This window comes from Pan paniscus, chromosome 20 (genome assembly GCF_029289425.2).
Source record: "Pan paniscus chromosome 20, NHGRI_mPanPan1-v2.0_pri, whole genome shotgun sequence".
NCBI classification, from domain to species: Eukaryota; Metazoa; Chordata; class Mammalia; order Primates; family Hominidae; genus Pan; species Pan paniscus.
In genome coordinates, this window is record NC_073269.2 from 69,607,872 (window position 1) to 69,679,960 (window position 72,089).

Consider the following 72,089-nt stretch of genomic DNA (forward strand, 5'->3'; position numbering starts at 1 on the left):
AGGTATTTCCATGTGTATACAGATGGCATTGTGGATATTTCCATGTTTATACAGATAGCGTTGTAGATATTTCCATGTTTATGCAGATGACGGTGTAGATATTTCCATGTTTATATAGATGGCGGTGTAGATATTACCATGTTTATACAGATAGCGGTGTAGATATTTCCATGTTTATACAGATCGTGGTGAAGATATTTCCATGTTTATACCGATCGCGGTGTAGATATTTCCATGTTTATACATATCGTGGTGTAGATTTTCCATGTTTATACAGATAGCGGTGTAGGTATTTCCATGTTTATACAGATAGCGGTGTAGATATTTCCATGTTTATAGAGATAGCGGTGTAGGTATTTCCATGTTTACAGACATAGCGGTGTAGATATTTCCATGTTTATATAGATGGCGTTGTGGATATTTCCATGTTTATACCGATAGATGTGTTGGTATTTCCACGTTTATACAGATAGCGATGTAGATATTTCCATGTTTATACAGCTCGCGGTGCAGATATTTATATCTTTATACAGATGGCATTGTAGATATTTCCTTATTCACATAGATAACGGTGTAGATGTTTCCATGTTTATACAGACGGCGGAGCAGTTAGTTCCATGTTTATGGAGATGGCAGTGTAGATATTTTCATCTTTATAGAGATGGCGGTGTAGATATTTCCCTGTTTATAGAGATAGCAGTGTAGATATTTACATGTTTATACAGATGGCTGTGTAGGTATTTCCATGTGTATACAGATGGCATTGTAGATATTTCCATGTTTATACAGATGACTGTAGAGGTATTTCCATGTTTTACAGGTGGCTGTGCAGATATTTCCATGTTTATAGAGATAGCGGTGTAGATATTTCCATGTTTGTACATATGGCGATGTTGAAATTTCCATCTATACACAGATGGCCGTGTAGATATTTCCATGTTTATACAGATGGCAGCGTAGATATTTCCATGGACATGTAGATGGCGGTGTAGATATTTCCATGTTTATACAGATAGCAGTGTAGATATTTCCATGTTTTCACAGATGGTGGTGTAGATATTTCCGTGTTTATACACATGGCGGAGTAGATACTTCTATCTTTATAGAGATGGCAGTGTAGATATTTCCATGTTTATACAGATCGCGGTGTAGATATTTCCATGTTTATTCTGATAGCGGTGTAGATATTTCCATGTTTTTACAGATAGCGGTGTAGATATTTCCATGTTTACACAGATTGTGGTGTAGATATTTCCATCTTTCTACAGATGGCATTGTAGATATTTCCATGTTTTTGCAGATGGCAGTGTAGATATTTCCATGTTTATATAGATGGTGGTGTAGATATTACCATGTTTATACAGATAGCGGTGTAGACATTTCCATGTTTATACAGATCGTGGTGAAGATATTTCCATGTTTATACAGATCGCGGTGTAGATATTTCCATGTTTATACAGATAGCGTTGTAGATATTTTCATGTTTATATAGATAGCGGTGTAGATATTTCCATGTTTATAGAGATAGCGGTGTAGTTATTTCCATGTTTATAGACATTGCGGTGTAGATATTTCCATGTTTATATAGATGGCGTTGTAGATATTTGCATGTTTATACCGATAGATGTGTTGGTATTTCCACGTTTATACACATAGCGATGTAGATATTTCCATGTTTATACAGCTCGCGGTGCAGATATATATATCTTTATACAGATGGCATTGTAGATATTTCCTTATTCACACAGATGGCGGTGTGGATGTTTCCATGTTTATACAGATGGCGGAGTAGTTAGTTCCATGTTTATGGAGATGGCAGTGTAGATATTATCATGTTTATAGAGATGGCGGTGTAGATATTTCCATGTTTATAGAGATAGCAGTGTAGATATTTACATGTTTATACAGATGGCTGTGTAGGTATTTCCATGTGTATACAGATGGCATTGTAGATATTTCCATGTTTATAGAGATAGCGGTGTAGGTATTTCCATGTGTATACAGATGGCATTGTGGATATTTCCATGTTTATACAGATAGCGTTGTAGATATTTCCATGTTTATGCAGATGACGGTGTAGATATTTCCATGTTTATATAGATGGCGGTGTAGATATTACCATGTTTATACAGATCGTGGTGAAGATATTTCCATGTTTATACCGATCGCGGTGTAGATATTTCCATGTTTATACAGATCGTGGTGTAGGTTTTCCATGTTTATACAGATAGCGGTGTAGGTATTTCCATGTTTATACAGATAGCGGTGTAGATATTTCCATGTTTATAGAGATAGCGGTGTAGGTATTTCCATGTTTACAGACATAGCGGTGTAGATATTTCCATGTATATATAGATGGCGTTGTAGATATTTCCATGTTTATACCGATAGATGTGTTGGTATTTCCACGTTTATACAGATAGCGATGTAGATATTTCCATGTTTGTACAGCTCGCGGTGCAGATATTTATATCTTTATACAGATGGCATTGCAGATATTTCCTTATTCACATAGATGGCGGTGTAGATGTTTCCATGTTTATACAGATGGCGGAGTAGTTAGTTCCACGTTTATGGAGATGGCAGTGTAGATATTTTCATGTTTATAGAGATGGCGGTGTAGATATTTCCATGTTTATAGAGATAGCAGTGTAGATATTTACATGTTTATACAGATGGCTGTGTAGGTATTTCCATGTGTATACAGATGGCATTGTAGATATTTCCATGTTTATACAGATGAATGTAGAGGTATTTCCATGTTTTACAGATGGCTGTGCAGATATTACCATGTTTATAGAGATAGCGGTGTAGATATTTCCATGTTTGTACAGATGGCGTTGTTGATATTTCCATCTATACACAGATGGCCGTGTAGATATTTCCATGTTTATACAGATGGCAGCGTAGATATTTCCATGGACATGCAGATGGCGGTGTAGATATTTCCATGTTTATAGAGAGAGCGGTGTAGATATTTCCATGTTTTCACAGATGGTGGTGTAGATATTTCCGTGTTTATACGCATGCCGGAGTAGATACCTCCATCTTTATGGAGATGGCAGTGTAGATATTTTCATGTTTATACAGATGGCGGTGTAGATATTTCCACACTTATAGAGATAGCGGTGTAGATATTTCCATCTTTCTACAGATGGCAGTGTAGATATTTCCATGTTTATACAGATGGCGGTGTAGATATTTCCATACTTTTACAGATGTCTGTGTAGATATTTCCATGTGTATACAGATGGTATTGTAGGTATTTCCATGTTTATACAGATGGTGGTGTAGATATTTCCATGTTTATTCAGATGACTGTGTAGATATTTCCATGTTTTTACAGATGGCAGTGTAGATATTTCAATGTTTATAGAGATGGCACTGTAGATATCTCCATGTTTATACAGATCGCGGTGTAGATATTTCCATGTTTATACAGATAGCAGTGTAGATATTTCCATGTTTTGACAGATAGCGGTGTAGATATTTCCATGTTTACACAGATTGTGGTGTAGATATTTCCATCTTTCTACAGATGTCTGTGTAGATATTTCCATGTTTATGCAGATGGCGGTGTAGATATTTCCATGTTTATATAGATGGTGGTGTAGATATTACAATGTTTATACAGATAGCGGTGTAGATATTTCCATGTTTATACAGATCGTGGTGAAGATATTTCCATGTTTATACAGATCGCGGTGTAGATATTTCCATGTTTATACAGATAGCGTTGTAGATATTTTCATGTTTATATAGATAGCGGTGTAGATATTTCCATGTTTATAGAGATAGCGGTGTAGTTATTTCCATGTTTATAGACATTGCGGTGTAGATATTTCCATGTTTATATAGATGGCGTTGTAGATATTTGCATGTTTATACCGATAGATGTGTTGGTATTTCCACGTTTATACAGATAGCGATGTAGACATTTCCATGTTTATACAGCTCGCGGTGCAGATATATATATCTTTATACAGATGGCATTGTAGATATTTCCTTATTCACACAGATGGCGGTGTGGATGTTTCCATGTTTATACAGATGGCGGAGTAGTTAGTTCCATGTTTATGGAGATGGCAGTGTAGATATTATCATGTTTATAGAGATGGCGGTGTAGATATTTCCATGTTTATAGAGATAGCAGTGTAGATATTTACATGTTTATACAGATGGCTGTGTAGGTATTTCCATGTGTATACAGATGGCATTGTAGATATTTCCATGTTTATAGAGATAGCGGTGTAGGTATTTCCATGTGTATACAGATGGCATTGTGGATATTTCCATGTTTATACAGATAGCGTTGTAGATATTTCCATGTTTATGCAGATGACGGTGTAGAGATTTCCATGTTTATATAGATGGCGGTGTAGATATTACCATGTTCATACAGATAGCGGTGTAGATATTTCCATGTTTATACAGATCGTGGTGAAGATATTTCCATGTTTATACCAATCGCGGTGTAGATATTTCCATGTTCATACAGATCGTGGTGTAGATTTTCCATGTTTATACAGATAGCGGTGTAGGTATTTCCATGTTTATACAGATAGCGGTGTAGATATTTCCATGTTTATAGAGATAGCGGTGTAGGTATTTCCATGTTTACAGACATAGCGGTGTAGATATTTCCATGTTTATATAGATGGCGTTGTAGATATTTCCATGTTTATACCGATAGATGTGTTGGTATTTCCACGTTTATACAGATAGCGTTGTAGATATTTCCATGTTTATACAGCTCGCGGTGCAGATATTTATATCTTTATACAGATGGCATTGTAGATATTTCCTTATTCACATAGATGGCGGTGTAGATGTTTCCATGTTTATACAGATGGCGGAGTAGTTAGTTCCATGTTTATGGAGATGGCAGTGTAGATATTTTCATGTTTATAGAGATGGCAGTGTAGATATTTCCATGTTTATAGAGATAGCAGTGTAGATATTTACATGTTTATACAGATGGCTGTGTAGGTATTTCCATGTGTATACAGATGGCATTGTAGATATTTCCATGTTTATACAGATGACTGTAGAGGTATTTCCATGTTTTACAGATGGCTGTGCAGATATTACCATGTTTATAGAGATAGCGGTGTAGATATTTCCATGTTTGTACATACGGCGATGTTGAAATTTCCATCTATACACAGATGGCCGTGTAGATATTTCCATGTTTATACAGATGGCAGCGTAGATATTTCCATGGACATGCAGATGGCGGTGTAGATATTTCCATGTTTATACAGATAGCAGTGTAGATATTTCCATGTTTTCACAGATGGTGGTGTAGGTATTTCCGTGTTTATACACATGGCGGAGTAGATACTTCCATCTTTATAGAGATGGCAGTGTAGATATTTCCATGTTTATACAGATCGCGGTGTAGATATTTCCATGTTTATTCTGATAGCGGTGTAGATATTTCCATGTTTTTACAGATAGCGGTGTAGATATTTCCATGTTTACACACATTGTGGTGTAGATATTTCCATCTTTCTACAGATGGCATTGTAGATATTTCCATGTTTATGCAGATGGCGGTGTAGATATTTCCATGTTTATATAGATGGTGGTGTAGATATTACCATGTTTATACAGATAGCGGTGTAGATATTTCCATGTTTATACAGATCGTGGTGAAGATATTTCCATGTATATACAGATCGCGGTGTAGATATTTCCATGTTTATACAGATCGCTGTGTAGATATTTCCATCTTTATAGAGATCGCGGTGTAGATATTTCCATGTTTATACAGATAGCGGTGTAGCTATTTCCATGTTTATACAGATTGCGGTGTAGATATTTCCAAGTTTATAGAGATAGCGGTGTAGGTATTTCCATGTTTATAGACATAGCGGTGTAGGTATTTCCATGTTTATATAGATGGCGTTGTAGATATTTCCATGTTTATACCGATAGATGTGTTGGTATTTCCACGTTTATACAGATAGCGATGTAGATATTTCCTTGTTTATACAGCTCGGGGTGCAGATATTTATATCTTAATACAGATGGCATTGTAGATATTTCCTTATTGACACAGATGGCGGTGTAGATGTTTCCATGTTTATACAGATGGCGGAGTAGCTAGTTCCATGTTTATGGAGATGGCAGTGTAGATATTTTCATGTTTATAGAGATGGCTGTGTAGATATTTCCATGTTTATAGAGATAGCAGTGTAGATATTTACATGTTTATACAGATGTCTGTGTAGATATTTCCATGTATATACAGATGGCATTGTAGAGATTTCCATGTTTATACAGATCGTGGTGAAGATATTTCCATGTTTATACCGATCGTGGTGTAGATATTTCCATGTTTATACAGATCGTGGTGTAGGTTTTCCATGTTTATACAGATAGCGGTGTAGGTATTTCCATGTTTATACAGATAGCAGTGTAGATATTTCCATGTTTATAGAGATAGCGGTGTAGGTATTTCTATGTTTACACACATAGCGGTGTAGATATTTCCATGTTTATATAGATGGCGTTGTAGATATTTCCATGTTTATACCGATAGATGTGTTGGTATTTCCACGTTTATACAGATAGCGATGTAGATATTTCCATGTTTATACAGCTCGCGGTGCAGATATTTATATCTTTATACAGATGGCATTGCAGATATTTCCTTATTCACATAGATGGCGGTGTAGATGTTTCCATGTTTATACAGATGGCGGAGTAGTTAGTTCCACGTTTATGGAGATGGCAGTGTAGATATTTTCATGTTTATAGAGATGGCGGTGTAGATATTTCCATGTTTATAGAGATAGCAGTGTAGATATTTACATGTTTATACAGATGGCTGTGTAGGTATTTCCATGTGTATACAGATGGCATTGTAGATATTTCCATGTTTATACAGATGAATGTAGAGGTATTTCCATGTTTTACAGATGGCTGTGCAGATATTACCATGTTTATAGAGATAGCGGTGTAGATATTTCCATGTTTGTACAGATGGCGTTGTTGATATTTCCATCTATACACAGATGGCCGTGTAGATATTTCCATGTTTATACAGATGGCAGCGTACATATTTCCATGGACATGCAGATGGCGGTGTAGATATTTCCATGTTTATAGAGAGAGCGGTGTAGATATTTCCATGTTTTCACAGATGGTGGTGTAGATATTTCCGTGTTTATACGCATGCCAGAGTAGATACCTCCATCTTTATGGAGATGGCAGTGTAGATATTTTCATGTTTATACAGATGGCGGTGTAGATATTTCCACACTTATAGAGATAGCGGTGTAGATATTTCCATCTTTCTACAGATGGCAGTGTAGATATTTCCATGTTTATACAGATGGCGGTGTAGATATTTCCATACTTTTACAGATGTCTGTGTAGATATTTCCATGTGTATACAGATGGTATTGTAGGTATTTCCATGTTTATACAAATGGTGGTGTAGATATTTCCATGTTTATTCAGATGACTGTGTAGATATTTCCATGTTTTTACAGATGGCAGTGTAGATATTTCAATGTTTATAGAGATGGCGCTGTAGATATCTCCATGTTTATACAGATCGCGGTGTAGATATTTCCATGTTTATACAGATAGCAGTGTAGATATTTCCATGTTTTTACAGATATCGGTGTAGATATTTCCATGTTTACACAGATTGCGGTGTAGATATTTCCATCTTTCTACAGATGGCATTGTACATAATTCCATGTTTATGCAGATGGCGGTGAAGATATTTCCATGTTTATATAGATGGTGGTGTAGATATTCCCATGTTTATACAGATAGCGGTGTAGATATTTCCATGTTTATACAGATCGTGGTGAAGATATTTCCATGTTTATACAGATGGCGGTGTAGATATTTCCATGTTTATACAGATAGCGTTGTAGATATTTTCATGTTTATATAGATAGCGGTGTAGGTATTTCCATGTTTATAGAGATAGTGGTGTAGTTATTTCCATGTTTATAGACATTGAGGTGTAGATATTTCCATGTTTATATAGATGGCGTTGTAGATATTTGCATGTTTATACCGATAGATGTGTTGGTATTTCCACGTTTATACAGATAGCGATGTAGATATTTCCATGTTTATACAGCTCGTGGTGCAGATATATATATCTTTATACAGATGGCATTGTAGATATTTCCTTATTCACACAGATGGCGGTGTGGATGTTTCCATGTTTATACAGATGGCGGAGTAGTTAGTTCCATGTTTATGGAGATGGCAGTGTAGATATTATCATGTTTATAGAGATGGCGGTGTAGATATTTCCATGTTTATAGAGATAGCAGTGTAGATATTTACATGTTTATACAGATGGCTGTGTAGGTATTTCCATGTGTATACAGATGGCATTGTAGATATTTCCATGTTTATAGAGATAGCGGTGTAGGTATTTCCATGTGTATACAGATGGCATTGTGGATATTTCCATGTTTATACAGATAGCGTTGTAGATATTTCCATGTTTATGCAGATGACGGTGTAGAGATTTCCATGTTTATATAGATGGCGGTGTAGATATTACCATGTTCATACAGATAGCGGTGTAGATATTTCCATGTTTATACAGATCGTGGTGAAGATATTTCCATGTTTATACCGATCGCGGTGTAGATATTTCCATGTTTATACAGATCGTGGTGTAGATTTTCCATGTTTATACAGATAGCGGTGTAGGTATTTCCATGTTTATACAGATAGCGGTGTAGATATTTCCATGTTTATAGAGATAGCGGTGTAGGTATTTCCATGTTTACAGACATAGCGGTGTAGATATTTCCATGTTTATATAGATGGCGTTGTAGATATTTCCATGTTTATACCGATAGATGTGTTGGTATTTCCACGTTTATACAGATAGCGTTGTAGATATTTCCATGTTTATACAGCTCGCGGTGCAGATATTTATATCTTTATACAGATGGCATTGTAGATATTTCCTTATTCACATAGATGGCGGTGTAGATGTTTCCATGTTTATACAGATGGCGGAGTAGTTAGTTCCATGTTTATGGAGATGGCAGTGTAGATATTTTCATGTTTATAGAGATGGCAGTGTAGATATTTCCATGTTTATAGAGATAGCAGTGTAGATATTTACATGTTTATACAGATGGCTGTGTAGGTATTTCCATGTGTATACAGATGGCATTGTAGATATTTCCATGTTTATACAGATGACTGTAGAGGTATTTCCATGTTTTACAGATGGCTCTGCAGATATTACCATGTTTATAGAGATAGCGGTGTAGATATTTCCATGTTTGTACATACGGCGATGTTGAAATTTCCATCTATACACAGATGGCCGTGTAGATATTTCCATGTTTATACAGATGGCAGCGTAGATATTTCCATGGACATGCAGATGGCGGTGTAGATATTTCCATGTTTATACAGATAGCAGTGTAGATATTTCCATGTTTTCACAGATGGTGGTGTAGGTATTTCCGTGTTTATACACATGGCGGAGTAGATACTTCCATCTTTATAGAGATGGCAGTGTAGATATTTCCATGTTTATACAGATCGCGGTGTAGATATTTCCATGTTTATTCTGATAGCGGTGTAGATATTTCCATGTTTTTACAGATAGCGGTGTAGATATTTCCATGTTTACACAGATTGTGGTGTAGATATTTCCATCTTTCTACAGATGGCATTGTAGATATTTCCATGTTTATGCAGATGGCGGTGTAGATATTTCCATGTTTATATAGATGGTGGTGTAGATATTACCATGTTTATACAGATAGCGGTGTAGATATTTCCATGTTTATACAGATCGTGGTGAAGATATTTCCATGTATATACAGATCGCGGTGTAGATATTTCCATGTTTATACAGATCGCTGTGTAGATATTTCCATGTTTATAGAGATCGCGGTGTAGATATTTCCATGTTTATACAGATAGCGGTGTAGCTATTTCCATGTTTATACAGATTGCGGTGTAGATATTTCCAAGTTTATAGAGATAGCGGTGTAGGTATTTCCATGTTTATAGACATAGCGGTGTAGGTATTTCCATGTTTATATAGATGGCGTTGTAGATATTTCCATGTTTATACCGATAGATGTGTTGGTATTTCCACGTTTATACAGATAGCGATGTAGATATTTCCTTGTTTATACAGCTCGGGGTGCAGATATTTATATCTTAATACAGATGGCATTGTAGATATTTCCTTATTGACACAGATGGCGGTGTAGATGTTTCCATGTTTATACAGATGGCGGAGTAGCTAGTTCCATGTTTATGGAGATGGCAGTGTAGATATTTTCATGTTTATAGAGATGGCGGTGTAGATATTTCCATGTTTATAGAGATAGCAGTGTAGATATTTACATGTTTATACAGATGTCTGTGTAGATATTTCCATGTATATACAGATGGCATTGTAGAGATTTGCATGTTTATACAGATCGTGGTGAAGATATTTCCATGTTTATACCGATCGCGGTGTAGATATTTCCATGTTTATACAGATCGTGGTGTAGGTTTTCCATGTTTATACAGATAGCGGTGTAGGTATTTCCATGTTTATACAGATAGCGGTGTAGATATTTCCATGTTTATAGAGATAGCGGTGTAGGTATTTCCATGTTTACAGACATAGCGGTGTAGATATTTCCATGTTTATATAGATGGCGTTGTAGATATTTCCATGTTTATACCGATAGATGTGTTGGTATTTCCACTTTTATACAGATAGCGATGTAGATATTTCCATGTTTATACAGCTCGCGGTGCAGATATTTATATCTTTATACAGATGGCATTGCAGATATTTCCTTATTCACATAGATGGCGGTGTAGATGTTTCCATGTTTATACAGATGGCGGAGTAGTTAGTTCCACGTTTATGGAGATGGCAGTGTAGATATTTTCATGTTTATAGAGATGGCGGTGTAGATATTTCCATTTTTATAGAGATAGCAGTGTAGATATTTACATGTTTATACAGATGGCTGTGTAGGTATTTCCATGTGTATACAGATGGCATTGTAGATATTTCCATGTTTATACAGATGAATGTAGAGGTATTTCCATGTTTTACAGATGGCTGTGCAGATATTACCATGTTTATAGAGAAAGCGGTGTAGATATTTCCATGTTTGTACAGATGGCGTTGTTGATATTTCCATCTATACACAGATGGCCGTGTAGATATTTCCATGTTTATACAGATGGCAGCGTAGATATTTCCATGGACATGCAGATGGCGGTGTAGATATTTCCATGTTTATAGAGAGAGCGGTGTAGATATTTCCATGTTTTCACAGATGGTGGTGTAGATATTTCCGTGTTTATACGCATGCCGGAGTAGATACCTCCATCTTTATGGAGATGGCAGTGTAGATATTTTCATGTTTATACAGATGGCGGTGTAGATATTTCCACACTTATAGAGATAGCGGTGTAGATATTTCCATCTTTCTACAGATGGCAGTGTAGATATTTCCATGTTTATACAGATGGCGGTGTAGATATTTCCATACTTTTACAGATGTCTGTGTAGATATTTCCATGTGTATACAGATGGTATTGTAGGTATTTCCATGTTTATACAGATGGTGGTGTAGATATTTCCATGTTTATTCAGATGACTGTGTAGATATTTCCATGTTTTTACAGATGGCAGTGTAGATATTTCAATGTTTATAGAGATGGCGCTGTAGATATCTCCATGTTTATACAGATCGCGGTGTAGATATTTCCATGTTTATACAGATAGCAGTGTAGATATTTCCATGTTTTTACAGATATCGGTGTAGATATTTCCATGTTTACACAGATTGCGGTGTAGATATTTCCATCTTTCTACAGATGGCATTGTACATAATTCCATGTTTATGCAGATGGCGGTGTAGATATTTCCATGTTTATATAGATGGTGGTGTAGATATTCCCATGTTTATACAGATAGCGGTGTAGATATTTCCATGTTTATACAGATCGTGGTGAAGATATTTCCACGTTTATACAGATGGCGGTGTAGATATTTCCATGTTTATACAGATAGCGTTGTAGATATTTTCATGTTTATATAGATAGCGGTGTAGGTATTTCCATGTTTATAGAGATAGCGGTGTAGTTATTTCCATGTTTATAGACATTGAGGTGTAGATATTTCCATGTTTATATAGATGGCGTTGTAGATATTTGCATGTTTATACCGATAGATGTGTTGGTATTTCCACGTTTATACAGATAGCGATGTAGATATTTCCATGTTTATACAGCTCGTGGTGCAGATATATATATCTTTATACAGATGGCATTGTAGATATTTCCTTATTCACACAGATGGCGGTGTAGATGTTTCCATGTTTATACAGATGGCGGAGTAGTTAGTTCCATGTTTATGGAGATGGCAGTGTAGATATTATCATGTTTATAGAGATGGCGGTGTAGATATTTCCATGTTTATAGAGATAGCAGTGTAGATATTTACATGTTTATACAGATGGCTGTGTAGGTATTTCCATGTGTATACAGATGGCATTGTAGATATTTCCATGTTTATAGAGATAGCGGTGTAGGTATTTCCATGTGTATACAGATGGCATTGTGGATATTTCCATGTTTATACAGATAGCGTTGTAGATATTTCCATGTTTATGCAGATGACGGTGTAGATATTTCCATGTTTATATAGATGGCGGTGTAGATATTACCATGTTTATACAGATAGCGGTGTAGATATTTCCATGTTTATACAGATCGTGGTGAAGATATTTCCATGTTTATACCGATCGCGGTGTAGATATTTCCATGTTTATACAGATCGTGGTGTAGATTTTCCATGTTTATACAGATAGCGGTGTAGGTATTTCCATGTTTATACAGATAGCGGTGTAGATATTTCCATGTTTATAGAGATAGCGGTGTAGGTCTTTCCATGTTTACAGACATAGCGGTGTAGATATTTCCATGTTTATATAGATGGCGTTGTAGATATTTCCATGTTTATACCGATAGATGTGTTGGTATATCCACGTTTATACAGATAGCGATGTAGATATTTCCATGTTTATACAGCTCGCGGTGCAGATATTTATATCTTTATACAGATGGCATTGTAGATATTTCCTTATTCACATAGATGGCGGTGTAGATGTTTCCATGTTTATACAGACGGCGGAGTAGTTAGTTCCATGTTTATGGAGATGGCAGTGTAGATATTTTCATGTTTATAGAGATGGCGGTGTAGATATTTCCATGTTTATAGAGATAGCAGTGTAGATATTTACATGTTTATACAGATGGCTGTGTAGGTATTTCCATGTGTATACAGATGGCATTGTAGATATTTCCATGTTTATACAGATGACTGTAGAGGTATTTCCATGTTTTACAGATGGCTGTGCAGATATTTCCATGTTTATAGAGATAGCGGTGTAGATATTTCCATGGGTGTACATATGGCGATGTTGAAATTTCCATCTATACACCGATGGCCGTGTAGATATTTCCATGTTTATGCAGATGGCAGCGTAGATATTTCCATGGACATGCAGATGGCGGTGTAGATATTTCCATGTTTATACAGATAGCAGTGTAGATATTTCCATGTTTTCACAGATGGTGGTGTAGATATTTCCGTGTTTATACACATGGCGGAGTAGATACTTCCATCTTTATAGAGATGGCAGTGTAGATATTTCCAAGTTTATACAGATCGCGGTGTAGATATTTCCATGTTTATTCTGATAGCAGTGTAGATATTTCCATGTTTTTACTGATAGCGGTGTAGATATTTCCATGTTTACACAGATTGTGGTGTAGATATTTCCATCTTTCTACAGATGTCTGTGTAGATATTTCCATGTTTATGCAGATGGCGGTGTAGATATTTCCATGTTTATATAGATGGTGGTGTAGATATTACCATGTTTATACAGATAGCGGTGTAGATATTTCCATGTTTATACAGATCGTGGTGAAGATATTTCCATGTTTATACAGATCGCGGTGTAGATATTTCCATGTTTATACAGATAGCGTTGTAGATATTTTCATGTTTATATAGATAGCGGTGTAGATATTTCCATGTTTATAGAGATAGCGGTGTAGTTATTTCCATGTTTATAGACATTGCGGTGTAGATATTTCCATGTTTATATAGATGGCGTTGTAGATATTTGCATGTTTATACCGATAGATGTGTTGGTATTTCCACGTTTATACAGATAGCGATGTAGTCATTTCCATGTTTATACAGCTCGCGGTGCAGATATATATATCTTTATACAGATGGCATTGTAGATATTTCCTTATTCACACAGATGTCGGTGTGGATGTTTCCATGTTTATACAGATGGCGGAGTAGTTAGTTCCAAGTTTATGGAGATGGCAGTGTAGATATTATCATGTTTATAGAGATGGCGGTGTAGATATTTCCATGTTTATAGAGATAGCAGTGTAGATATTTACATGTTTATACAGATGGCTGTGTAGGTATTTCCATGTGTATACAGATGGCATTGTAGATATTTCCATGTTTATAGAGATAGCGGTGTAGGTATTTCCATGTGTATACAGATGGCATTGTGGATATTTCCATGTTTATACAGATAGCGTTGTAGATATTTCCATGTTTATGCAGATGACGGTGTAGAGATTTCCATGTTTATATAGATGGCGGTGTAGATATTACCATGTTTATACAGATAGCGGTGTAGATATTTCCATGTTTATACAGATCGTGGTGAAGATATTTCCATGTTTATACCGATCGCGGTGTAGATATTTCCATGTTTATACAGATCGTGGTGTAGATTTTCCATGTTTATACAGATAGCGGTGTAGGTATTTCCATGTTTATACAGATAGCGGTGTAGATATTTCCATGTTTATAGAGATAGCGGTGTAGGTCTTTCCATGTTTACAGACATAGCGGTGTAGATATTTCCATGTTTATATAGATGGCGTTGTAGATATTTCCATGTTTATACCGATAGATGTGTTGGTATTTCCACGTTTATACAGATAGCGATGTAGATATTTCCATGTTTATACAGCTCGCGGTGCAGATATTTATATCTTTATACAGATGGCATTGTAGATATTTCCTTATTCACATAGATGGCGGTGTAGATGTTTCCATGTTTATACAGACGGCGGAGTAGTTAGTTCCATGTTTATGGAGATGGCAGTGTAGATATTTTCATGTTTATAGAGATGGCGGTGTAGATATTTCCATGTTTATAGAGATAGCAGTGTAGATATTTACATGTTTATACAGATGGCTGTGTAGGTATTTCCATGTGTATACAGATGGCATTGTAGATATTTCCATGTTTATACAGATGACTGTAGAGGTATTTCCATGTTTTACAGATGGCTGTGCAGATATTTCCATGTTTATAGAGATAGCGGTGTAGATATTTCCATGGGTGTACATATGGCGATGTTGAAATTTCCATCTATACACCGATGGCCGTGTAGATATTTCCATGTTTATACAGATGGCAGCGTAGATATTTCCATGGACATGCAGATGGCGGTGTAGATATTTCCATGTTTATACAGATAGCAGTGTAGATATTTCCATGTTTTCACAGATGGTGGTGTAGATATTTCCGTGTTTATACACATGGCGGAGTAGATACTTCCATCTTTATAGAGATGGCAGTGTAGATATTTCCAAGTTTATACAGATCGCGGTGTAGATATTTCCATGTTTATTCTGATAGCAGTGTAGATATTTCCATGTTTTTACAGATAGCGGTGTAGATATTTCCATGTTTACACAGATTGTGGTGTAGATATTTCCATCTTTCTACAGATGTCTGTGTAGATATTTCCATGTTTATGCAGATGGCGGTGTAGATATTTCCATGTTTATATAGATGGTGGTGTAGATATTACCATGTTTATACAGATAGCGGTGTAGATATTTCCATGTTTATACAGATCGTGGTGAAGATATTTCCATGTTTATACAGATCGCGGTGTAGATATTTCCATGTTTATACAGATAGCGTTGTAGATATTTTCATGTTTATATAGATAGCGGTGTAGATATTTCCATGTTTATAGAGATAGCGGTGTAGTTATTTCCATGTTTATAGACATTGCGGTGTAGATATTTCCATGTTTATATAGATGGCGTTGTAGATATTTGCATGTTTATACCGATAGATGTGTTGGTATTTCCACGTTTATACAGATAGCGATGTAGTCATTTCCATGTTTATACAGCTCGCGGTGCAGATATATATATCTTTATACAGATGGCATTGTAGATATTTCCTTATTCACACAGATGTCGGTGTGGATGTTTCCATGTTTATACAGATGGCGGAGTAGTTAGTTCCAAGTTTATGGAGATGGCAGTGTAGATATTATCATGTTTATAGAGATGGCGGTGTAGATATTTCCATGTTTATAGAGATAGCAGTGTAGATATTTACATGTTTATACAGATGGCTGTGTAGGTATTTCCATGTGTATACAGATGGCATTGTAGATATTTCCATGTTTATAGAGATAGCGGTGTAGGTATTTCCATGTGTATACAGATGGCATTGTGGATATTTCCATGTTTATACAGATAGCGTTGTAGATATTTCCATGTTTATGCAGATGACGGTGTAGAGATTTCCATGTTTATATAGATGGCGGTGTAGATATTACCATGTTTATACAGATAGCGGTGTAGATATTTCCATGTTTATACAGATCGTGGTGAAGATATTTCCATGTTTATACCGATCGCGGTGTAGATATTTCCATGTTTATACAGATCGTGGTGTAGATTTTCCATGTTTATACAGATAGCGGTGTAGGTATTTCCATGTTTATACAGATAGCGGTGTAGATATTTCCATGTTTATAGAGATAGCGGTGTAGGTCTTTCCATGTTTACAGACATAGCGGTGTAGATATTTCCATGTTTATATAGATGGCGTTGTAGATATTTCCATGTTTATACCGATAGATGTGTTGGTATTTCCACGTTTATACAGATAGCGATGTAGATATTTCCATGTTTATACAGCTCGCGGTGCAGATATTTATATCTTTATACAGATGGCATTGTAGATATTTCCTTATTCACATAGATGGCGGTGTAGATGTTTCCATGTTTATACAGACGGCGGAGTAGTTAGTTCCATGTTTATGGAGATGGCAGTGTAGATATTTTCATGTTTATAGAGATGGCGGTGTAGATATTTCCATGTTTATAGAGATAGCAGTGTAGATATTTACATGTTTATACAGATGGCTGTGTAGGTATTTCCATGTGTATACAGATGGCATTGTAGATATTTCCATGTTTATACAGATGACTGTAGAGGTATTTCCATGTTTTACAGATGGCTGTGCAGATATTTCCATGTTTATAGAGATAGCGGTGTAGATATTTCCATGGGTGTACATATGGCGATGTTGAAATTTCCATCTATACACAGATGGCCGTGTAGATATTTCCATGTTTATACAGATGGCAGCGTAGATATTTCCATGGACATGCAGATGGCGGTGTAGATATTTCCATGTTTATACAGATAGCAGTGTAGATATTTCCATGTTTTCACAGATGGTGGTGTAGATATTTCCGTGTTTATACACATGGCGGAGTAGATACTTCCATCTTTATAGAGATGGCAGTGTAGATATTTCCAAGTTTATACAGATCGCGGTGTAGATATTTCCATGTTTATTCTGATAGCAGTGTAGATATTTCCATGTTTTTACAGATAGCGGTGTAGATATTTCCATGTTTACACAGATTGTGGTGTAGATATTTCCATCTTTCTACAGATGTCTGTGTAGATATTTCCATGTTTATGCAGATGGCGGTGTAGATATTTCCATGTTTATATAGATGGTGGTGTAGATATTACCATGTTTATACAGATAGCGGTGTAGATATTTCCATGTTTATACAGATCGTGGTGAAGATATTTCCATGTTTATACAGATCGCGGTGTAGATATTTCCATGTTTATACAGATAGCGTTGTAGATATTTTCATGTTTATATAGATAGCGGTGTAGATATTTCCATGTTTATAGAGATAGCGGTGTAGTTATTTCCATGTTTATAGACATTGCGGTGTAGATATTTCCATGTTTATATAGATGGCGTTGTAGATATTTGCATGTTTATACCGATAGATGTGTTGGTATTTCCACGTTTATACAGATAGCGATGTAGTCATTTCCATGTTTATACAGCTCGCGGTGCAGATATATATATCTTTATACAGATGGCATTGTAGATATTTCCTTATTCACACAGATGGCGGTGTGGATGTTTCCATGTTTATACAGATGGCGGAGTAGTTAGTTCCATGTTTATGGAGATGGCAGTGTAGATATTATCATGTTTATAGAGATGGCGGTGTAGATATTTCCATGTTTATAGAGATAGCAGTGTAGATATTTACATGTTTATACAGATGGCTGTGTAGGTATTTCCATGTGTATACAGATGGCATTGTAGATATTTCCATGTTTATAGAGATAGCGGTGTAGGTATTTCCATGTGTATACAGATGGCATTGTGGATATTTCCATGTTTATACAGATAGCGTTGTAGATATTTCCATGTTTATGCAGATGACGGTGTAGAGATTTCCATGTTTATATAGATGGCGGTGTAGATATTACCATGTTTATACAGATAGCGGTGTAGATATTTCCATGTTTATACAGATCGTGGTGAAGATATTTCCATGTTTATACCGATCGCGGTGTAGATATTTCCATGTTTATACAGATCGTGGTGTAGATTTTCCATGTTTATACAGATAGCGGTGTAGGTATTTCCATGTTTATACAGATAGCGGTGTAGATATTTCCATGTTTATAGAGATAGCGGTGTAGGTATTTCCATGTTTACAGACATAGCGGTGTAGATATTTCCATGTTTATATAGATGGCGTTGTAGATATTTCCATGTTTATACCGATAGATGTGTTGGTATTTCCACGTTTATACAGATAGCGTTGTAGATATTTCCATGTTTATACAGCTCGCGGTGCAGATATTTATATCTTTATACAGATGGCATTGTAGATATTTCCTTATTCACATAGATGGCGGTGTAGATGTTTCCATGTTTATACAGATGGCGGAGTAGTTAGTTCCATGTTTATGGAGATGGCAGTGTAGATATTTTCATGTTTATAGAGATGGCAGTGTAGATATTTCCATGTTTATAGAGATAGCAGTGTAGATATTTACATGTTTATACAGATGGCTGTGTAGGTATTTCCATGTGTATACAGATGGCATTGTAGATATTTCCATGTTTATACAGATGACTGTAGAGGTATTTCCATGTTTTACAGATGGCTGTGCAGATATTACCATGTTTATAGAGATAGCGGTGTAGATATTTCCATGTTTGTACATACGGCGATGTTGAAATTTCCATCTATACACAGATGGCCGTGTAGATATTTCCATGTTTATACAGATGGCAGCGTAGATATTTCCATGGACATGCAGATGGCGGTGTAGATATTTCCATGTTTATACAGATAGCAGTGTAGATATTTCCATGTTTTCACAGATGGTGGTGTAGGTATTTCCGTGTTTATACACATGGCGGAGTAGATACTTCCATCTTTATAGAGATGGCAGTGTAGATATTTCCATGTTTATACAGCTCGCGGTGCAGATATTTATATCTTTATACAGATGGCATTGTAGATATTTCCTTATTCACATAGATGGCGGTGTAGATGTTTCCATGTTTATACAGATGGCGGAGTAGTTAGTTCCATGTTTATGGAGATGGCAGTGTACATATTTTCATGTTTATAGAGATGGCGGTGTAGATATTTCCATGTTTATAGAGATAGCAGTGTAGATATTTACATGTTTATACAGATGGCTGTGTAGGTATTTCCATGTGTATACCGATGGCATTGTAGATATTTCCATGTTTATACAGATGACTGTAGAGGTATTTCCATGTTTTACAGATGGCTGTGCAGATATTTCCATGTTTATAGAGATAGCGGTGTAGATATTTCCATGTTTGTACATATGGCGATGTTGAAATTTCCATCTATACACAGATGGCCGTGTAGATATTTCCATGTTTATACAGATGGCAGCGTAGATATTTCCATGGACATGCAGATGGCGGTGTAGATATTTCCATGTTTATACAGATAGCAGTGTAGATATTTCCATGTTTTCACAGATGGTGGTGTAGATATTTCCGTGTTTATACACATGGCGGAGTAGATACTTCCATCTTTATAGAGATGGCAGTGTAGATATTTCCATGTTTATACAGATCGCGGTGTAGATATTTCCATGTTTATTCTGATAGCGGTGTAGATATTTCCATGTTTTTACAGATAGCGGTGTAGATATTTCCATGTTTACACAGATTGTGGTGTAGATATTTCCATCTTTCTACAGATGGCATTGTAGATATTTCCATGTTTATGCAGATGGCGGTGTAGATATTTCCATGTTTATATAGATGGTGGTGTAGATATTACCATGTTTATACAGATAGCGGTGTAGATATTTCCATGTTTATACAGATCGTGGTGAAAATATTTCCATGTATATACAGATCGCGGTGTAGATATTTCCATGTTTATACAGATCGCTGTGTAGATATTTCCATGTTTATAGAGATCGCGGTGTAGATATTTCCATGTTTATACAGATAGCGGTGTAGATATTTCCATGTTTATACAGATAGCGGTGTAGATATTTCCAAGTTTATAGAGATAGCGGTGTAGGTATTTCCATGTTTATAGACATAGCGGTGTAGATATTTCCATGTTTATATAGATGGCGTTGTAGATATTTCCATGTTTATACCGACAGATGTGTTGGTATTTCCACGTTTATACAGATAGCGATGCAGATATTTCCTTGTTTATACAGCTCGCGGTGCAGATATTTATATCTTTATACAGATGGCATTGTAGATATTTCCTTATTGACACAGATGGCGGTGTAGATGTTTCCATGTTTATACAGATGGCGGAGTAGTTAGTTCCATGATTATGGAGATGGCAGTGTAGATATTTTCATGTTTATAGAGATGGCGGTGTAGATATTTCAATGTATATAGAGATAGCAGTGTAGATATTTACATGTTTATACAGATGGCTGTGTAGATATTTCCATGTATATACAGATGGCATTGTAGATATTTCCATGTTATACAGATGACTGTGGAGGTATTTCCATGTTTTACAGATGGCTGTGCAGATATTTCCATGTTTATAGAGAAAGCTGTGTAGATATTTCCATGTTTGTACAAATGGCGTTGTTGATATTTCCATCTATACACAGATGGCCGTGTAGATATTTCCATGTTTATACAGACGGCAGCGTAGATATTTCCATGGACATGCAGATGGCGGTGTAGATATTTCCATGTTTATACAGAGAGCGGTGTAGATATTTCCATGTTTTCACAGATGTTGGTGTAGATATTTCCGTGTTTATACACATGGCGGAGTAGATACTTCCATCTTTATGGAGATGGCAGTGTAGATATTTTCATGTTTAAAGAGATGGCGGTGTAGATATTTCCATATTTATAGAGATAGCGGTGTAGATATATCCATCTTTCTACAGATGGCAGTGTAGATATTTCCATGTTTATACAGATGGCGGTGTAGATATTTCCATACTTATACAGATGTCTGTGTAGATATTTCCATGTGTATATAGATGGTATTGTAGGTATTTCCATGTTTATGCCGATGGCTGTGTAGATATTTCCATGTTTATATAGATGGTGGTGTAGATATTACCATGTTTATACAGATGGCGGTGTAGATATTTCCATGTTTATACAGATCGTGGTGAAGGTATTTTCATGTTTATACAGATCGCGGTGTAGATATTCCCATGTTTATACAGATCGCGGTGTAGATATTTCCATGTTTATACAGATAGCGGTGTAGGTATTTCCAAGTTTATACAGATAGCGGTGTAGATATTTCCATGTTTATAGAGATAGCAGTGTAGGTATTTCCATGTTTACAGACATAGCGGTTTAGATATTTCCATGTTTATATAGATGGTGCTGTAGATATTTCCATGTTTATACCGATAGATGCGTTGGTATTTCCACGTTTATACAGATAGCGATGTAGATATTTCCATGTTTATACAGCTCGCGTTGCAGATATTTATATCTTTATACAGATGGCATTGTAGATATTTCCTTATTCACACAGATGGCGGTGTAGATGTTTCCATGTTTATACAGATGGCGGAGTAGTTAGTTCCATGTTTATGGAGATGGCAGTGTAGATATTTTCATGTTTATAGAGATGGCGGTGTAGATATTTCCATGTTTATAGAGATAGCAGTGTAGATATTTACATGTTTATACAGATGGCTGTGTAGGTATTTCCATGTGTATACAGATGGCATTGTAGATATTTCCATGTTTATACAGATGACTGTAGAGGTATTTCCATGTTTTACAGATGGCTGTGCAGATATTTCCATGTTTATAGAGATAGCGGTGTAGATATTTCCATGTTTGTACAGATGGCGTTGTTGAAATTTCCATCTATACACAGATGGCCGTGTAGATATTTCCATGTTTATACAGATGGCAGCGTAGATATTTCCATGGACATGCAGATGGCGGTGTAGATATTTCCATGTTTATACAGATAGCGGTGTAGATATTTCCATGTTTTCACAGATGGTGGTGTAGATATTTCCGTGTTTATACACATGGCGGAGTAGATACTTCCATCTTTATAGAGATGGCAGTGTAGATATTTTCATGTTTATAGAGATGGCGGTGTAGATATTTCCATATTTACAGAGATAGCGGTGTAGATATTTCCATCTTTCTACAGATGGCAGTGTAGATATTTCCATGTTTATACAGATGGCGGTGTAGATATTTTCATACTTATAGAGATGTCTGTGTAGATATTTCCATGTGTATACAGATGGTATTGTAGGTATTTCCATGTTTATACAGATGGTGGTGTAGATATTTCCATGTTTATTCAGATGACTGTGTAGATATTTCCATGTTTTACAGATGGCAGTGTAGATATTTCAATGTTTATTGAGATGGCGCTGTAGATATTTCCATGTTTATACAGATCGTGGTGTAGATATTTCCATGTTTTCACAGATGGTGGTGTAGATATTTCCGTGTTTATACACATGGCGGAGTAGATACTTCCATCTTTATTGAGATGGCAGTGTTGATATTTCCATGTTTATACAGATCGCGGTGTAGATATTTCCATGTTTATTCTGATAGCGGTGTAGATATTTCCTAGTTTTTACAGATAGCGGTGTAGATATTTCCATGTTTACACAGATTGTGGTGTAGATATTTCCATCTTTCTACAGATGGCATTGTAGATATTTCCATGTTTATGCAGATGGCGGTGTAGATATTTCCATGTTTATATAGATGGTGGTGTAGATATTACCATGTTTATACAGATAGTGGTGTAGATATTTCCATGTTTATGCAGATCGTGGTGAAGATATTTCCATGTATATACAGATCGCGGTGTAGATATTTCCATGTTTATACAGATCGCTGTGTAGATATTTCCATGTTTATAGAGATCGCGGTGTAGTTATTTCCATGTTTATACAGATAGCGGTGTAGATATTTCCATGTTTATACAGATAGCGGTGTAGATATTTCCAAGTTTATAGAGATAGCGGTGTAGGTATTTCCATGTTTATAGACATAGCGGTGTAGATATTTCCATGTTTATATAGATGGCGTTGTAGATATTTCCATGTTTATACAGATAGATGTGTTGGTATTTCCACGTTTATACAGATAGCGTTGTAGATATTTCCTTGTTTATACAGCTCGCGGTGCAGATATTTATATCTTTATACAGATGGCATAGTAGATATTTCCTTATTCACACAGATGGCGGTGTAGATGTTTCCATGTTTATACAGATGGCGGAGTAGTTAGTTCCATGTTTATGGAGATGGCAGTGTAGATATTTTCATGTTTATAGAGATGGCGGTGTAGATATTTCCATGTTTATAGAGATAGCAGTGTAGACATTTACATGTTTATACAGATGGCTGTGTAGATATTTCCATGTATATACAGATGGCATTGTAGATATTTCCATGTTTATACAGATGACTGTAGAGGTATTTCCATGTTTTACAGATGGCTGTGCAGATATTTCCATGTTTATAGAGAAAGCGGTGTAGATATTTCCATGTTTGTACAGATGGCGTTGTTGATATTTCCATCTATACACAGATGGCCGTGTAGATATTTCCATGTTTATACAGAGAGCGGTGTAGATATTTCCATGTTTTCACAGATGTTGGTGTAGATATTTCCGTGTTTATACACATGGCGGAGTAGATACTTCCATCTTTATGGAGATGGCAGTGTAGATATTTTCATGTTTAAAGAGATGGCGGTGTAGATATTTCCATATTTATAGAGATAGCGGTGTAGATATATCCATCTTTCTACAGATGGCAGTGTAGATATTTCCATGTTTATACAGATGGCGGTGTAGATATTTCCATACTTATACAGATGTCTGTGTAGATATTTCCATGTGTATATAGATGGTATTGTAGGTATTTCCATGTTTATGCCGATGGCTGTGTAGATATTTCCATGTTTATATAGATGGTGGTGTAGATATTACCATGTTTATACAGATGGCGGTGTAGATATTTCCATGTTTATACAGATCGTGGTGAAGGTATTTTCATGTTTATACAGATCGCGGTGTAGATATTCCCATGTTTATACAGATCGCGGTGTAGATATTTCCATGTTTATACAGATAGCGGTGTAGGTATTTCCAAGTTTATACAGATAGCGGTGTAGATATTTCCATGTTTATAGAGATAGCAGTGTAGATATTTCCATGTTTATACAGATGGCGGTGTAGTTATTTCCATACTTATACAGATGTCTGAGTAGATATTTCCAGGTGTATTCAGATGGTATTGTAGGTATTTCCATGTTTATGCAGGTGGCTGTGTAGATATTTCCATGTTTATATAGATGTTGGTGTAGATATTACCATGTTTATACAGATGGCGGCGTAGATATTTCCATGTTTATACAGATCGTGGTGAAGATATTTTCATGTTTATACAGATCGCGGTGTAGATATTTCCATGTTTATACAGATCGCGGTGCAGATATTTCCATGTTTATACAGATAGCGGTGTAGATATTTCCATGTTTATACAGATAGCGGTGTAGATATTTCCATGTTTATAGAGATAGCGGTGTAGGTATTTCCATGTTTACAGACATAGCGGTGTAGAAATTTCCATGTTTATATAGATGGTGCTGTAGATATTTCCATGTTTATACCGATAGATGTGTTGGTATTTCCACGTTTATACAGATAGCGATGTAGATATTTCCATGTTTATGCAGCTCGCGGTGCAGATATTTATATCTTTATACAGATGGCATTGTAGATATTTCCTTATTGACACAGATGGCGGTGTAGATGTTTCCATGTTTATACAGATGGCGGAGTAGTTAGTTCCATGTTTATGGAGATGGCAGTGTAGATATTTTCATGTTTATAGAGATGGCGGTGTAGATATTTCCATGTTTATAGAGATAGCAGTGTAGATATTTACATGTTTATACAGATGGCTGTGTAGGTATTTCCATGTGTATACAGATGGCATTGTAGATATTTCCATGTTTATACAGATGACTGTAGAGGTATTTCCATGTTTTACAGATGGCTGTGCAGATATTTCCATGTTTATAGAGATAGCGGTGTAGATATTTCCATGTTTGTACAGATGGCGTTGTTGAAATTTCCATCTATACACAGATGGCCGTGTAGATATTTCCATGTTTATACAGATGGCAGCGTAGATATTTCCATGGACATGCAGATGGCGGTGTAGATATTTCCATGTTTATACAGATAGCGGTGTAGATATTTCCATGTTTTCACAGATGGTGGTGTAGATATTTCCGTGCTTATACACATGGCGGAGTAGATACTTCCATCTTTATAGAGATGGCAGTGTAGATATTTTCATGTTTATAGAGATGGCGGTGTAGATATTTCCATATTTATAGAGATAGCGGTGTAGATATTTCCATCTTTCTACAGATGGCAGTGTAGATATTTCCATGTTTATACAGATGGCGGTGTAGATATTTTCATACTTATAGAGATGTCTGTGTAGATATTTCCATGTGTATACAGATGGTATTGTAGGTATTTCCATGTTTATACAGATGGTGGTGTAGATATTTCCATGTTTATTCAGATGACTGTGTAGATATTTCCATGTTTTACAGATGGCAGTGTAGATATTTCAATGTTTATTGAGATGGCGCTGTAGATATTTCCATGTTTATACAGATCGTGGTGTAGATATTTCCATGTTTTCACAGATGGTGGTGTAGATATTTCCGTGTTTATACACATGGCGGAGTAGATACTTCCATCTTTATTGAGATGGCAGTGTTGATATTTCCATGTTTATACAGATCGCGGTGTAGATATTTCCATGTTTATTCTGATAGCGGTGTAGATATTTCCTAGTTTTTACAGATAGCGGTGTAGATATTTCCATGTTTACACAGATTGTGGTGTAGATATTTCCATCTTTCTACAGATGGCATTGTAGATATTTCCATGTTTATGCAGATGGCGGTGTAGATATTTCCATGTTTATATAGATGGTGGTGTAGATATTACCATGTTTATACAGATAGTGGTGTAGATATTTCCATGTTTATGCAGATCGTGGTGAAGATATTTCCATGTATATACAGATCGCGGTGTAGATATTTCCATGTTTATACAGATCGCTGTGTAGATATTTCCATGTTTATAGAGATCGCGGTGTAGTTATTTCCATGTTTATGCAGATAGCGGTGTAGATATTTCCATGTTTATACAGATAGCGGTGTAGATATTTCCAAGTTTATAGAGATAGCGGTGTAGGTATTTCCATGTTTATAGACATAGCGGTGTAGATATTTCCATGTTTATATAGATGGCGTTGTAGATATTTCCATGTTTATACAGATAGATGTGTTGGTATTTCCACGTTTATACAGATAGCGTTGTAGATATTTCCTTGTTTATACAGCTCGCGGTGCAGATATTTATATCTTTATACAGATGGCATAGTAGATATTTCCTTATTCACACAGATGGCGGTGTAGATGTTTCCATGTTTATACAGATGGCGGAGTAGTTAGTTCCATGTTTATGGAGATGGCAGTGTAGATATTTTCATGTTTATAGAGATGGCGGTGTAGATATTTCCATGTTTATAGAGATAGCAGTGTAGACATTTACATGTTTATACAGATGGCTGTGTAGATATTTCCATGTATATACAGATGGCATTGTAGATATTTCCATGTTTATACAGATGACTGTAGAGGTATTTCCATGTTTTACAGATGGCTGTGCAGATATTTCCATGTTTATAGAGAAAGCGGTGTAGATATTTCCATGTTTGTACAGATGGCGTTGTTGATATTTCCATCTATACACAGATGGCCGTGTAGATATTTCCATGTTTATACAGAGAGCGGTGTAGATATTTCCATGTTTTCACAGATGTTGGTGTAGATATTTCCGTGTTTATACACATGGCGGAGTAGATACTTCCATCTTTATGGAGATGGCAGTGTAGATATTTTCATGTTTAAAGAGATGGCGGTGTAGATATTTCCACATTTATAGAGATAGCGGTGTAGATATATCCATCTTTCTACAGATGGCAGTGTAGATATTTCCATGTTTATACAGATGGCGGTGTAGTTATTTCCATACTTATACAGATGTCTGAGTAGATATTTCCATGTGTATTCAGATGGTATTGTAGGTATTTCCATGTTTATGCAGGTGGCTGTGTAGATATTTCCATGTTTATATAGATGTTGGTGTAGATATTACCATGTTTATACAGATGGCGGCGTAGATATTTCCATGTTTATACAGATCGTGGTGAAGATATTTTCATGTTTATACAGATCGCGGTGTAGATATTTCCATGTTTATACAGATCGCGGTGCAGATATTTCCATGTTTATACAGATAGCGGTGTAGATATTTCCATGTTTATACAGATAGCGGTGTAGATATTTCCATGTTTATAGAGATAGCGGTGTAGGTATTTCCATGTTTACAGACATAGCGGTGTAGAAATTTCCATGTTTATATAGATGGTGCTGTAGATATTTCCATGTTTATACCGATAGATGTGTTGGTATTTCCACGTTTATACAGATAGCGATGTAGATATTTCCATGTTTATGCAGCTCGCGGTGCAGATATTTATATCTTTATACAGATGGCATTGTAGATATTTCCTTATTGACACAGATGGCGGTGTAGATGTTTCCATGTTTATACAGATGGCGGAGTAGTTAGTTCCATGTTTATGGAGATGGCAGTGTAGATATTTTCATGTTTATAGAGATGGCGGTGTAGATATTTCCATGTTTATAGAGATAGCAGTGTAGATATTTACATGTTTATACAGATGGCTGTGTAGGTATTTCCATGTGTATACAGATGGCATTGTAGATATTTCCATGTTTATACAGATGACTGTAGAGGTATTTCCATGTTTTACAGATGGCTGTGCAGATATTTCCATGTTTATAGAGATAGCGGTGTAGATATTTCCATGTTTGTACAGATGGCGTTGTTGAAATTTCCATCTATACACAGATGGCCGTGTAGATATTTCCATGTTTATACAGATGGCAGCGTAGATATTTCCATGGACATGCAGATGGCGGTGAAGATATTTCCATGTTTATACAGATAGCGGTGTAGATATTTCCATGTTTTCACAGATGGTGGTGTAGATATTTCCGTGTTTATACACATGGCGGAGTAGATACTTCCATCTTTATAGAGATGGCAGTGTAGATATTTTCTTGTTTATAGTGATGGCGGTGTAGATATTTCCATATTTATAGAGATAGCGGTGTAGATATTTCCATCTTTCTACAGATGGCAGTGTAGATATTTCCATGTTTATACAGATGGCGGTGTAGATATTTCCATACTTATAGAGATGTCTGTGTAGATATTTCCATGTGTATACAGATGGTATTGTAGGTATTTCCATGTTTATACAGGTGGCGGTGTAGATATTTCCATGTTTATTCAGATGACTGTGTAGATATTTCCATGTTTTACAGATGGCAGTGTAGATATTTCAATGTTTATAGAGATGGCGCTGTAGATATTTCCATGTTTATACAGATCGCGGTGTAGATATTTCCATGTTTATTCTGATAGCGGTGTAGATATTTCCATGTTTTTACAGATAGCGGTGTAGATATTTCCATGTTTACACAGATTGTGGTGTAGATATTTCCATCTTTCTACAGATGGCATTGTAGATATTTCCATGCTTATGCAGATGGCGGTGTAGATATTTCCATGTTTATATAGATGGTGGTGTAGATATTACCATGTTTATACAGATACCAGTGTAGATATTTCCATGTTTATAGAGATCGTGGTGAAGTTATTTCCATGTATATACAGATCGTGGTGTAGATATTTCCATGTTTATACAGATCGCTGTGTAGATATTTCCATGTTTATACAGATCGCGGTGTAGATATTTCTATGTTTATACAGATAGCGGTGTAGATATTTCCATGTTTATACAGATAGCGGTGTAGATATTTCCAAGTTTATAGAGATAGCGGTGTAGGTATTTCCATGTTTATAGACATAGCGGTGTAGATATATCCATGTTTATATAGATGGCGTTGTAGATATTTCCATGTTTATACCGATAGATGTGTTGGTATTTCCACGTTTATACAGATAGCGATGTAGATATTTCCATGTTTATACAGCTCGCGGTGAAGATATTTATATCTGTATACAGACGGCATTTTAGATATTTCCTTATTCACACAGATGGCGGTGTAGATGTTTCCATGTTTATACAGATGGCGGAGTAGTTAGTTCCATGTTTATGGAGATGGCAGTGTAGATATTTTCATGTTTATAGAGATGGCGGTGTAGATATTTCCATGTTTATAGAGATAGCAGTGTAGATATTTACATGTTTATACAGATGGCTGTGTAGATATTTCCATGTGTATACAGATGGCATTGTAGATATTTCCATGTTTATACAGATGACTGTAGAGGTATTTCCATGTTTTACAGATGGCTGTGCAGATATTTCCATGTTTATAGAGATAGCGGTGTAGATATTTCCATGTTTGTACAGTTGGCGTTGTTGATATTTCCATCTATACACAGATGGCCTTGTAGATATTTCCATGTTTATACAGATGGCAGCGTAGATATTTCCATGGACATGCAGATGGCGGTGTAGATATTTCCATGTTTATACAGAGAGCGGTGTAGATATTTCCATGTTTTCACAGATGTTGGTGTAGATATTTCCGTTTTTATACACATGGCGGAGTAGATACTTCCATCTTTATGGAAATGGCAGTGTAGATATTTTCATGTTTATAGAGATCGCGGTGTAGATATTTCCATATTTATAGAGATAGCGGTGTAGATATTTCCATCTTCTACAGATGGCAGTGTAGATATTTCCATGTTTATACAGATGGCGGTGTAGATATTTCCATACTTATACAGATGTCTGTGTAGATATTTCCATGTGTATACAGATGGTATTGTAGGTATTTCCATGTTTATACATATGGTGGTGTATATATTTCCATGTTTATTCTGATGACTATGTAGATATTTCCATGTTTTTACAGATGGCAGTGTAGATATTTCAATGTTTATAGAGATGGCGCTGTAGATATTTCCATGTTTACACAGATAGCGGTGTAGATATTTCCATGTTTATACAGATAGCGGTGTAGATATTTCCATGTTTTTACAGATATCGGTGTAGATATTTCCATGTTTACACAGATTGCGGTGTAGATATTTCCATCTTTCTACAGATGGCATTGTAGATATTTCCATGTTTATGCAGATGGCGCTGTAGATATTTCCATGTTTATATAGATGGTGGTGTAGATATTACCATGTTTATACTGATAGCGGTGTAGATATTTCCATGTTTATACAGATTGTGGTGAAGATATTTCCATGTTTATACAGATCGCGGTGTAGATATTTCCATGTTTATACAGATAGCGGTGTAGATATTTCCATGTTTATACAGATAGCGTTGTAGATATTTCCATGTTTATACAGATAGCGGTGTAGATATTTCCATGTTTATAGAGATAGTGGTGTAGGTATTTCCATGTTTATAGACATAGCAATGTAGATACTTCCATGTTCATATAGATGGCGTTGTAGATATTTCCAGGTTTATACCGATAGATATGTTGGTATTTCAACGTTTATACAGATAGCGATGTAGAAATTTCCGTGTTTATACAGCTCGCGGTGCAGATATTCATATCTTTATACAGATGGCATTGTAGATATTTCCTTATTCACACAGATGGCGGTGTAGATGTTTCCATGTTTATACAGATGGCGGAGTAGTTAGTTCCATGTTTATGGAGATGGCAGTGTAGATATTTTCATGTTTATAGAGATGGCGGTGTAGATATTTCCATGTTTATAGAGATAGCAGTGTAGATATTTACATGTTTATACAGATGGCTGTGTAGATATTTCCATGTATATACAGATGGCATTGTAGATATTTCCATGTTTATACAGATGACTGTAGAGGTATTTCCATGTTTTACAGATGGCTGTGCAGATATTTCCATGTTTATAGAGAAAGCGGTATAGTTATTTCCATGTTTGTACAGATGGCGTTGTTGATATTTTCATCTATACAGAGATGGCCGTGTAGATATTTCCATGTTTATACAGATGGCAGCGTAGATATTTCCATGGACATGCAGATGGCGGTGTAGATATTTCCATGTTTATACAGAGAGCGGTGTAGATATTTCCATGTTTTCACAGATGTTGGTGTAGATATTTCCGTGTTTATACACATGGCGGAGTAGATACTTCCATCTTTATGGAGATGGCAGTGTAGATATTTTCATGTTTAAAGAGATGGCAGTGTAGATATTTCCATATTTATAGAGATAGCGGTGTAGATATATCCATCTTTCTACAGATGGCAGTGTAGATATTTCCATGTTTATACAGATGGCGGTGTAGATATTTCCATACTTATACAGATGTCTGTGTAGATATTTCCATGTGTATACAGATGGTATTGTAGGTATTTCCATGTTTATGCAGATGGCTGTGTAGATATTTCCATGTTTATATAGATGTTGGTGTAGATATTACCATGTTTATACATATGGCGGCGTAGATATTTCCATGTTTATACAGATCGTGGTGAAGATATTTTCATGTTTATACAGATCGCGGTGTAGATATTTCCATGTTTATACAGATCGCGGTGTAGATATTTCCATTTTTATACAGATAGCGGTGTAGGTATTTCCATGTTTATACAGATAGCGGTGTAGATATTTCCATGTTTATAGAGATAGCGGTGTAGGTATTTCCATGTTTACAGACATAGCGGTGTAGATATTTCCATGTTTATATAGATGGTGCTGTAGATATTTCCATGTTTATACCGATAGATGTGTTGGTATTTCCACGTTTATACAGATAGCGATGTAGATATTTCCATGTTTATACAGCTCGCGGTGCAGATATTTATATCTTTATACAGATGGCATTGTAGATATTTCCTTATTCACACAGATGGCGGTGTAGATGTTTCCATGTTTATACAGATGGCGGAGTAGTTAGTTCTATGTTTATGGAGATGGCAGTGTAGATATTTTCATGTTTATAGAGATGGCGGTGTAGATATTTCCATGTTTATAGAGATAGCAGTGTAGATATTTACATGTTTATACAGATGGCTGTGTAGGTATTTCCATGTGTATACAGATGGCATTGTAGATATTTCCATGTTTATACAGATGACTGTAGAGGTATTTCCATGTTTTACAGATGGCTGTGCAGATATTTCCATGTTTATAGAGATAGCGGTGTAGATATTTCCATGTTTGTACAGATGGCGTTGTAGAAATTTCCATCTATACACAGATGGCCGTGTAGATATTTCCATGTTTATACAGATGGCAGCGTAGATATTTCCATGGACATGCAGATGGCGGTGTAGATATTTCCATGTTTATACAGAGAGCGGTGTAGATATTTCCATGTTTTCACAGATGGTGGTGTAGATATTTCCGTGTTTATACACATGGCGGAGTAGATACTTCCATCTTTATAGAGATGGCAGTGTAGATATTTTCATGTTTATAGAGATGGCGGTGTAGATATTTCCATATTTATAGAGATAGCGGTGTAGATATTTCCATCTTTCTACAGATGGCACTGTAGATATTTCCATGTTTATACAGATGGCGGTGTAGATATTTCCATACTTATAGAGATGTCTGTGTAGATATTTCCATGTGCATACAGATGGTATTGTAGGTATTTCCATGTTTATACAGATGGTGGTGCAGATATTTCCATGTTTATTCAGATGACTGTGTAGATATTTCCATGTTTTACAGATGGCAGTGTTGATATTTCAATGTTTATAGAGATGGCGCTGTAGATATTTCCATGTTTATACAGATCGCGGTGTAGATATTTCCATGTTTATTCTGATAGCGGTGTAGATATTTCCATATTTTTACAGATAGCGGTGTAGATATTTCCATGTTTACACAGATTGTGGTGTAGATATTTCCATCTTTCTACAGATGGCATTGTAGATATTTCCATGTTTATGCAGATGGCGGTGTAGATATTTCCATGTTTATATAGATGGTGGTGTAGATATTACCATGTTTATACAGATACCGGTGTAGATATTTCCATGTTTATACAGATCGTGGTGAAGTTATTTCCATGTATATACAGATCGCGGTGTAGATATTTCCATGTTTATACAGATCGCTGTGTATATATTTCCATGTTTATACAGATCGCGGTGTAGATATTTCTATGTTTATACAGATAGCGGTGTAGATATTTCCATGTTTATACAGATAGCGGTGTAGATATTTCCAAGTTTATAGAGATAGCGGTGTAGGTATTTCCATGTTTATAGACATAGCGGTGTAGATATTTCCATGTTTATATAGATGGCGTTGTAGATATTTCCATGTTTATACCGATAGATGTGTTGGTATTTCCACGTTTATACAGATAGCGATGTAGATATTTCCATGTTTATACAGCTCGCGGTGCAGATATTTATATCTTTATACAGATGGCATTGTAGATATTTCCTTATTCACACAGATGGCGGTGTAGATGTTTCCATGTTTATACAGATGGCGGAGTAGTTAGTTCCATGTTTATGGAGATGGCAGTGTAGATATTTTCATGTTTATAGAGATGGCGGTGTAGATATTTCCATGTTTATGCAGATGGCGGTGTAGATATTTCCATGTTTATATAGATGGTGGTGTAGATATTACCATGTTTATACAGATACCGGTGTAGATATTTCCATGTTTATACAGATCGTGGTGAAGTTATTTCCATGTATATACAGATCGCGGTGTAGATATTTCCATGTTTATACAGATCGCTGTGTAGATATTTCCATGTTTATACAGATCGCGGTGTAGATATTTCTATGTTTATACAGATAGCGGTGTAGATATTTCCATGTTTATACAGATAGCGGTGTAAATATTTCCAAGTTTATAGAGATAGCGTTGTAGGTATTTCCATGTTTATAGACATAGCGGTGTAGATATTTCCATGTTTATATAGATGGCGTTGTAGATATTTCCATGTTTATACCGATAGATGTGTTGGTATTTCCACGTTTATACAGATAGCGATGTAGATATTTCCATGTTTATACAGCTCGCGGTGCAGATATTTATATCTTTATACAGATGGCATTGTAGATATTTCCTTATTCACACAGATGGCGGTGTAGATGTTTCCATGTTTATACAGATGGCGGAGTAGTTAGTTCCATGTTTATGGAGATGGCAGTGTAGATATTTTCATGTTTATAGAGATGGCGGTGTAGATATTTCCATGTTTATAGCGATAGCAGTGTAGATATTTACATGTTTATACAGATGGCTGTGTAGATATTTCCATGTGTATACAGATGGCATTGTAGATATTTCCATGTTTATACAGATGACTGAAGAGGTATTTCCATGTTTTACAGATGGCTGTGCAGATATTTCCATGTTTATAGAGAAAGCGGTGTAGATATTTCCATGTTTGTACAGATGGCGTTTTTGATATTTCCATCTATACACAGATGGCCGTGTACATATTTCCATGTTTATACAGATGGCAGCGTAGATATTTCCATGGACATGCAGATGTCGGTGTAGATATTTCCATGTTTATACAGAGAGCGGTGTAGATATTTCCATGTTTTCACAGATGTTGGTGTGGATATTTCCGTGTTTATACACATGGCGGAGTAGATACTTCCATCTTTATGGAGATGGCAGTGTAGATATTTTCATGTTTAAAGAGATGGCGGTGTAGATATTTCCATATTTACAGAGATAGCGGTGTAGATATTTCCATCTTTCTACAGATGGCACTGTAGATATTTCCATGTTTATACAGATGGCGGTGTAGATATTTCCATAATTATACAGATGTCTGTGTAGATATTTCCATGTGTATACAGATGGTATTGTAGGTATTTCCATGTTTATACATATGGTGTTGTAGATATTTCCATGTTTATTCTGTTGACTGTGTAGATATTTCCATGTTTTTAGAGATGGCAGTGTAGATATTTCAATGTTTATAGAGTTGGTGCTGTGGATATTTCCATGTTTATACAGATCGCGGTGTAGATATTTCCATGTTTATACAGATAGCGTTGTAGATATTTCCATGTTTTTACAGATATCGGTGTAGTTATTTCCATGTTTACACAGATTGCGGTGTGGATATTTCCATCTTTCTACAGATGGCATTGTAGATATTTCCATGTTTATGCAGATGGCGGTGCATATATTTCCATGTTTATATAGATGGTTGTGTAGATATTACCATGTTTATACAGATCGCGGTGTAGATATTTCCATGTTTATACAGATAGCGGTGTAGATATTTCCATGTTTATACAGATAGCGGTGTAGATATTTCCAAGTTTATAGAGATACCGGTGTAGGTATGTCCATGTTTATAGACATAGCGGTGTAGATATTTCCATGTTTATATAGATGGCGTTGTAGATATTTCCATGTTTATACCGATAGATGTGTTGGTATTTCCACGTTTATACAGATAGCGATGTAGATATTTCCATATTTATACAGCTCGCGGTGAAGATATTTATATCTGTATACAGACGGCATTTTAGATATTTCCTTATTCACACAGATGGCGGTGTAGATGTTTCCATGTTTATACAGATGGCGGAGTAGTTAGTTCCATGTTTATGGTGATGGCAGTGTAGATATTTTCATGTTTATAGAGATGGCGGTGTAGATATTTCCATGTTTATAGAGATAGCAGTGTAGATATTTACATGTTTATACAGATGGCTGTGTAGATATTTCCATGTGTATACAGATGGCATTGTAGATATTTCCATGTTTATACAGATGACTGTAGAGGTATTTCCATGTTTTACAGATGGCTGTGCAGATATTTCCATGTTTATAGAGATAGCGGGGTAGATATTTCCATGTTTGTACAGTTGGCGTTGTTGATATTTCCATCTATACACAGATGGCCGTGTAGATATTTCCATGTTTACACAGATTGCGGTGTAGATATTTCCATCTTTCTACAGATGGCATTGTAGATATTTCCATGTTTATGCAGATGGCGGTGTAGATATTTCCATGTTTATATAGATGGTGGTGTAGATATTACCATGTTTATACTGATAGCGGTGTAGATATTTCCATGTTTATACAGATCGTGGTGAAGATATTTCCATGTTTATACAGATCGCGGTTTAGATATTTCCATCTTTATACAGATAGCGGTGTAGATATTTCCATGTTTATACAGATACCGTTGTAGATATTTCCATGTTTATACAGATAGCGGTGTAGATATTTCCATGTTTATAGAGATAGTGGTGTAGGTATTTCCATGTTTATAGACATAGCAATGTAGATACTTCCATGTTTATATAGATGGCGTTGTAGATATTTCCAGGTTTATACCGATAGATGTGTTGGTATTTCAACGTTTATACAGATAGCGATGTAGATATTTCCGTGTTTATACAGCTCGCGGTGCAGATATTTATATCTTTATACAGATGGCATTGTAGATATTTCCTTATTCACACAGATGGCGGTGTAGATGTTTCCATGTTTATACAGATGGCGGAGTAGTTAGTTCCATGATTATGGAGATGGCAGTGTAGATATTTTCATGTTTATAGAGATGGCGGTGTAGATATTTCCATGTTTATAGAGATAGCAGTGTAGATATTTACATGTTTATACAGATGGCTGTGTAGATATTTCCATGTATATACAGATGGCATTGTAGATATTTCCATGTTTATACAGATGACTGTAGAGGTATTTCCATGTTTTACAGATGGCTGTGCAGATATTTCCATGTTTATAGAGAAAGCGGTATAGATATTTCCATGTTTGTACAGATGGCGTTGTTGATATTTCCATCTATACAGAGATGGCCGTGTAGATATTTCCGTGTTTATACAGATGGCAGCGTAGATATTTCCATGGACATGCAGATGGCGGTGTAGATATTTCCATGTTTATACAGAGAGCGGTGTAGATATTTCCATGTTTTCACAGATGTTGGTGTAGATATTTCCGTGTTTATACACATGGCGGAGTAGATACTTCCATCTTTATGGAGATGGCAGTGTAGATATTTTCATGTTTAAAGAGATGGCGGTGTAGATATTTCCATATTTATAGAGATAGCGGTGTAGATATATCCATCTTTCTACAGATGGCAGTGTAGATATTTCCATGTTTATACAGATTGCGGTGTAGATATTTCCATACTTATACAGATGTCTGTGTAGATATTTCCATGTGTATACAGATGGTATTGTAGGTATTTCCATGTTTATGCAGATGGCTGTGTAGATATTTCCATGTTTATATAGATGGTGGTGTAGATATTACCATGTTTATACATATGGCGGTGTAGATATTTCCATGTTTATACAGATCGTGGTGAAGATATTTTCATGTTTATACAGATCGCGGTGTAGATATTTCCATGTTTATACAGATCGCGGTGTAGATATTTCCATGTTTATACAGATAGCGGTGTAGGTATTTCCATGTTTATACAGATAGCGGTGTAGATATTTCCATGTTTATAGAGATAGCGGTGTAGGTATTTCCATGTTTACAGACATAGCGGTGTAGATATTTCCATGTTTATATAGATGGCGTTGTAGATATTTCCATGTTCATACCGATAGATGTGTTGGTATTTCCACGTTTATACAGATAGCGATGTAGATATTTCCATGTTTATACAGCTCGCGGTGCAGATATTTATATCTTTATACAGATGGCATTGTAGATATTTCCTTATTCACACAGATGGCGGTGTAGATGTTTCCATGTTTATACAGATGGCGGAGTAGTTAGTTCCATGTTTATGGAGATGGCAGTGTAGATATTTTCATGTTTATAGAGATGGCGGTGTAGATATTTCCATGTTTATAGAGATAGCAGTGTAGATATTTACATGTTTATACAGATGGCTGTGTAGGTATTTCCATGTGTATACAGATGGCATTGTAGATATTTCCATGTTTATACAGATGACTGTAGAGGTATTTCCATGTTTTACAGATGGCTGTGCAGATATTTCCATGTTTATAGAGATAGCGGTGTAGATATTTCCATGTTTGTACAGATGGCGTTGTAGAAATTTCCATCTATACACAGATGGCCGTGTAGATATTTCCATGTTTATACAGATGGCAGCGTAGATATTTCCATGGACATGCAGATGGCGGTGTAGATATTTCCATGTTAATACAGATAGCGGTGTAGATATTTCCATGTTTTCACAGATGGTGGTGTAGATATTTCCGTGTTTATCCACATGGCGGAGTAGATACATCCATCTTTATAGAGATGGCAGTGTAGATATTTTCATGTTTATAGAGATGGCGGTGTAGATATTTCCATGTTAATAGAGATAGCGGTGTAGATATTTCCATCTTTCTACAGATGGCAGTATAGATATTTCCATGTTTATACAGATGGCGGTGTAGATATTTCCATACTTATAGAGATGTCTGTGCAGATATTTCCATGTGTATACAGATGGTATTGTAGGTATTTCCATGTTTATACAGATGGTGGTGTAGATATTTCCATGTTTATTCAGATGACTGTGTAGATATTTCCATGTTTTACAGATGGCAGTGTAGATATTTCAATGTTTATAGAGATGGCACTGTAGATATTTCCATGTTTATACAGATCGCGGTGTAGATATTTCCATGTTTATTCTGATAGCGGTGTAGATATTTCCATGTTTACACAGATTGTGGTGTAGATATTTCCATCTTTCTACAGATGGCATTGTAGATATTTCCATGTTTATGCAGATGGCGGTGTAGATATTTCCATGTTTATATAGATGGCCGTGTAGATATTTCCATGTTTATACAGATGGCAGCATAGATATTTCCATGGACATGCAGATGGCGGTGTAGATATTTCCATGTTTATACAGATAGCGGTGTAGATATTTCCATGTTTTCACAGATGGTGGTGTAGGTATTTCCGTGTTTATACACATGGCGGAGTAGATACTTCCACCTTTATGGAGATGGCAGTGTAGATATTTTCATGTTTATGGAGATGGCGGTGTAGATATTTCCATATTTATAGAGATAGCGGTGTAGATATATCCATCTTTCTACAGATGGCAGTGTAGATATTTCCATGTTTATACAGATGGCGGTGTAGTTATTTCCATACTTATACAGATGTCTGTGTAGATATTTCCATGTGTATACAGATGGTATTGTAGGTATTTCCATGTTTATACAGATGGTGGTGTAGATATTCCATGTTTATTCCGATGACTGTGTAGATATTTCCATGTTTTTACAGATGGCAGTGTGGATATTTCAATGTTAATAGAGATGGCGCTGTAGATATCTCCATGTTTATACAGATCGCGGTGTAGATATTTCCATGTTTATACAGATCGCGGTGTAGATATTTCCATGTTTATAGAGATGGCGCTGTAGATATTTCCATGTTTATACAGATAGCGGTGTAGATATTTCCATGTTTATACAGATAGCGGTGTAGGCATTTCCATGTTTACAGACATAGCGGTGTAGATATTTCCATGTTTATATAGATGGTGCTGTACATATTTCCATGTTTATACCAATAGATGTGTTGGTATTTCCACGTTTATACAGATAGCGATGTAGATATTTCCATGTTTATACAGCTCGCGGTGCAGATATTTATATCTTTATACAGATGGCATTGTAGATATTTCCTTATTCACACAGATGGCGGTGTAGATGTTTCCATGTTTATACAGATGGCGGAGTAGTTAGTTCCATGTTTATGGAGATGGCAGTGAAGATATTTTCATGTTTATAGAGATGGCGGTGTAGATATTTCCATGTTTATAGAGATAGCAGTGTAGATATTTACATGTTTATACAGATGGCTGTGTAGGTATTTCCATGTGTATACAGATGGCATTGTAGATATTTCCATGTTTATACAGATGACTGTAGAGGTATTTCCATGTTTTACAGATGGCTGTGCAGATATTTCCATGTTTATAGAGATAGCGGTGTAGATATTTCCATGTTTGTACAGATGGCGTTGTTGAAATTTCCATCTATACACAGATGGCCGTGTAGATATTTCCATGTTTATACAGATGGCAGCGTAGATATTTCCATGGTCATGCAGATGGCGGTGTAGATATTTCCATGTTTATACAGATAGCGGTGTAGTTATTTCCATGTTTTCACAGATGGTGGTGTAGATATTTCCGTGTTTATACACATGGCGGAGTAGATACTTCCATCTTTATAGAGATGGCAGTGTAGATATTTCCATGTTTATACAGATCGCGGTGTAGATATTTCCATGTTTATTCTGATAGCGGTGTAGATATTTCCATGTTTTTACAGATAGCGGTGTAGATATTTCCATGTTTACACAGATTGTGGTGTAGATATTTCCATCTTTCTACAGATGGCATTGTAGATATTTCCATGTTTATGCAGATGGCGGTGTAGATATTTCCATGTTTATATAGATGGTGGTGTAGATATTACCATGTTTATACAGATAGCGGTGTAGATATTTCCATGTTTATACAGATCGCGGTGTAGATATTTCCATGTATATACAGATCGCGGTGTAGATATTTCCATGTTTATACAGATCGCTGTGTAGATATTTCCATGTTTATAGAGATCGCGGTGTAGATATTTCCATGTTTATACAGATAGCGGTGTAGATATTTCCATGTTTCTACAGATAGCGGTGTAGATATTTCCAAGTTTATAGAGATAGCGGTGTAGGTATTTCCATGTTTATAGACATAGCGGTGTAGATATTTCCATGTTTATATAGATGGCGTTGTAGATATTTCCATGTTTATACCGATAGATGTGTTGGTATTTCCACGTTTATACAGATAGCGATGTAGATATTTCCTTGTTTATACAGCTCGCGGTGCAGATATTTATATCTTTATACAGATGGCATTGTAGATATTTCCTTATTGACACAGATGGCGGTGTAGATGTTTCCATGTTTATACAGATGGCGGAGTAGTTAGTTTCATGTTTATGGAGATGGCAGTGTAGATATTTTCATGTTTATAGAGATGGCGGTGTAGATATTTCCAAGTTTATAGAGATAGCAGTGTAGATATTTACATGTTTATACAGATGGCTGTGTAGATATTTCCATGTATATACAGATGGCATTGTAGATATTTCCATGTTTATACAGATGACTGTGGAGGTATTTCCATGTTTTGCAGATGGCTGTGCAGATATTTCCATGTTTATAGAGAAAGCTGTGTAGATATTTGCATGTTTGTACAGATGGCGTTGTTGATATTTCCATCTATACACAGATGGCCGTGTAGATATTTCCATGTTTATACAGACGGCAGCGTAGATATTTCCATGGACATGCAGATGGCGGTGTAGATATTTCCATGTTTATACAGAGAGCGGTGTAGATATTTCCATGTTTTCACAGATGTTGGTGTAGATATTTCCGTGTTTATACACATGGCGGAGTAGATACTTCCATCTTTATGGAGATGGCAGTGTAGATATTTTCATGTTTAAAGAGATGGCGGTGTAGATATTTCCATATTTATAGAGATAGCGGTGTAGATATATCCATCTTTCTACAGATGGCAGTGTAGATATTTCCATGTTTATACAGATGGCGGTGTAGATATTTCCATACTTATACAGATGTCTGTGTAGATATTTCCATGTGTATACAGATGGTATTGTAGGTATTTCCATGTTTATACAGATGGCTGTGTAGATATTTCCATGTTTATATAGATGGTGGTGTAGATATTACCATGTTTATACAGATGGCGGTGTAGATATTTCCATGTTTATACAGATCTTGGTGAAGATATTTTCATGTTTATACAGATCGCGGTGTAGATATTTCCATGTTTATACAGATCGCGGTGTAGATATTTCCATGTTTATACAGATAGAGGTGTAGGTATTTCCATGTTTATACAGATAGCGGTGTAGGTATTTCCATGTTTATAGAGATAGCGGTGTAGGTCTTTCCATGTTTACAGACATAGCGGTTTAGATATTTCCATGTTTATATAGATGGTGCTGTAGATATTTCCATGTTTATACCGATAGATGTGTTGGTATTTCCACGTTTATACAGATAGCGATGTAGATATTTCCATGTTTATACAGCTCGCGGTGCAGATATTTATATCTTTATACAGATGGCATTGTAGATATTTCCTTATTGACACAGATGGCGGTGTAGATGTTTCCATGTTTATACAGATGGCGGAGTAGTTAATTCCATGTTTATGGAGATGGCAGTGTAGATATTTTCATGTTTATAGAGATGGCGGTGTAGATATTTCCATGTTTATAGAGATAGCAGTGTAGATATTTACATGTTTATACAGACGGCTGTGTAGGTATTTCCATGTGTATACAGATGGCATTGTAGATATTTCCATGTTTATACAGATGACTGTAGAGGTATTTCCATGTTTTACCGATGGCTCTGCAGATATTTCCATGTTTATAGAGATAGCGGTGTAGATATTTCCATGTTTGTACAGATGGCGTTGTTGATATTTCCATCTATACACAGATGGCCGTGTAGATATTTCCATGTTTATACAGATGGCAGCGTAGATATTTCCATGGACATGCTGATGGCGGTGTAGATATTTCCATGTTTATACAGATCGCGGTGTAGATATTTCCATGTTTATAGAGATAGCGGTGTAGGTATTTCCATGTTTATAGACATAGCGGTGTAGATATTTCCATGTTTATATAGATGGCGTTGTAGATATTTCCATGTTTATACCGATAGATGTGTTCGTATTTCCACGTTTATACAGATAGCGATGTAGATATTTCCATGTTTATACAGCTCGCGGTGCAGATATTTATATCTTTATACAGATGGCATTGTAGATATTTCCTTACTCACACAGATGGCGGTGTAGATGTTTCCATGTTTATACAGACGGCGGAGTAGTTAGTTCCATGTTTATGGAGATGGCAGTGTAGATATTTTCATGTTTATAGAGATGGCGGTGTGGATATTTCCAAGTGTATACAGATGGCATTGTAGATATTTCCATGTTTATACAGATGATTGTAGAGGTATTTCCATGTTTTACAGATGGCTGTGCAGATATTACCATGTTTATAGAGATAGCGGTGTAGATATTTCCATGTTTGTACAGACGGCGTTGTTGATATTTCCATCTATACACAGATGGCCGTGTAGATATTTCCATGTTTATACAGATGGCAGCGTAGATATTTCCATGGACATGCAGATGGCGGTGTAGATATTTCCATGTTTATAGAGAGAGCGGTGTAGATATTTCCATGTTTTCACAGATGGTGGTGTAGATATTTCCGTGTTTATACACATTCCGGAGTAGATACTTCCATCTTTATGGAGATGGCAGTGTAGATATTTTCATGTTTATACAGATGGCGGTGTAGATATTTCCATACTTATAGAGATAGCGGTGTAGATATTTCCATCTTTCTACAGATGGCAGTGTAGATATTTCCATGTTTATACAGATGGCGGTGTAGATATTTGCATACTTTTACAGATGTCTGTGTAGATATTTCCATGTGTATACAGATGGTATTGTAGGTATTTCCATGTTTATACAGATGGTGGTGTAGATATTTCCATGTTTATTCAGATGACTGTGTAGATAATTCCATGTTTCTACAGATGGCAGTGTAGATATTTCAATGTTTATAGAGATGGCGCTGTAGATATCTCCATGTTTATACAGATCGCGGTGTAGATATTTCCATGTTTATACAGATAGCAGTGTAGATATTTCCATGTTTTTACAGATATCGGTGTAGATATTTCCATGTTTACACAGATTGCGGTGTAGATATTTCCATCTTTCTACAGATGGCATTGTACATAATTCCATGTTTATGCAGATGGCGGTGTAGATATTTCCATGTTTATATAGATGGTGGTGTAGATATTACCATGTTTATACAGATAGCGGTGTAGATATTTCCATGTTTATACAGATCGTGGTGAAGATATTTCCATGTTTATACAGATCGCGGTGTAGATATTTCCATGTTTATACAGATAGCGTTGTAGATATTTTCATGTTTATATAGACAGCGGTGTAGATATTTCCATGTTTATAGAGATAGCGGTGTAGTTATTTCCATGTTTATAGACATTGCGGTGTAGATATTTCCATGTTTATATAGATGGCGTTGTAGATATTTGCATGTTTATACCGATAGATGTGTTGGTATTTCCACGTTTATACAGATATCGATGTAGGTATTTCCATGTTTATACAGCTCGCGGTGCAGATATTTATATCTTTATACAGATGGCATTGTAGATATTTCCTTATTCACACAGATGGCGGTGTGGATGTTTCCATGTTTATACAGATGGCGGAGTAGTTAGTTCCATGTTTATGGAGATGGCAGTGTAGATATTATCATGTTTATAGAGATAGCAGTGTAGATATTTACATGTTTATACAGATGGCTGTGTAGGTATTTCCATGTGTATACAGATGGCATTGTAGATATTTCCATGTTTATAGAGATAGCGGTGTAGGTATTTCCATGTGTATACAGATGGCATTGTGGATATTTCCATGTTTATACAGATAGCGTTGTAGATATTTCCATGTTTATGCAGATGACGGTGTAGATATTTCCATGTTTATATAGATGGCGGTGTAGATATTACCATGTTTATACAGATAGCGGTGTAGATATTTCCATGTTTATACAGATCGTGGTGAAGATATTTCCATGTTTATACCGATCGTGGTGTAGATATTTCCATGTTTATACATATCGTGGTGTAGATTTTCCATGTTTATACAGATAGCGGTGTAGGTATTTCCATGTTTACACAGATTGTGGTGTAGATATTTCCATCTTTCTACAGATGGCATTGTAGATATTTCCATGTTTATGCAGATGGCGGTGTAGATATTTCCATGTTTATATAGATGGCCGTGTAGATATTTCCATGTTTATACAGATGGCAGCGTAGATATTTCCATGGACATGCAGATGGCGGTGTAGATATTTCCATGTTTATACAGATAGCGGTGTAGATATTTCCATGTTTTCACAGATGGTGGTGTAGGTATTTCCGTGTTTATACACATGGCGGAGTAGATACTTCCACCTTTATGGAGATGGCAGTGTAGATATTTTCATGTTTATGGAGATGGCGGTGTAGATATTTCCATATTTATAGAGATAGCGGTGTAGATATATCCATCTTTCTACAGATGGCAGTGTAGATATTTCCATGTTTATACAGATGGCGGTGTAGTTATTTCCATACTTATACAGATGTCTGTGTAGATATTTCCATGTGTATACAGATGGTATTGTAGGTATTTCCATGTTTATACAGATGGTGGTGTAGATATTTCCATGTTTATTCCGATGACTGTGTAGATATTTCCATGTTTTTACAGATGGCAGTGTGGATATTTCAATGTTAATAGAGATGGCGCTGTAGATATCTCCATGTTTATACAGATCGCGGTGTAGATATTTCCATGTTTATACAGATCGCGGTGTAGATATTTCCATGTTTATAGAGATGGCGCTGTAGATATTTCCATGTTTATACAGATAGCGGTGTAGATATTTCCATGTTTATAGAGATAGCGGTGCAGGCATTTCCATGTTTACAGACATAGCTGTGTAGATATTTCCATGTTTATATAGATGGTGCTGTACATATTTCCATGTTTATACCAATAGATGTGTTGGTATTTCCACGTTTATACAGATAGCGATGTAGATATTTCCATGTTTATACAGCTCGCGGTGCAGATATTTATATCTTTATACAGATGGCATTCTAGATATTTCCTTATTCACACAGATGGCGGTGTAGATGTTTCCATGTTTATACAGATGGCGGAGTAGTTAGTTCCATGTTTATGGAGATGGCAGTGAAGATATTTTCATGTTTATAGAGATGGCGGTGTAGATATTTCCATGTTTATAGAGATAGCAGTGTAGATATTTACATGTTTATACAGATGGCTGTGTAGGTATTTCCATGTGTATACAGATGGCATTGTAGATATTTCCATGTTTATACAGATGACTGTAGAGGTATTTCCATGTTTTACAGATGGCTGTGCAGATATTTCCATGTTTATAGAGATAGCGGTGTAGATATTTCCATGTTTGTACAGATGGCGTTGTTGAAATTTCCATCTATACACAGATGGCCGTGTAGATATTTCCATGTTTATACAGATGGCAGCGTAGATATTTCCATGGTCATGCATATGGCGGTGTAGATATTTCCATGTTTATACAGATAGCGGTGTAGTTATTTCCATGTTTTCACAGATGGTGGTGTAGATATTTCCGTGTTTATACACATGGCGGAGTAGATACTTCCATCTTTATAGAGATGGCAGTGTAGATATTTCCATGTTTATACAGATCGCGGTGTAGATATTTCCATGTTTATTCTGATAGCGGTGTAGATATTTCCATGTTTTTACAGATAGCGGTGTAGATATTTCCATGTTTACACAGATTGTGGTGTAGATATTTCCATCTTTCTACAGATGGCATTGTAGATATTTCCATGTTTATGCAGATGGCGGTGTAGATATTTCCATGTTTATATAGATGGTGGTGTAGATATTACCATGTTTATACAGATAGCGGTGTAGATATTTCCATGTTTATACAGATCGCGGTGTAGATATTTCCATGTATATACAGATCGCGGTGTAGATATTTCCATGTTTATACAGATCGCTGTGTAGATATTTCCATGTTTATAGAGATCGCGGTGTAGATATTTCCATGTTTATACAGATAGCGGTGTAGATATTTCCATGTTTATACAGATAGCGGTGTAGATATTTCCAAGTTTATAGAGATAGCGGTGTAGGTATTTCCATGTTTATAGACATAGCGGTGTAGATATTTCCATGTTTATATAGATGGCGTTGTAGATATTTCCATGTTTATACCGATAGATGTGTTGGTATTTCCACGTTTATACAGATAGCGATGTAGATATTTCCTTGTTTATACAGCTCGCGGTGCAGATATTTATATCTTTATACAGATGGCATTGTAGATATTTCCTTATTGACACAGATGGCGGTGTAGATGTTTCCATGTTTATACAGATGGCGGAGTAGTTAGTTTCATGTTTATGGAGATGGCAGTGTAGATATTTTCATGTTTATAGAGATGGCGGTGTAGATATTTCCAAGTTTATAGAGATAGCAGTGTAGATATTTACATGTTTATACAGATGGCAGTGTAGATATTTCCATGTATATACAGATGGCATTGTAGATATTTCCATGTTTATACAGATGACTGTGGAGGTATTTCCATGTTTTACAGATGGCTGTGCAGATATTTCCATGTTTATAGAGAAAGCTGTGTAGATATTTGCATGTTTGTACAGATGGCGTTGTTGATATTTCCATCTATACACAGATGGCCGTGTAGATATTTCCATGTTTATACAGACGGCAGCGTAGATATTTCCATGGACATGCAGATGGCGGTGTAGATATTTCCATGTTTATACAGAGAGCGGTGTAGATATTTCCATGTTTTCACAGATGTTGGTGTAGATATTTCCGTGTTTATACACATGGCGGAGTAGATACTTCCATCTTTATGGAGATGGCAGTGTAGATATTTTCATGTTTAAAGAGATGGCGGTGTAGATATTTCCATATTTATAGAGATAGCGGTGTAGATATATCCATCTTTCTACAGATGGCAGTGTAGATATTTCCATGTTTATACAGATGGCGGTGTAGATATTTCCATGTATATACAGATCGCGGTGTAGATATTTCCATGTTTATACAGATAGCGTTGTAGATATTTTCATGTTTATATAGATAGCGGTGTAGATATTTCCATGTTTATAGAGATAGCGGTGTAGTTATTTCCATGTTTATAGACATTGCGGTGTAGATATTTCCATGTTTATATAGATGGCGTTGTAGATATTTGCATGTTTATACCGATAGATGTGTTGGTATTTCCACGTTTATACAGATAGCGATGTAGATATTTCCATGTTTATACAGCTCGCGGTGCAGATATATATATCTTTATACAGATGGCATTGTAGATATTTCCTTATTCACACAGATGGCGGTGTGGATGTTTCCATGTTTATACAGATGGCGGAGTAGTTAGTTCCATGTTTATGGAGATGGCAGTGTAGATATTATCATGTTTATAGAGATGGCGGTGTAGATATTTCCATGTTTATAGAGATAGCAGTGTAGATATTTACATGTTTATACAGATGGCTGTGTAGGTATTTCCATGTGTATACAGATGGCATTGTAGATATTTCCATGTTTATAGAGATAGCGGTGTAGGTATTTCCATGTGTATACAGATGGCATTGTGGATATTTCCATGTTTATACAGATAGCGTTGTAGATATTTCCATGTTTATGCAGATGACGGTGTAGATATTTCCATGTTTATATAGATGGCGGTGTAGATATTACCATGTTTATACAGATCGTGGTGAAGATATTTCCATGTTTATACCGATCGCGGTGTAGATATTTCCATGTTTATACAGATCGTGGTGTAGGTTTTCCATGTTTATACAGATAGCGGTGTAGGTATTTCCATGTTTATACAGATAGCGGTGTAGATATTTCCATGTTTATAGAGATAGCGGTGTAGGTATTTCCATGTTTACAGACATAGCGGTGTAGATATTTCCATGTATATATAGATGGCGTTGTAGATATTTCCATGTTTATACCGATAGATGTGTTGGTATTTCCACGTTTATACAGATAGCGATGTAGATATTTCCATGTTTATACAGCTCGCGGTGCAGATATTTATATCTTTATACAGATGGCATTGCAGATATTTCCTTATTCACATAGATGGCGGTGTAGATGTTTCCATGTTTATACAGATGGCGGAGTAGTTAGTTCCACGTTTATGGAGATGGCAGTGTAGATATTTTCATGTTTATAGAGATGGCGGTGTAGATATTTCCATGTTTATAGAGATAGCAGTGTAGATATTTACATGTTTATACAGATGGCTGTGTAGCTATTTCCATGTGTATACAGATGGCATTGTAGATATTTCCATGTTTATACAGATGAATGTAGAGGTATTTCCATGTTTTACAGATGGCTGTGCAGATATTACCATGTTTATAGAGATAGCGGTGTAGATATTTCCATGTTTGTACAGATGGCGTTGTTGATATTTCCATCTATACACAGATGGCCGTGTAGATATTTCCATGTTTATACAGATGGCAGCGTAGATATTTCCATGGACATGCAGATGGCGGTGTAGATATTTCCATGTTTATAGAGAGAGCGGTGTAGATATTTCCATGTTTTCACAGATGGTGGTGTAGATATTTCCGTGTTTATACGCATGCCGGAGTAGATACCTCCATCTTTATGGAGATGGCAGTGTAGATATTTTCATGTTTATACAGATGGCGGTGTAGATATTTCCACACTTATAGAGATAGCGGTGTAGATATTTCCATCTTTCTACAGATGGCAGTGTAGATATTTCCATGTTTATACAGATGGCGGTGTAGATATTTCCATACTTTTACAGATGTCTGTGTAGATATTTCCATGTGTATACAGATGGTATTGTAGGTATTTCCATGTTTATACAGATGGTGGTGTAGATATTTCCATGTTTATTCAGATGACTGTGTAGATATTTCCATGTTTTTACAGATGGCAGTGTAGATATTTCAATGTTTATAGAGATGGCGCTGTAGATATCTCCATGTTTATACAGATCGCGGTGTAGATATTTCCATGTTTATACAGATAGCAGTGTAGATATTTCCATGTTTTTACAGATAGCGGTGTAGATATTTCCATGTTTACACAGATTGTGGTGTAGATATTTCCATCTTTCTACAGATGTCTGTGTAGATATTTCCATGTTTATGCAGATGGCGGTGTAGATATTTCCATGTTTATATAGATGGTGGTGTAGATATTACCATGTTTATACAGATAGCGGTGTAGATATTTCCATGTTTATACAGATCGTGGTGAAGATATTTCCATGTTTATACAGATCGCGGTGTAGATATTTCCATGTTTATACAGATAGCGTTGTAGATATTTTCATGTTTATATAGATAGCGGTGTAGATATTTCCATGTTTATAGAGATAGCGGTGTAGTTATTTCCATGTTTATAGACATTGCGGTGTAGATATTTCCATGTTTATATAGATGGCGTTGTAGATATTTGCATGTTTATACCGATAGATGTGTTGGTATTTCCACGTTTATACAGATAGCGATGTAGACATTTCCATGTTTATACAGCTCGCGGTGCAGATATATATATCTTTATACAGATGGCATTGTAGATATTTCCTTATTCACACAGATGGCGGTGTGGATGTTTCCATGTTTATACAGATGGCGGAGTAGTTAGTTCCATGTTTATGGAGATGGCAGTGTAGATATTATCATGTTTATAGAGATGGCGGTGTAGATATTTCCATGTTTATAGAGATAGCAGTGTAGATATTTACATGTTTATACAGATGGCTGTGTAGGTATTTCCATGTGTATACAGATGGCATTGTAGATATTTCCATGTTTATAGAGATAGCGGTGTAGGTATTTCCATGTGTATACAGATGGCATTGTGGATATTTCCATGTTTATACAGATAGCGTTGTAGATATTTCCATGTTTATGCAGATGACGGTGTAGAGATTTCCATGTTTATATAGATGGCGGTGTAGATATTACCATGTTCATACAGATAGCGGTGTAGATATTTCCATGTTTATACAGATCGTGGTGAAGATATTTCCATGTTTATACCAATCGCGGTGTAGATATTTCCATGTTTATACAGATCGTGGTGTAGATTTTCCATGTTTATACAGATAGCGGTGTAGGTATTTCCATGTTTATACAGATAGCGGTGTAGATATTTCCATGTTTATAGAGATAGCGGTGTAGGTATTTCCATGTTTACAGACATAGCGGTGTAGATATTTCCATGTTTATATAGATGGCGTTGTAGATATTTCCATGTTTATACCGATAGATGTGTTGGTATTTCCACGTTTATACAGATAGCGTTGTAGATATTTCCATGTTTATACAGCTCGCGGTGCAGATATTTATATCTTTATACAGATGGCATTGTAGATATTTCCTTATTCACATAGATGGCGGTGTAGATGTTTCCATGTTTATACAGATGGCGGAGTAGTTAGTTCCATGTTTATGGAGATGGCAGTGTAGATATTTTCATGTTTATAGAGATGGCAGTGTAGATATTTCCATGTTTATAGAGATAGCAGTGTAGATATTTACATGTTTATACAGATGGCTGTGTAGGTATTTCCATGTGTATACAGATGGCATTGTAGATATTTCCATGTTTATACAGATGACTGTAGAGGTATTTCCATGTTTTACAGATGGCTGTGCAGATATTACCATGTTTATAGAGATAGCGGTGTAGATATTTCCATGTTTGTACATACGGCGATGTTGAAATTTCCATCTATACACAGATGGCCGTGTAGATATTTCCATGTTTATACAGATGGCAGCGTAGATATTTCCATGGACATGCAGATGGCGGTGTAGATATTTCCATGTTTATACAGATAGCAGTGTAGATATTTCCATGTTTTCACAGATGGTGGTGTAGGTATTTCCGTGTTTATACACATGGCGGAGTAGATACTTCCATCTTTATAGAGATGGCAGTGTAGATATTTCCATGTTTATACAGATCGCGGTGTAGATATTTCCATGTTTATTCTGATAGCGGTGTAGATATTTCCATGTTTTTACAGATAGCGGTGTAGATATTTCCATGTTTACACAGATTGTGGTGTAGATATTTCCATCTTTCTACAGATGGCATTGTAGATATTTCCATGTTTATGCAGATGGCGGTGTAGATATTTCCATGTTTATATAGATGGTGGTGTAGATATTACCATGTTTATACAGATAGCGGTGTAGATATTTCCATGTTTATACAGATCGTGGTGAAGATATTTCCATGTATATACAGATCGCGGTGTAGATATTTCCATGTTTATACAGATCGCTGTGTAGATATTTCCATGTTTATAGAGATCGCGGTGTAGATATTTCCATGTTTATACAGATAGCGGTGTAGCTATTTCCATGTTTATACAGATTGCGGTGTAGATATTTCCAAGTTTATAGAGATAGCGGTGTAGGTATTTCCATGTTTATAGACATAGCGGTGTAGGTATTTCCATGTTTATATAGATGGCGTTGTAGATATTTCCATGTTTATACCGATAGATGTGTTGGTATTTCCACGTTTATACAGATAGCGATGTAGATATTTCCTTGTTTATACAGCTCGGGGTGCAGATATTTATATCTTAATACAGATGGCATTGTAGATATTTCCTTATTGACACAGATGGCGGTGTAGATGTTTCCATGTTTATACAGATGGCGGAGTAGCTAGTTCCATGTTTATGGAGATGGCAGTGTAGATATTTTCATGTTTATAGAGATGGCGGTGTAGATATTTCCATGTTTATAGAGATAGCAGTGTAGATATTTACATGTTTATACAGATGTCTGTGTAGATATTTCCATGTATATACAGATGGCATTGTAGAGATTTCCATGTTTATACAGATCGTGGTGAAGATATTTCCATGTTTATACCGATCGTGGTGTAGATATTTCCATGTTTATACAGATCGTGGTGTAGGTTTTCCATGTTTATACAGATAGCGGTGTAGGTATTTCCATGTTTATACAGATAGCGGTGTAGATATTTCCATGTTTATAGAGATAGCGGTGTAGGTATTTCTATGTTTACACACATAGCGGTGTAGATATTTCCATGTTTATATAGATGGCGTTGTAGATATTTCCATGTTTATACCGATAGATGTGTTGGTATTTCCACGTTTATACAGATAGCGATGTAGATATTTCCATGTTTATACAGCTCGCGGTGCAGATATTTATATCTTTATACAGATGGCATTGCAGATATTTCCTTATTCACATAGATGGCGGTGTAGATGTTTCCATGTTTATACAGATGGCGGAGTAGTTAGTTCCACGTTTATGGAGATGGCAGTGTAGATATTTTCATGTTTATAGAGATGGCGGTGTAGATATTTCCATGTTTATAGAGATAGCAGTGTAGATATTTACATGTTTATACAGATGGCTGTGTAGGTATTTCCATGTGTATACAGATGGCATTGTAGATATTTCCATGTTTATACAGATGAATGTAGAGGTATTTCCATGTTTTACAGATGGCTGTGCAGATATTACCATGTTTATAGAGATAGCGGTGTAGATATTTCCATGTTTGTACAGATGGCGTTGTTGATATTTCCATCTATACACAGATGGCCGTGTAGATATTTCCATGTTTATACAGATGGCAGCGTAGATATTTCCATGGACATGCAGATGGCGGTGTAGATATTTCCATGTTTATAGAGAGAGCGGTGTAGATATTTCCATGTTTTCACAGATGGTGGTGTAGATATTTCCGTGTTTATACGCATGCCGGAGTAGATACCTCCATCTTTATGGAGATGGCAGTGTAGATATTTTCATGTTTATACAGATGGCGGTGTAGATATTTCCACACTTATAGAGATAGCGGTGTAGATATTTCCATCTTTCTACAGATGGCAGTGTAGATATTTCCATGTTTATACAGATGGCGGTGTAGATATTTCCATACTTTTACAGATGTCTGTGTAGATATTTCCATGTGTATACAGATGGTATTGTAGGTATTTCCATGTTTATACAGATGGTGGTGTAGATATTTCCATGTTTATTCAGATGACTGTGTAGATATTTCCATGTTTTTACAGATGGCAGTGTAGATATTTCAATGTTTATAGAGATGGCGCTGTAGATATCTCCATGTTTATACAGATCGCGGTGTAGATATTTCCATGTTTATACAGATAGCAGTGTAGATATTTCCATGTTTTTACCGATAGCGGTGTAGATATTTCCATGTTTACCCAGATTGCGGTGTAGATATTTCCATCTTTCTACAGATGGCATTGTACATAATTCCATGTTTATGCAGATGGCGGTGTAGATATTTCCATGTTTATATAGATGGTGGTGTAGATATTCCCATGTTTATACAGATAGCGGTGTAGATATTTCCATGTTTATACAGATCGTGGTGAAGATATTTCCATGTTTATACAGATGGCGGTGTAGATATTTCCATGTTTATACAGATAGCGTTGTAGATATTTTCATGTTTATATAGATAGCGGTGTAGGTATTTCCATGTTTATAGAGACAGCGGTGTAGTTATTTCCATGTTTATAGACATTGAGGTGTAGATATTTCCATGTTTATATAGATGGCGTTGTAGATATTTGCATGTTTATACCGATAGATGTGTTGGTATTTCCACGTTTATACAGATAGCGATGTAGATATTTCCATGTTTATACAGCTCGTGGTGCAGATATATATATCTTTATACAGATGGCATTGTAGATATTTCCTTATTCACACAGATGGCGGTGTAGATGTTTCCATGTTTATACAGATGGCGGAGTAGTTAGTTCCATGTTTATGGAGATGGCAGTGTAGATATTATCATGTTTATAGAGATGGCGGTGTAGATATTTCCATGTTTATAGAGATAGCAGTGTAGATATTTACATGTTTATACAGATGGCTGTGTAGGTATTTCCATGTGTATACAGATGGCATTGTAGATATTTCCATGTTTATAGAGATAGCGGTGTAGGTATTTCCATGTGTATACAGATGGCATTGTGGATATTTCCATGTTTATACAGATAGCGTTGTAGATATTTCCATGTTTATGCAGATGACGGTGTAGATATTTCCATGTTTATATAGATGGCGGTGTAGATATTACCATGTTTATACAGATAGCGGTGTAGATATTTCCATGTTTATACAGATCGTGGTGAAGATATTTCCATGTTTATACCGATCGCGGTGTAAATATTTCCATGTTTATACAGATCGTGGTGTAGATTTTCCATGTTTATACAGATAGCGGTGTAGGTATTTCCATGTTTATACAGATAGCGGTGTAGATATTTCCATGTTTATAGAGATAGCGGTGTAGGTCTTTCCATGTTTACAGACATAGCGGTGTAGATATTTCCATGTTTATATAGATGGCGTTGTAGATATTTCCATGTTTATACCGATAGATGTGTTGGTATTTCCACGTTTATACAGATAGCGATGTAGATATTTCCATGTTTATACAGCTCGCGGTGCAGATATTTATATCTTTATACAGATGGCATTGTAGATATTTCCTTATTCACATAGATGGCGGTGTAGATGTTTCCATGTTTATACAGACGGCGGAGTAGTTAGTTCCATGTTTATGGAGATGGCAGTGTAGATATTTTCATGTTTATAGAGATGGCGGTGTAGATATTTCCATGTTTATAGAGATAGCAGTGTAGATATTTACATGTTTATACAGATGGCTGTGTAGGTATTTCCATGTGTATACAGATGGCATTGTAGATATTTCCATGTTTATACAGATGACTGTAGAGGTATTTCCATGTTTTACAGATGGCTGTGCAGATATTTCCATGTTTATAGAGATAGCGGTGTAGATATTTCCATGGGTGTACATATGGCGATGTTGAAATTTCCATCTATACACAGATGGCCGTGTAGATATTTCCATGTTTATACAGATGGCAGCGTAGATATTTCCATGGACATGCAGATGGCGGTGTAGATATTTCCATGTTTATACAGATAGCAGTGTAGATATTTCCATGTTTTCACAGATGGTGGTGTAGATATTTCCGTGTTTATACACATGGCGGAGTAGATACTTCCATCTTTATAGAGATGGCAGTGTAGATATTTCCAAGTTTATACAGATCGCGGTGTAGATATTTCCATGTTTATTCTGATAGCAGTGTAGATATTTCCATGTTTTTACAGATAGCGGTGTAGATATTTCCATGTTTACACAGATTGTGGTGTAGATATTTCCATCTTTCTACAGATGTCTGTGTAGATATTTCCATGTTTATGCAGATGGCGGTGTAGATATTTCCATGTTTATATAGATGGTGGTGTAGATATTACCATGTTTATACAGATAGCGGTGTAGATATTTCCATGTTTATACAGATCGTGGTGAAGATATTTCCATGTTTATACAGATCGCGGTGTAGATATTTCCATGTTTATACAGATAGCGTTGTAGATATTTTCATGTTTATATAGATAGCGGTGTAGATATTTCCATGTTTATAGAGATAGCGGTGTAGGTATTTCCATGTTTATAGACATAGCGGTGTAGATATTTCCATGTTTATATAGATGGCGTTGTAGATATTTGCATGTTTATACCGATAGATGTGTTGGTATTTCCACGTTTATACAGATAGCGATGTAGTCATTTCCATGTTTATACAGCTCGCGGTGCAGATATATATATCTTTATACAGATGGCATTGTAGATATTTCCTTATTCACACAGATGGCGGTGTGGATGTTTCCATGTTTATACAGATGGCGGAGTAGTTAGTTCCATGTTTATGGAGATGGCAGTGTAGATATTATCATGTTTATAGAGATGGCGGTGTAGATATTTCCATGTTTATAGAGATAGCAGTGTAGATATTTACATGTTTATACAGATGGCTGTGTAGGTATTTCCATGTGTATACAGATGGCATTGTAGATATTTCCATGTTTATAGAGATAGCGGTGTAGGTATTTCCATGTGTATACAGATGGCATTGTGGATATTTCCATGTTTATACAGATAGCGTTGTAGATATTTCCATGTTTATGCAGATGACGGTGTAGATATTTCCATGTTTATATAGATGGCGGTGTAGATATTACCATGTTTATACAGATAGCGGTGTAGATATTTCCATGTTTATACAGATCGTGGTGAAGATATTTCCATGTTTATACCGATCGCGGTGTAGATATTTCCATGTTTATACAGATCGTGGTGTAGATTTTCCATGTTTATACAAATAGCGGTGTAGGTATTTCCATGTTTATACAGATAGCGGTGTAGATATTTCCATGTTTATAGAGATAGCGGTGTAGGTCTTTCCATGTTTACAGACATAGCGGTGTAGATATTTCCATGTTTATATAGATGGCGTTGTAGATATTTCCATGTTTATACCGATAGATGTGTTGGTATTTCCACGTTTATACAGATAGCGATGTAGATATTTCCATGTTTATACAGCTCGCGGTGCAGATATTTATATCTTTATACAGATGGCATTGTAGATATTTCCTTATTCACATAGATGGCGGTGTAGATGTTTCCATGTTTATACAGACGGCGGAGTAGTTAGTTCCATGTTTATGGAGATGGCAGTGTAGATATTTTCATGTTTATAGAGATGGCGGTGTAGATATTTCCATGTTTATAGAGATAGCAGTGTAGATATTTACATGTTTATACAGATGGCTGTGTAGGTATTTCCATGTGTATACAGATGGCATTGTAGATATTTCCATGTTTATACAGATGACTGTAGTGGTATTTCCATGTTTTACAGATGGCTGTGCAGATATTTCCATGTTTATAGAGATAGCGGTGTAGATATTTCCATGGGTGTACATATGGCGATGTTGAAATTTCCATCTATACACAGATGGCCGTGTAGATATTTCCATGTTTATACAGATGGCAGCGTAGATATTTCCATGGACATGCAGATGGCGGTGTAGATATTTCCATGTTTATACAGATAGCAGTGTAGATATTTCCATGTTTTCACAGATGGTGGTGTAGATATTTCCGTGTTTATACACATGGCGGAGTAGATACTTCCATCTTTATAGAGATGGCAGTGTAGATATTTCCAAGTTTATACAGATCGCGGTGTAGATATTTCCATGTTTATTCTGATAGCAGTGTAGATATTTCCATGTTTTTACAGATAGCGGTGTAGATATTTCCATGTTTACACAGATTGTGGTGTAGATATTTCCATCTTTCTACAGATGTCTGTGTAGATATTTCCAAGTTTATGCAGATGGCGGTGTAGATATTTCCATGTTTATATAGATGGTGGTGTAGATATTACCATGTTTATACAGATAGCGGTGTAGATATTTCCATGTTTATACAGATCGTGGTGAAGATATTTCCATGTTTATACAGATCGCGGTGTAGATATTTCCATGTTTATACAGATAGCGTTGTAGATATTTTCATGTTTATATAGATAGCGGTGTAGATATTTCCATGTTTATAGAGATAGCGGTGTAGTTATTTCCATGTTTATAGACATTGCGGTGTAGATATTTCCATGTTTATATAGATGGCGTTGTAGATATTTGCATGTTTATACCGATAGATGTGTTGGTATTTCCACGTTTATACAGATAGCGATGTAGTCATTTCCATGTTTATACAGCTCGCGGTGCAGATATATATATCTTTATACAGATGGCATTGTAGATATTTCCTTATTCACACAGATGGCGGTGTGGATGTTTCCATGTTTATACAGATGGCGGAGTAGTTAGTTCCATGTTTATGGAGATGGCAGTGTAGATATTATCATGTTTATAGAGATGGCGGTGTAGATATTTCCATGTTTATAGAGATAGCAGTGTAGATATTTTCATGTTTATACAGATGGCTGTGTAGGTATTTCCATGTGTATACAGATGGCATTGTAGATATTTCCATGTTTATAGAGATAGCGGTGTAGGTATTTCCATGTGTATACAGATGGCATTGTGGATATTTCCATGTTTATACAGATAGCGTTGTAGATATTTCCATGTTTATGCAGATGACGGTGTAGAGATTTCCATGTTTATATAGATGGCGGTGTAGATATTACCATGTTTATACAGATAGCGGTGTAGATATTTCCATGTTTATACAGATCGTGGTGAAGATATTTCCATGTTTATACCGATCGCGGTGTAGATATTTCCATGTTTATACAGATCGTGGTGTAGATTTTCCATGTTTATACAGATAGCGGTGTAGGTATTTCCATGTTTATACAGATAGCGGTGTAGATATTTCCATGTTTATAGAGATAGCGGTGTAGGTATTTCCATGTTTACAGACATAGCGGTGTAGATATTTCCATGTTTATATAGATGGCGTTGTAGATATTTCCATGTTTATACCGATAGATGTGTTGGTATTTCCACGTTTATACAGATAGCGTTGTAGATATTTCCATGTTTATACAGCTCGCGGTGCAGATATTTATATCTTTATACAGATGGCATTGTAGATATTTCCTTATTCACATAGATGGCGGTGTAGATGTTTCCATGTTTATACAGATGGCGGAGTAGTTAGTTCCATGTTTATGGAGATGGCAGTGTAGATATTTTCATGTTTATAGAGATGGCAGTGTAGATATTTCCATGTTTATAGAGATAGCAGTGTAGATATTTACATGTTTATACAGATGGCTGTGTAGGTATTTCCATGTGTATACAGATGGCATTGTAGATATTTCCATGTTTATACAGATGACTGTAGAGGTATTTCCATGTTTTACAGATGGCTGTGCAGATATTACCATGTTTATAGAGATAGCGGTGTAGATATTTCCATGTTTGTACATACGGCGATGTTGAAATTTCCATCTATACACAGATGGCCGTGTAGATATTTCCATGTTTATACAGATGGCAGCGTAGATATTTCCATGGACATGCAGATGGCGGTGTAGATATTTCCATGTTTATACAGATAGCAGTGTAGATATTTCCATGTTTTCACAGATGGTGGTGTAGGTATTTCCGTGTTTATACACATGGCGGAGTAGATACTTCCATCTTTATAGAGATGGCAGTGTAGATATTTCCATGTTTATACAGATCGCGGTGTAGATATTTCCATGTTTATTCTGATAGCGGTGTAGATATTTCCATGTTTTTACAGATAGCGGTGTAGATATTTCCATGTTTACACAGATTGTGGTGTAGATATTTCCATCTTTCTACAGATGGCATTGTAGATATTTCCATGTTTATGCAGATGGCGGTGTAGATATTTCCATGTTTATATAGATGGTGGTGTAGATATTAACATGTTTATACAGATAGCGGTGTAGATATTTCCATGTTTATACAGATCGTGGTGAAGATATTTCCATGTATATACAGATCGCGGTGTAGATATTTCCATGTTTATACAGATCGCTGTGTAGATATTTCCATGTTTATAGATATCGCGGTGTAGATATTTCCATGTTTATACAGATAGCGGTGTAGATATTTCCATGTTTATACAGATTGCGGTGTAGATATTTCCAAGTTTATAGAGATAGCGGTGTAGGTATTTCCATGTTTATAGACATAGCGGTGTAGGTATTTCCATGTTTATATAGATGGCGTTGTAGATATTTCCATGTTTATACCGATAGATGTGTTGGTATTTCCACGTTTATACAGATAGCGATGTAGATATTTCCTTGTTTATACAGCTCGGGGTGCAGATATTTATATCTTAATACAGATGGCATTGTAGATATTTCCTTATTGACACAGATGGCGGTGTAGATGTTTCCATGTTTATACAGATGGCGGAGTAGCTAGTTCCATGTTTATGGAGATGGCAGTGTAGATATTTTCATGTTTATAGAGATGGCGGTGTAGATATTTCCATGTTTATAGAGATAGCAGTGTAGATATTTACATGTTTATACAGATGTCTGTGTAGATATTTCCATGTATATACAGATGGCATTGTAGAGATTTCCATGTTTATACAGATCGTGGTGAAGATATTTCCATGTTTATACCGATCGCGGTGTAGATATTTCCATGTTTATACAGATCGTGGTGTAGGTTTTCCATGTTTATACAGATAGCGGTGTAGGTATTTCCATGTTTATACAGATAGCGGTGTAGATATTTCCATGTTTATAGAGATAGCGGTGTAGGTATTTCCATGTTTACAGACATAGCGGTGTAGATATTTCCATGTTTATATAGATGGCGTTGTAGATATTTCCATGTTTATACCGATAGATGTGTTGGTATTTCCACGTTTATACAGATAGCGATGTAGATATTTCCATGTTTATACAGCTCGCGGTGCAGATATTTATATCTTTATACAGATGGCATTGCAGATATTTCCTTATTCACATAGATGGCGGTGTAGATGTTTCCATGTTTATACAGATGGCGGAGTAGTTAGTTCCACGTTTATGGAGATGGCAGTGTAGATATTTTCATGTTTATAGAGATGGCGGTGTAGATATTTCCATGTTTATAGAGATAGCAGTGTAGATATTTACATGTTTATACAGATGGCTGTGTAGGTATTTCCATGTGTATACAGATGGCATTGTAGATATTTCCATGTTTATACAGATGAATGTAGAGGTATTTCCATGTTTTACAGATGGCTGTGCAGATATTACCATGTTTATAGAGATTGCGGTGTAGATATTTCCATGTTTGTACAGATGGCGTTGTTGATATTTCCATCTATACACAGATGGCCGTGTAGATATTTCCATGTTTATACAGATGGCAGCGTAGATATTTCCATGGACATGCAGATGGCGGTGTAGATATTTCCATGTTTATAGAGAGAGCGGTGTAGATATTTCCATGTTTTCACAGATGGTGGTGTAGATATTTCCGTGTTTATACGCATGCCGGAGTAGATACCTCCATCTTTATGGAGATGGCAGTGTAGATATTTTCATGTTTATACAGATGGCGGTGTAGATATTTCCACACTTATAGAGATAGCGGTGTAGATATTTCCATCTTTCTACAGATGGCAGTGTAGATATTTCCATGTTTATACAGATGGCGGTGTAGATATTTCCATACTTTTACAGATGTCTGTGTAGATATTTCCATGTGTATACAGATGGTATTGTAGGTATTTCCATGTTTATACAGATGGTGGTGTAGATATTTCCATGTTTATTCAGATGACTGTGTTGATATTTCCATGTTTTTACAGATGGCAGTGTAGATATTTCAATGTTTATAGAGATGGCGCTGTAGATATCTCCATGTTTATACAGATCGCGGTGTAGATATTTCCATGTTTATACAGATAGCAGTGTAGATATTTCCATGTTTTTACAGATATCGGTGTAGATATTTCCATGTTTACACAGATTGCGGTGTAGATATTTCCACCTTTCTACAGATGGCATTGTACATAATTCCATGTTTATGCAGATGGCGGTGTAGTCATTTCCATGTTTATATAGATGGTGGTGTAGATATTACCATGTTTATACAGATAGCGGTGTAGATATTTCCATGTTTATACAGATCGTGGTGAAGATATTTCCATGTTTATACAGATGGCGGTGTAGATATTTCCATGTTTATACAGATAGCGTTGTAGATATTTTCATGTTTATATAGATAGCGGTGTAGGTATTTCCATGTTTATAGAGATAGCGGTGTAGTTATTTCCATGTTTATAGACATTGAGGTGTAGATATTTCCATGTTTATATAGATGGCGTTGTAGATATTTGCATGTTTATACCGATAGATGTGTTGGTATTTCCACGTTTATACAGATAGCGATGTAGATATTTCCATGTTTATACAGCTCGTGGTGCAGATATATATATCTTTATACAGATGGCATTGTAGATATTTCCTTATTCACACAGATGGCGGTGTGGATGTTTCCATGTTTATACAGATGGCGGAGTAGTTAGTTCCATGTTTATGGAGATGGCAGTGTAGATATTATCATGTTTATAGAGATGGCGGTGTAGATATTTCCATGTTTATAGAGATAGCAGTGTAGATATTTACATGTTTATACAGATGGCTGTGTAGGTATTTCCATGTGTATACAGATGGCATTGTAGATATTTCCATGTTTATAGAGATAGCGGTGTAGGTATTTCCATGTGTATACAGATGGCATTGTGGATATTTCCATGTTTATACAGATAGCGTTGAAGATATTTCCATGTTTATGCAGATGACGGTGTAGATATTTCCATGTTTATATAGATGGCGGTGTAGATATTACCATGTTTATACAGATAGCGGTGTAGATATTTCCATGTTTATACAGATCGTGGTGAAGATATTTCCATGTTTATACCGATCGCGGTGTAGATATTTCCATGTTTATACAGATCGTGGTGTAGATTTTCCATGTTTATACAGATAGCGGTGTAGGTATTTCCATGTTTATACAGATAGCGGTGTAGATATTTCCATGTTTATAGAGATAGCGGTGTAGGTCTTTCCATGTTTACAGACATAGCGGTGTAGATATTTCCATGTTTATATAGATGGCGTTGTAGATATTTCCATGTTTATACCGATAGATGTGTTGGTATTTCCACGTTTATACAGATAGCGATGTAGATATTTCCATGTTTATACAGCTCGCGGTGCAGATATTTATATCTTTATACAGATGGCATTGTAGATATTTCCTTATTCACATAGATGGCGGTGTAGATGTTTCCATGTTTATACAGACGGCGGAGTACTTAGTTCCATGTTTATGGAGATGGCAGTGTAGATATTTTCATGTTTATAGAGATGGCGGTGTAGATATTTCCATGTTTATAGAGATAGCAGTGTAGATATTTACATGTTTATACAGATGGCTGTGTAGGTATTTCCATGTGTATACAGATGGCATTGTAGATATTTCCATGTTTATACAGATGACTGTAGAGGTATTTCCATGTTTTGCAGATGGCTGTGCAGATATTTCCATGTTTATAGAGATAGCGGTGTAGATATTTCCATGGGTGTACATATGGCGATGTTGAAATTTCCATCTATACACAGATGGCCGTGTAGATATTTCCATGTTTATACAGATGGCAGCGTAGATATTTCCATGGACATGCAGATGGCAGTGTAGATATTTCCATGTTTATACAGATAGCAGTGTAGATATTTCCATGTTTTCACAGATGGTGGTGTAGATATTTCCGTGTTTATACACATGGCGGAGTAGATACTTCCATCTTTATAGAGATGGCAGTGTAGATATTTCCAAGTTTATACAGATCGCGGTGTAGATATTTCCATGTTTATTCTGATAGCAGTGTAGATATTTCCATGTTTTTACAGATAGCGGTGTAGATATTTCCATGTTTACACAGATTGTGGTGTAGATATTTCCATCTTTCTACAGATGTCTGTGTAGATATTTCCATGTTTATGCAGATGGCGGTGTAGATATTTCCATGTTTATATAGATGGTGGTGTAGATATTACCATGTTTATACAGATAGCGGTGTAGATATTTCCATGTTTATACAGATCGTGGTGAAGATATTTCCATGTTTATACAGATCGCGGTGTAGATATTTCCATGTTTATACAGATAGCGTTGTAGATATTTTCATGTTTATATAGATAGCGGTGTAGATATTTCCATGTTTATAGAGATAGCGGTGTAGTTATTTCCATGTTTATAGACATTGCGGTGTAGATATTTCCATGTTTATATAGATGGCGTTGTAGATATTTGCATGTTTATACCGATAGATGTGTTGGTATTTCCACGTTTATACAGATAGCGATGTGGACATTTCCATGTTTATACAGCTCGCGGTGCAGATATATATATCTTTATACAGATGGCATTGTAGATATTTCCTTATTCACACAGATGGCGGTGTGGATGTTTCCATGTTTATACAGATGGCGGAGTAGCTAGTTCCATGTTTATGGAGATGGCAGTATAGATATTTTCATGTTTATAGAGATGGCGGTGTAGATATTTCCATGTTTATAGAGATAGCAGTGTAGATATTTACATGTTTATACAGATGTCTGTGTAGATATTTCCATGTATATACAGATGGCATTGTAGATATTTCCATGTTTATACAGATGACTGTAGAGGTATTTCCATGTTTTACAGATGGCTGTGCAGATATTTCCATGTTTATAGAGAAAGCGGTGTAGATATTTCCATGTTTCTACAGATGGCGTTGTTGTTATTTCCATCTATACACAGATGGCCGTGTAGATATTTCCATGTTTATACAGATGACTGTAGACGTATTTCCATGTTTTACAGATGGCTGTGCAGATATTTCCATGTTTATAGAGATAGCGGTGTAGATATTTCCATGTTTGTACAGATGGCGTTGTAGAAATTTCCATCTATACACAGATGGCCGTGTAGATATTTCTATGTTTACACAGATGGCAGCGTAGATATTTCCATGGACATGCAGATGGCGGTGTAGATATTTCCATGTTTATACAGAGAGCGGTGTAGATATTTCCATGTTTTCACAGATGGTGGTGTAGATATTTCCGTGTTTATTCACATGGCGGAGTAGATATTTCCATCTTTATAGAGATGGCAGTGTAGATATTTTCATGTTTATAGAGATGGCGGTGTAGATATTTCCATATTTATAGAGATAGCGGTGTAGATATTTCCATCTTTCTACAGATGGCAGTGTAGATATTTCCATGTTTATACAGATGGAGGTGTAGATATTTCCATACTGATAGAGATGTCTGTGTAGATATTTCCATGTGTATACAGATGGTATTGTAGGTATTTCCATGTTTATACAGATGGTGGTGTAGATATTTCCATGTTTATTCAGATGACTGTGTAGATATTTCCATGTTTTACAGATGGCAGTGTAGATATTTCAATGTTTATAGAGATGGCGCTGTAGATATTTCCATGTTTATACAGATCGTGGTGTAGATATTTCCATGTTTATTCTGATAGCGGTGTAGATATTTCCATATTTTTACAGATAGCGGTGTAGATATTTCCATGTTTACACAGATAGTGGTGTAGATATTTCCATCTTTCTACAGATGGCATTGTAGATATTTCCATGTTTATGCAGATGGCGGTGTAGATATTTCTATGTTTATATAGATGGTGGTGTAGATATTACCATGTTTATACAGATACCGGTGTAGATATTTCCATGTTTATACAGATCGTGGTGAAGTTATTTCCATGTATATACAGATCGCGGTGTAGATATTTCCATGTTTATACAGATCGCTGTGTAGATATTTCCATGTTTATACAGATCGCGGTGTAGATATTTCTATGTTTATACAGATAGCGGTGTAGATATTTCCATGTTTATACAGATAGCGGTGTAGATATTTCCATGTTTATATAGATGGCGTTGTAGATATTTCCATGTTTATACCGATAGATGTGTTGGTATTTCCACGTTTATACAGATAGCGATGTAGATATTTCCATGTTTATACAGCTCGCGGTGCAGATATTTATATCTTTATACAGATGGCATTGTAGATATTTCCTTATTCACACAGATGGCGGTGTAGATGTTTCCATGTTTATACAGATGGCGGAGTAGTTAGTTCCATGTTTATGGAGATGGCAGTGTAGATATTTTCATGTTTATAGAGATGGCGGTGTAGATATTTCCATGTTTATAGAGATAGCAGTGTAGATATTTACATGTTTATACAGATGGCTGTGTAGATATTTCCATGTGTATACAGATGGCATTGTAGATATTTCCATGTTTATACAGATGACTGTAGAGGTATTTCCATGTTTTACAGATGGCTGTGCAGATATTTCCATGTTTATAGAGAAAGCGGTGTAGATATTTCCATGTTTGTACAGATGGCGTTTTTGATATTTCCATCTATACACAGATGGCCGTGTAGATATTTCCATGTTTATACAGATGGCAGCGTAGATATTTCCATGGACATGCAGATGGCGGTGTAGATATTTCCATGTTTATACAGAGAGCGGTGTAGATATTTCCATGTTTTCACAGATGTTGGTGTAGATATTTCCGTGTTTATACACATGGCGGAGTAGATACTTCCATCTTTATGGAGATGGCAGTGTAGATATTTTCATGTTTAAAGAGATGGCGGTGTAGATATTTCCATATTTACAGAGATAGCGGTGTAGATATTTCCATCTTTCTACAGATGGCACTGTAGATATTTCCATGTTTATACAGATGGCGGTGTAGATATTTCCATACTTATACAGATGTCTGTGTAGATATTTCCATGTGTATACAGATGGTATTGTAGGTATTTCCATGTTTATACATATGGTGTTGTAGATATTTCCATGTTTATTCTGATGACTGTGTAGATATTTCCATGTTTTTACAGATGACAGTGTAGATATTTCAATGTTTATAGAGATGGTGCTGTAGATATTTCCATGTTTATACAGATCGCGGTGTAGATATTTCCATGTTTATACAGATAGCGTTGTAGATATCTCCATGTTTTTACAGATATCGGTGTAGTTATTTCCATGTTTACACAGATTGCGGTGTGGATATTTCCATCTTTCTACAGATGGCATTGTAGATATTTCCATGTTTATGCAGATGGCGGTGCATATATTTCCATGTTTATATAGATGGTGGTGTAGATATTACCATGTTTATACACATCGCGGTGTAGATATTTCCATGTTTATACAGATAGCGGTGTAGATATTTCCATGTTTATACAGATAGCGGTGTAGATATTTCCAAGTTTATAGAGATAGCGGTGTAGGTATGTCCATCTTTATAGACATAGCGGTGTAGATATTTCCATGTTTATATAGATGGCCTTGTAGATATTTCCATGTTTATACCGATAGATGTGTTGGTATTTCCACGTTTATACAGATAGCGATGTAGATATTTCCATATTTATACAGCTCGCGGTGAAGATATTTATATCTGTATACAGACGGCATTTTAGATATTTCCTTATTCACACAGATGGCGGTGTAGATGTTTCCATGTTTATACAGATGGCGGAGAAGTTAGTTCCATGTTTATGGAGATGGCAGTGTAGATATTTTCATGTTTATAGAGATGGCGGTGTAGCTATTTCCATGTTTATAGAGATAGCAGTGTAGATATTTACATGTTTATACAGATGGCTGTGTAGATATTTCCATGTGTATACAGATGGCACTGCAGATATTTCCATGTTTATACAGATGACTGTAGAGGTATTTCCATGTTTTACAGATGGCTGTGCAGATATTTCCATGTTTATAGAGATAGCGGTGTAGATATTTCCATGTTTGTACAGTTGGCGTTGTTGATATTTCCATCTATACACAGATGGCCGTGTAGATATTTCCATGTTTATACAGATGGCAGCGTAGATATTTCCATGGACATGCAGATGGCGGTGTAGATATTTCCATGTTTATACAGAGAGCGGTGTAGATATTTCCATGTTTTCACAGATGTTGGTGTAGATATTTCCGTTTTTATACACATGGCGGAGTAGATACTTCCATCTTTATGGAGATGGCAGTGTAGATATTTTCATGTTTATAGAGATGGCCGTGTAGATATTTCCATATTTACAGAGATAGCGGTGTAGATATTTCCATCTTTCTACAGATGGCACTGTAGATATTTCCATGTTTATACAGATGGCGGTGTAGATATTTCCATACTTATACAGATGTCTGTGTAGATATTTCCATGTGTATACAGACGGTATTGTAGGTATTTCCATGTTTATACATATGGTGGTGTAGATATTTCCATGTTTATTCTGATGACTGTGTAGATATTTCCATGTTTTTACAGATGGCAGTGTAGATATTTCAATGTTTATAGAGATGGCGCTGTAGATATTTCCATGTTTACACAGATAGCGGTGTAGATATTTCCATGTTTATTCAGATAGCGGTGTAGATATTTCCATGTTTTTACAGATATCGGTGTAGATATTTCCATGTTTACACAGATTGCGGTGTAGATATTTCCATCTTTCTACAGATGGCATTGGAGATATTTCCATGTTTATGCAGATGGCGGTGTAGATATTTCCATGTTTATATAGATGGTGGTGTAGATATTACCATGTTTATACTGATAGCGGTGTAGATATTTCCATGTTTATACAGATCGTGGTGAAGATATTTCCATGTTTATACAGATCGCGGTGTAGATATTTCCATGTTTATACAGATAGCGGTGTAGATATTTCCATGTTTATACAGATAGCGTTGTAGATATTTCCATGTTTATACAGACAGCGGTGTAGATATTTCCATGTTTATAGAGATAGTGGTGTAGGTATTTCCATGTTTATAGACATAGCAATGTAGATACTTCCATGTTTATATAGATGGCGTTGTAGATATTTCCAGGTTTATACCGATAGATGTGTTGGTATTTCAACGTTTATACAGATAGCGATGTAGATATTTCCATGTTTATACAGCTCGCGGTGCAGATATTTATATCTTTATACAGATGGCATTGTAGATATTTCCTTATTCACACAGATGGCGGTGTAGATGTTTCCATGTTTATACAGATGGCGGAGTAGTTAGTTCCATGTTTATGGAGATGGCAGTGTAGATATTTTCATGTTTATAGAGATGGCGGTTTAGATATTTCCATGTTTATAGAGATAGCAGTGTAGATATTTACATGTTCATACAGATGGCTGTGTAGGTATTTCCATGTGTTTACAGATGGCATTGTAGATATTTCCATGTTTATACAGATGACTGTAGAGTTATTTCCATGTTTTACAGATGGCTGTGCAGATATTTCCATGTTTATAGAGATAGCAGTGTAGATATTTCCATGTTTGTACAGATGGTGTTGTAGAAATTTCCATCTATACACAGATGGCCGTGTAGATATTTCCATGTTTATACAGATAGCGGTGTAGATATTTCCATGTTTTCACAGATGGTGGTGTAGATATTTCCGTGTTTATCCACATGGCGGAGTAGATACATCCATCTTTATAGAGATGGCAGTGTAGATATTTTCATGTTTATAGAGATGGCGGTGTAGATATTTCCATGTTAATAGAGATAGCGGTGTAGATATTTCCATCTTTCTACAGATGGCAGCGTAGATATTTCCATGTTTATACAGATGGCGGTGTAGATATTTCCATACTTATAGAGATGTCTGTGCAGATATTTCCATGTGTATACAGATGGTATTGTAGGTATTTCCATGTTTATACAGATGGTGGTGTAGATATTTCCATGTTTATTCAGATGACTGTGTAGATATTTCCATGTTTTACAGATGGCAGTGTAGATATTTCAATGTTTATAGAGATGGCGCTGTAGATATTTCCATGTTTATACAGATCGCGGTGTAGATATTTCCATGTTTATTCTGATAGCGGTGTAGATATTTCCATGTTTACACAGATTGTGGTGTAGATATTTCCATCTTTCTACAGATGGCATTGTAGATATTCCCATGTTTATGCAGATGGCGGTGTAGATATTTCCATGTTTATATAGATGGCCGTGTAGATATTTCCATGTTTATACAGATGGCAGCGTAGATATTTCCATGGACATGCAGATGGCGGTGTAGATATTTCCATGTTTATACAGATAGCGGTGTAGATATTTCCATGTTTTCACAGATGGTGGTGTAGATATTTCCGTGTTTATACACATGGCGGAGTAGATACTTCCACCTTTATGGAGATGGCAGTGTAGATATTTTCATGTTTATGGAGATGGCGGTGTAGATATTTCCATATTTATAGAGATAGCGGTGTAGATATTTCCATCTTTCTACAGATGGCAGTGTAGATATTTCCATGTTTATACAGATGGCGGTGTAGATATTTCCATGTTTATACCGATAGATGTGTTGGTAGTTCCACGTTTATACAGATAGCGATGTAGATATTTCCATGTTTATACAGCTCGCGGTGCAGATAATTATATCTTTATACAGATGGCATTGTAGATATTTCCTTATTCACACAGATGGCTTTGTAGATGTTTCCATGTTTATACAGATGGCGGAGTTCTTAGTTCCATGTTTATGGAGATGGCAGTGTAGATATTTTCAAGTTTATAGAGATGGCGGTGTAGATATTTCCATGTTTATAGAGATAGCAGTGTAGATATTTACATGTTTATACAGATGGCTGTGTAGATATTTCCATGTGTATACAGATGGCATTGTAGATATTTCCATGTTTATACAGATGACTGTAGAGGTATTTCCATGTTTTACCGATGGCTCTGCAGATATTTCCATGTTTATAGAGATAGCGGTGTAGATATTTCCATGTTTGTACAGATGGCGTTGTTGATATTTCCATCTATACACAGATGGCCGTGTAGATATTTCCATGTTTATACAGATGGCAGCGTAGATATTTCCATGGACATGCTGATGGCGGTGTAGATATTTCCATGTTTATACAGATCGCGGTGTAGATATTTCCATGTTTATAGAGATAGCGGTGTAGGTATTTCCATGTTTATAGACATAGCGGTGTAGATATTTCCATGTTTATATAGATGGCGTTGTAGATATTTCCATGTTTATACCGATAGATGTGTTC